This window comes from Coregonus lavaretus (assembly GCF_964263955.1).
Source record: "Coregonus lavaretus genome assembly, chromosome: 16".
Lineage (NCBI taxonomy): Eukaryota > Metazoa > Chordata > Actinopteri > Salmoniformes > Salmonidae > Coregonus > Coregonus lavaretus.
The window spans coordinates 21,601,608-21,673,696 of NC_140003.1; the positions used below are offsets into that span (position 1 = coordinate 21,601,608).

Below are 72,089 nucleotides of genomic sequence, written 5' to 3' on the forward strand. Positions count from 1 at the left end.
TATTAAATGTGTTTAAGATAAGGTATTTTGACGTCTGGAAGGTTCGTATGTGCTTCCTCTTCAGCCACGGACTTATACTGAGTGAAAGAAAAATGCTGCTGCATTTATATAGACATCTAAAAATAGCTCACCTTTCACTGTCATGTATGGCCAGAGTGACAGCTTCACAGAGCCAATAACGGCTCTCCATTCGTTCTAACTCCTCCTTTTTACCTATTTTAGCGCCGCCTTAATTGGACGCCAGTGAGGTCCGTCAACCCTATTTACCTTACATGGTCACGCACGGAATTGACTGACAACAAACCACTCCCCCCTTCGAGTCCCTTGGCTCGCTCCACTCACTAGACAGCTAGCCCGAGCTAGTCGCCTGCTGAAGCCACAGCAGCCAGGGGAAAAAAGCAACCTGGAATTTATAGAGCGAAGATTGCAATCTGGTAATGCGGAAATAGATGGACTTTTCAAGTCACCGAGTTGGCATCCCGCTCCTGGACTGAAGACCTGATAGTTAGCACCAGAGAAAAAGGATTGCAATTCAGTGACACAGTATTCAACTATTATTTTATATTTCTTTATAGTGGTTATTGTGCGTATTATTTGGTTCCAGTGGCATATAGAGCGATACTTTCTGGTGCACGGACAGACGCACGAGGAGTATCTGAATAATATTTTTTTGTTAACCGTTTAGACCTACCATACACAAGTAGGATTGTCTTTTTTTCCCTCCAGTGGATCAAAGTAAATTGTTTTCAAATCGCGCATCAACATGGACGTGTTGGCGAATTACAGTATTTTTCAGGAACTCCAACTCGTGCATGACACTGGCTATTTCTCTGCGATGCCTTCGCTGGAGGAGAACTGGCAGCAGGTGACTTACTGCTTTTCCTTCACTGTATAACTGTCTTTACTTTTACTGTAGCAGCCTAGTATTTGTAAATCATCACTTGTATGCTGTGGTTACGCTCCGGAGCTATAGAGCTGCGGAGTTGCGGCGCTCACATGCCAGCCCAGCGCATGCTGCCTGTCACGAAAACAATCTCAACTTGATCACATCCGCAGGCAGCATGGTGTAGAGAGGACTGCTATGGACGGCTCTGTGTCCATCATTCCACCAAAGTACGCAATTTTCCAAGCCCCTAATATACTATCTAGTTTGTCTAGCTGTGCTCTGTCTTTTTCTGACGGCTCTAGATTGCATCTCGCCTGCCGATTGTGATAGTGTTATTCTGCAATGAATGACAAGCAATGGGCTTGTTGCGGACAAGTCTGCATTCTGCATGTTATTTGCATAGTAATACTGCTATAATTTTTAAGCACAAGACACTATTTGAATAACATTGTGATGATTTCTAATTACCATGGTTTTTAGTGTAGGCTATTGATTAGATAATGCAGAGGGAGGATCTATATGACCATCTGTCAGTTCTATTTGTTTTATTCATAAATAATGGAAACCAACCTGAGCGAGAGAGAGAGAGCTCGTGGCACACACACACTAATTACACGTCTGTCAGATGCGATTTGGGAAGGCACAGGGCAATTTGGGCATCGAAGATTAACACTTGACTAATAACAAGAGACTTGTTCTTAAATAATGCATCCGCATCTGTCAGATTACTTGTTTTTTTCAGTCCGTTGGTACGAGAACCGGCTCCCTATAGTGATACATAATATATTATAACCACCGAGACGCAAGAATGTGCGCGTGAGGGAGATAAGCAACTAGGCTGCATGGGGGGAATTGTGTATGTGTGTGTGTGTGTGTGTGTGCGCGCGCAGGTGCAGCGCGCGCAATGTGTGTGTGTGTGTGTGTGTGTGTGTGTGTGTGTGTGTGTGTAGTAGTAGCCTATACGGAAAGCACGGGGTTTTTAGTTTGGAAAAAAACTGTACATCAAATCTCACCAATGAGCCGAGTGAAGCCTGTAATGTTGCTGGGAAGAAGTAAACGAAGATCCACCTGTATTTGTCTCTATGGCGTTGTGACATGTCTCGCTCCACATAGGCTAACCACTCATTTATTAGAATGAAGTCAACCGAAGGGCTGGCAGTGGCACAGTGAGCACACAGGGCATGCACATGGCCAAGCAGGCACCCGTGCCAACGCTACTACCAGTCACCACTTATATTTGGGTGACTTAGGCTACTGACACGGATTCACGACTTGATACGATATTTCATAGAATGAGCTCAGGTATCTGTCTTTTTTAAAGATGGAAACTGGTGAGCTTTTGAGTGCTCAGCCGGTTTTACTTATGAGTCTGCACTAGAGGTCCATACTGCTGTGTGAAAGGCTGCACTTACCGGCTGACTGGCTGTGTCCACCAATTCATTGCCATTCCATGTGCTCAGCTGCAGGAAATGCATCGGCTGGTTATTTATCAGTGATGTTTGAGCGTGAAAATGATTCAGCATACCCCCTGAGTCTCTCTCTCTCTCTGGCTTTATTGGCATGGGAAACATATGTTTACATTGCCAAAGCAAGTGAAATAGATAATACAAAATGAACAGTAAACATTACACTCACAAAAGTTCCAAAATAATAAAGACATTTCAAATGTCATATTATGTCAATATACAGTGGTATAATGATGTGCAAATAGTTAAAGTACAAAAAGGAAAATACATAAACATAAATATAGGTTCTATTTACAATGGTGTTTGTTCTTCACTGGTTGCCCTTTTCTTGTGGCAACAGGTCACAAATCTTGCTGCTGTGATTGCAGACTGTGATATTTTACCCAATAGATATGGGAGTTTATCAAAATTGGATTTGTTTTCAAATTCTTTGTGGGTCTGTGTAATCTGAGGGAAGTATGTGTCTCTAATATGGTCTTACATTTAGCAGGAAGTTAGGAAGTGCAGCTCAGTCTCCACCTCATTTTGTGTGCAGTGTGCACATAGCCTGTCTTCTCTTTTAGAGCCAGCTCTGCCTACGGCGGCCTTTCTCAATAGCAAGGCTATGCTCACTGAGTCTGTACAAAGATTTCCTTAATTTTTGGTCAGTCACAGTGGTCATGTATTCTGCCACTGTGTACTCTCTGTTTAGGGCCAAATAGCATTCTAGTGTATCGTTTTCTTGTTAATTCTTTCCAATGTGTCAAGTAATTCTCTTTTTGTTTTCTCATGATTTGGTTGGGTCTAATTGTGTTGCTGTCCTGGGGCTCTGTGGGGTCTGTTTGTGTTTGTGAACAGAGCCGCAGGACCAGCTTGCTTAGGGGACTCTTCTCCATGTAATTCTGCTCTGCATGCATTATTTGGTGTTTTACGTTGTACACAGAGGATATTTTTGCAGAATACTACATGCAGAGTCTCAATTTGGTGTTTGTCCCATTTTGTGAATTCTTGGTTGGTGAGCAGACCCCAGACCTCACAACCATAAAGGGCAGTGGGTTCTATAACTGATTCAAGTATTTTTAGCCAGATCCTAATTGGTATGTCGAATTTTATGTTCCTTTTGATGGCATAGAAGGCCCTTCTTGCCTTGTCTCTCAGATATTTCACAGCTTTGTGGAAGTTACCTGTGGCGCTGATGTTTAGGCCGAGGTATGTATCGTTTTTTGTGTGCTCTAGGGCAACGGTGTCTAGATGGAATTTGTATTTGTGGTCCTGGCAACTGGACCTTTTTTGGAACACCATTATTTTTGTCTTACTGAGATTTACTGTCAGGGCCCAGGTCTGACAGAATCTGTGCAGAAGATCTAGGTGCTGCTGTAGGCCCTCCTTGGTTGGTGACAGAAGCACCAGATCATCAGCAAACAGAAGACATTTGACTTCAGATTCTAGTAGGGTGAGGCCGGGTGCTGCAGACTGTTCTAGTGCCCTCGCCAATTCATTGATATACAGTGGGGAGAACAAGTATTTGATACACTGCCGGTATTGCAGGTTTTCCTACTTACAAAGCATGTAGAGGTCTGTAATTTTTATCATAGGTACACTTCAACTGTGAGAGACGGAATCTAAAAAAATCCAGAAAATCACATCGTATGATTTTTAAGTAATTAATTTGCATTTTATTGCATGACATAAGTATTTGATCACCTACCAACCAGTAAGAATTCCGGCTCTCACAGACCTGTTCGTTTTTCTTTAAGAAGCCCTCCTGTTCTCCACTCATTACCTGTATTAACTGCACCTGTTTGAACTCGTTACCTGTATAAAAGACACCTGTCCACACACTCAATCAAACAGACTCCAACTTCTCCACAATGGCCAAGACCAGAGAGCTGTGTAAGGACATCAGGGATAAAATTGTAGACCTGCACAAGGCTGGGATGGGCTACAGGACAATAGGCAAGCAGCTTGGTGAGAAGGCAACAACTGTTGGCGCAATTATTAGAAAATGGAAGAAGTTCAAGATGACGGTCAATCACCCTCGGTCTGGGGCTCCATGCAAGATCTCACCTCGTGGGGCATCAATGATCATGAGGAAGGTGAGGGATCAGCCCAGAACTACACGGCAGGACCTGGTCAATGACCTGAAGAGAGCTGGGACCACAGTCTCAAAGAAAACCATTAGTAACACACTAAGCTGTCATGGATTATAATCCTGCAGCGCACGCAAGGTCCCCCTGCTCAAGCCAGCGCATGTCCAGGCCCGTCTGAAGTTTGCCAATGACCATCTGGATGATCCAGAGGAGGAATGGGAGAAGGTCATGTAGTCTGATGAGACAAAAATATAGCTTTTTGGACTAAACTCCACTCGCCGTGTTTGGAGGAAGAAGAAGGATGAGTACAACCCCAAGAACACCATCCCAACCGTGAAGCATGGAGGTGGAAACATCATTCTTTGGGGATGCTTTTCTGCAAAGGGGACAGGACAACTGCACCGTATTGAGGGGAGGAAGGATGGGGCCATGTATCGCGAGATCTTGGCCAACAACCTCCTTCCCTCAGTAAGAGCATTGAAGATGGGTCGTGGCTGGGTCTTCCAGCATGACAACGACCCGAAACACACAGCCAGGGCAACTAAGGAGTGGCTCCGTAAGAAGCATCTCAAGGTCCTGGAGTGGCCTATCCAGTCTCCAGACGTAAACCCAATAGAAAATCTTTGGAGGGAGCTGAAAGTCCGTATTGCCCAGTGACAGCCCCGAAACCTGAAGGATCTGGAGAAGGTCTGTATGGAGGAGTGGGCCAAAATCCCTGCTGCAGTGTGTGCAAACCTGGTCAAAACCTACAGGAAACGTATGATCTTTGTAATTGCAAACAAAGGTTTCTGTACCAAATATTAAGTTCTGCTTTTCTGATGTATCAAATACGTATGTCATGCAATAAAATGCAAATTAATTACTTAAAAATCATACAATGTGATTTTCTAGATTTTTGTTTTAGATTCCGTCTCTCACAGTTGAAGTGTACCTATGATAAAAATTACAGACCTCAACATGCTTTGTAAGTAGGAAAACCTGCAAAATCGGCAGTGTATCAAATACTTGTTCTCCCCACTGTATATGTTGAAGAGAGTGGGGCTTAAGATGCATCCCTGTCTCACCCCATGGCCCTGTGGAAAGAAAGGTGTGTGTTTTTTGCCAATTTTAACCACACATTTGTTGTTTGTGTGCATGGATTTTATAATGTTGTATGTTTTTCCCCCAACACCACTTTCCATCAATTTGTTTAGCAGACCCTCATGCCTAATTGAGTCAAGCTTTTTTTAAATCAATAGAGCATGAGAAGACTTTGCCTTTGTTTTGGTTTGTTTGTTTGTCAGTTAGGGTGTGCAGGGTGAATATGTGGTCTGTCATGCGGTAATTTGGTAAAAATACAATTTTACATTTGCTCAGTACATTGTTTTCACTGAGGAAATGAACGAGTCTGCTGTTAATGATAATGCAGAGGATTTTCCCAAGGTTACTGTTGACGCATATCCCACGGTAGTTATTTGGGTCAAATATGTCTCCACTTTTGTGGATTGGGGTGATCAGTCCTTGGTTCCAAATATTGGGGAAGATACCAGAGCTAAGGATGATGTTAAAGAGTTTAAGTATAGCCAATTGGAATTTGTGGGCTGTATATTTTATCATTTCATTGAGGATACCATCAACACCACAGGCCTTTTTGGGTTGGAGGGTTTGTATTTTGTCCTGTAGTTCATTCAATGTAATTGGAGAATCCAGTGGGTTCTGGTAGGCTTTAATAGTTGATTCTAATATTTGTATTTGATCATGTATATGTTTTTGCTGTTTGTTCTTTGTTATAGGGCCAAAAAGATTGGAGAAGTGGTTTACCCATACATCTCCGTTTTGGATAGATAACTCTTCGTGTTGTTGTTTGTTTAGTGTTTTCCAATTTTCCAAGAAGTGGTTAGAGTCTATGGATTCTTCAATTACATTGAGCTGATTTCTGACGTGCTGTTCCTTCTTTTTCCGTAGTGTATTTCTGTATTGTTTTAGTGATTCACCATAGTGAAGGCGTAGGCTCAGGTTTTCTGGGTCTCTATGTTTTTGGTTGGATAGGTTTCTCAATTTCTTTCTTAGGTTTTTGCATTGTTCATCAAACCATTTGTTATTGTTGTTAATTTTCTTTGGTTTTCTGTTAAAACATTTGAGATTTGACAGGGAACCTGAGAGGTCAAATATACAGTTTAGGTTTTCTACTGCCAAGTTTACACCTTCACTATTACAGTGAAACGTTTTGTCCAGGAAGTTGTCTAAAAGGGATTTAATTTGTTGTTGCATAATTGTTTTTTGGTAGGTTTCTACACTACTTTCTTTCCATCTATAGCATATCTTAATATAATTCAGTTCCTTTGGCTTTGATGCCTCATGATTGAGTATTGCTCTGTTCAAGTAGAGTGTGATTTTGCTGTGATATGATAGGAGTGTCAGTGGGCTGACTGTGAGAGACTGTGGGTTCAGTTCAGTGATAAAGTAGTCTACAGTACTACTGCCAAGAGATGAGCTATAGGTGTACCTACCATAGGAGTCTCCTCGAATCCTACCATTGACTATGTACATACCCAGCGTGAGACAGAGCTGCAGGAGTTGTGACCCGTTTTTGTTGGTTATGTTGTCATAGTTGTGCCTAGGGGGGCATAAGGGGGAGGGAATGCTGTCACCTCCAGGTGTGTGTTTGTCCCCCTGTGTGCTGAGGGTGTCAGGTTCTTGTCCAGTTCTGGCATTTAGGTCGCCACAGACTAGTACATGTCCCTGGGCCTGGAAGTGATTGATTTCCCCCTCCAGGATGGAGAAGCTGTCTTCATTAAAGTATGGGGATTCTAGTGGCGGGATATAGGTAGCACACAGGAGGACATTTTTCTCTGTTGAGATGATTTCCTTTTGAATTTCTAAGCTGTCTTCATTAAAGTATGGGGATTCTAGTGGCAGGATATAGGTAGCACACAGGAGGACATTTTTCTCTGTTGGGATCATTTCCTTTTGAATTTCTAGCCAAATGTAATATGTTCCTGTTTTGATTAATTTAATAGAGTGAGTTAGGTCTGCTCTATACCAAATTAGCATACCCCCTGAGTCCCTTCCCTGTTTCACACCTGTTAGTTTGGTGGATGTGACTACCAGCTCTCTGTAACCTAGAGGGCAACCAGTGGGTCCATCTCCTCTATACCGTGTTTCTTGTATGATGACAATATTTGTATTTCTGATTTCTTTGGTGAAGTCCAGGTTCCTGCTCTTTAGGCCAAAGGCAGATGACCTCAGGCCTTGGATATTCCAGGATGAGATAGTGAAGGCTTTGTGCTCCATAAAGTGTCCAGTGTTGTTAGTTGTATGGTTTGGCCTCAGACCAGTAAGTGTGAGCAGAGCCTGCTGGTCTGGGAGAGTGTCTCGCTGGTCTGGGCGGGGTGTCTGTTGATCTGTTTCTCCTGTGTGAGGTTTTGGGGCTGCGGTTGAGGGCGATGTCCTTTATGGTCCGGGCGAAGGTGGGCACTGCTGCCTTGTATAGGTGGATCTGGTCGTAAAGGCTGTTCAAGTCCAGGGTGGAGTGGTGGGCCAGGTAGACATTTGGTTTTGAGGCACAGTCACGGGAAATACTTGCGTTTACCCGCTGTATGGTAGCAGGGTGGGTCTTTTCGTGGTAGCTGGGTGGAGATAACCACTTGTGCATTGGGGAAAGTAGAATAAGCTTTTTCAATCACTCCCTTGAGTGCTGTGGCCACCCTTTCCTGCTGTGTTTGTGCCTGTGTGTATTATTATGTGGCTAGGTGATCTTAGTTGGTCCTCAGACAAAAGGTCTAGGGCGCGCTGGGTGTTCGGACACCAGAGTTTAGACACTGTGTGTTTGGGAAAAAGTAATTTTCTTGTATGTATTTCCTGTTTGAGTCCATAAGGAGTACAGTCTGTGGCTTGTGTATGTCCTTAGTGGGTGTGGGGGGGTCATCAGGAGGGCTATCAGGGTGGCAGACAGGGGGGGGGGGGTGCTCAGAGGGGGTGGGATCCCCTGGGCTTGGGGTTCTTCATTTGTTTGTCTGGCTGTGATGTCGAGGCTATGGTCAGGATCTGAGGTGGGCTGTTCTACTGGCTTCTCTGCGGGGGTGGCCAGCTCTCTAATGGATTGTTCTCTGTCACCCATCATTGTTCTCACCTTCTCCTCCAGCACTCTGATCCTCTCCTCTAGTACTCTGTTCTTCTCCTGCTCCTGCTCTTTCTCCTGTTGATGTTGTCTCACCACAGTCCAGAGTGCAGATATGTCTCTCTCCACCACCAACTCTCCAGGTCTGGTTAAGGGGGTGTGTTAAGGGACTGTTGTCTGGGTCTGTGCTGACTGGAGTGTGTTCACCTGCTGTTCCAGCTCCACCTGCCTTACCTCCAGCTGGGTGAATTTATCCTTCATTTCATTTTTCTTTAGTGATCCAATTGACATTTTAGTCATTTAGCAGACGCTCTTATCCAGAGCGACTTACAATTAGTGAGTGCATACATTTTTCATACTGGCCCCCCGTAGGGTTATCTGTGGGGTTATATAATGAAGAGGTCTGGTCTGACCGGCTCGGGGTGGGGTTATCTTTCTCAAGGGAGAGCTTCTCCTGCTGAGCTATTTATTTGATTAGACGAAAGTCCAGCTGAAACTGTTTGGGGTTGCGCTATACCAATACTGTTCCAGACTTGTAGAGATGTATATTGGCTGACTAGAGTCCTCATTGTCTAGTATCCTGAGTTTCCAACCATCGCTAACACCCCCACTCTTAACAGTGGGGTAGTGTGTTAATATAGCACTGTGCCATGCCAGGGGATGGTGTGGAAGATTAAGTTGCTTATGTTCCCATTTTTATAATAGTCAGCAAAAAGTGTTTCTTGATTTTCCATAAGGAGGTTATTTTTGTACTCTTTTCGTGCCTTATCATTTTTTACATCCAGAGGGTACTGTATGCTAATAACCTCTGAGCAGCAGGAAGGGGCTTCAAAGGCCTCTGCATTTGGGTGGGATAGGCTGTGGAACTCTCCTGTCATTGTTGGGCTAAAGGACTTCGACACCTCTCGCTTCACACCTCAGTGCTAATTGAAGTTGCAGTCAGATATACTGTCCTAGCAAGCTTGGTAGCCTTAACCTAGCCTTCAGTCCTTATTGCTTTTTTGTCACAAGGCTGTTGTTGTACATCATATATGTCCATGTGGTAACGTGTGTTTGTCATCTGTGTGTCATGTGTGTTTGCCTTGCTGGCTCTGACAACATGGTGCCATGTTGTTAGGAATGGCTGCCAGGCTGGCCTCCTGATAGGTTTCTGAGGACCAGGGGTCTGTAGGAACAGTACAGGGAGCCCAGACACATACTGTAGCCTTCTCCAAACCTAGCTGTGACCTGCTCCAAGTCTTTCTTCCATTACACTGCAGAACCATGCTCAAAGAGAGAGAGGAATACGCTGTAAAAAATATTGTGCTAGTTCCACTTTTAAAAAATGTAGGTAACTATTTGCATCAACTTTTTGAGTATTTCCAATATGATGTATTTTTTCGTATAATATACTTAACTTTTAGTGTTCCACAAACACTCATATATTAAGTTCAGCATTTAAAAAATGGCTAAGATCCAACTTAATTTTATCAAATCCAGAATGTTATTGTACATTTCTCGTCCTAATATTTATATATTTCTTGTATGGGGTTGATACATATTTCTTTAGGGCAAATCAAGTCTGAAATTACAGACATTAGAAGCCTTGTTAAACCTTTAATACACTACAAGTTTGCATTTCCTGCTGTGCATGAACATTCTCAGCAACATCTGTAGAGGAAGATGACTAGAGAGAGAGGAAAAGTAAATAAAGAGACGGTTGGGGGGAAGGGTGGCTCTGACCCGGTGGACCTCTTTTCTGCTAGATGTGTTTACTCATTGTTGGCTGGAGGAAATGGAGCCACTAGACCACCGCCAGCAGCAAGAGAGAGAGAGGCTGCTCGCAAATGGAACTATATTCCCTATAAAATGTACTACTTTTGACCAGACCCATAAGTAGTGCACTATGTAGGGAATATGGTGCCATTTAAAACTGCCTGATGTTTTTACTGGTGCAGTAGGATGGCTTGATAGGATAGGATAATGTCTACTCTGTCTAGCGTGGCCCTAGATCTGCCAGGCAGGCAGGAGAAGGTTAACGATAGGCACCCTTCCTTCCTTCCCTTGCTTCGACAGTAGACAAGATGGATGGCCGTTGCAGGCCCCCTGGTGAGCAGAGCATGAATCAGGCCTTAATGGACACGATATGGGTGAATTGAGTTTCAGTGCTCTTAGGCTGGGGATGGGGCTCCCGCTCTCCTCTTTCTTTTCTGAGTCCCTGTGGAGACAACACACTGCTACTGCTGGCTGGGCTGGCTGTCTCTCACACCTGGCTTGAACAAAGACAGACAGACAGACAGACAGACAGACAGACAGACAGACAGACAGACAGACAGACAGACAGACAGACAGACAGACAGACAGACAGACAGACAGACAGACAGACAGACAGACAGACAGACAGACAGACAGACAGACAGACAGCATCATCGCTATTCTGTTCGTCCTCTGTAGAAAGGGAGGGATTATTTCGGCAGTGACCATGAGGGGGGTTCATTCAAAGAGCGGCTGTTTGTGCACCAAGAGGGCCCCTGTTGTCTCTGTCTCCCACCACTAACCAACCTCACACAGACAGACACATTTTCGTCTTGACTGCTGAGTAGGTTGTGATGGGTAGGGGAGGTTGGAGAGCAGGTGTGTCTCCCTGGGGATTGAGACAGGAGGAGAAGTAAACAACAGGTGAGACACCTCGTCCAATTAACCAGCCTCACCTGAGACACAGTGTGGAGACAGACAGAGAGAGAGAGGGAGGCATGATGTCTGCCTGTGTGTCTATCTGTCTGGCTCTCAGTCTGTATGAGTGTGTCTGCCTGGCTGGCTGGCTGGCTGGCTGTTTTTCTGCTTCCTGCTCAGGCGGTATGTGTCCTCTCCTTCTCAGACAGTACCCATATATTTGTGGGCTGCAGTGAAAATGGGTCACCCTGTGCCTCTCTCTCTTTCTCTCTCCGCCATGCCTTGCAGTCCCGTCTCTCACATTTTGGGCTGCAGCGTCTTTTATAAATCCTCCTTTTTGTTTTCAGAACGTCTCTTTCAGTACCTTCAGGAATTTGAAGCATGCTCTCTAATTGATTTGTTTTCACTGGGCCGTATTTTTAGATCACAGGCTGTGTGTGTTTGATTAAAATGCACATACAGATATAGGATCTTACTTTGATCACCCTGTTGTTGCAGGAAATGTCCTTCATAGCAGGAAATGCAAAGTTGTAGCTAGTGTATTCTAGGTTTAAAAATGTTAGACTTGATTTGCCCTAACTAAAAATGTATAAAGGCCTACAAAAATGTAGATTAATTATAATACACACAATAATTCAAATGTCCTGTTGCTGCAGGATTATTTTCCTTCTGTGAGAAACTGGTCAAATTAAGATCCTACACATGTAGCTAGTCCTGCACTGTCAGTAAAACCCTTTGAGCAATGGCAGAAATACAGGTTTCGCCTGAGAAATTGCAGGAAAAGATGAGTAAATGTACCTAAAATAATCATAAATGACTCTATAATGATCTGACTGTGTGACAGGCTGGTCTTGGTATTGTAAGCCCCCCATTCCCTAGTACAGGTACTGCTGGTATTGTCCTTGTGAAGATTTGGAGTGACAGTGGAATTTGACCCAGGCTGGTTCCTGTCCTCTGTTAGGTCATCACAGAGTGACGCTGAGACCCCTGTTTTTGAGCCTCACTGTAACCGCATCCATCCCCTCTATCCATCTTTCCCTTCATCCGTCCTCTGCTTCTCTGCATTCTGCCTCCACCCTGCCTCTCCCTGCATCTCTCTCCCTCCTCTCTGCCCTCTCCCTCCATTCCTCTCCCTCCTCTCTGCCCTCTCCATCCCTCCATCTCTCTCCCTCCTCTCTGCCCTCTCCCTCCATTCCTCTCCCTCCTCTCTGCCCTCTCCCTCCATCCCTCTCCCTCCTCTCTGCCCTCTCCATCCCTCCATCTCTCTCCCTCCTCTCTGCCCTCTCCCTCCATCCCTCTCCCTCCTCTCTGCCCTCTCCCTCCATCCATCTCCCTCCTCTCTGCCCTCTCCATCCCTCCATCTCTCTCCCTCCTCTCTGCCATCTCCATCCCTCCATCTCTCTCCCTCCTCTCTGCCCTCTCCCTCCATCCATCTCCCTCCTCTCTGCCCTCTCCATCCCTCCATCCCTCTCCCTCCTCTCTGCCCTCTCCATCCCTCCATCCTTCCCACCCTGCCTCTCCTTCCATCTCTCTCCCTCCTCTCTGCCCCCTCCCTCCACCCCTCTCCCTCCTCTCTGCCCTCTCCATCCCTCCATCCTTCCCACCCTGCCTCTCCTTCCATCTCTCTCCCTCCTCTCTGCCCTCTCCCTCCACCCCTCTCCCTCCTCTCTGCCCTCTCCATCCCTCCATCTCTCTCCCTCCTCTCTGCCCTCTCCCTCCATCCCTCTCCCTCCTCTCTGCCCTCTCCCTCCATCCATCTCCCTCCTCTCTGCCCTCTCCATCCCTCCATCTCTCTCCCTCCTCTCTGCCCTCTCCCTCCATCCCTCTCCCTCCTCTCTGCCCTCTCCATCCCTCCATCTCTCTCCCTCCTCTCTGCCATCTCCATCCCTCCATCTCTCTCCCTCCTCTCTGCCCTCTCCCTCCATCCCTCTCCCTCCTCTCTGCCCTCTCCCTCCATCCATCTCCCTCCTCTCTGCCCTCTCCATCCCTCCATCCCTCCATCCTTCCCACCCTGCCTCTCCTTCCATCTCTCTCCCTCCTCTCTGCCCTCTCTCTCCATCTCTCTCCCTCCTCTTTGCCCTCTCTCTCCATTCCTCTCCCCCCTCTTTGCCCTCTCCCTCCATCCCTATCCCTCCTCTCTGCCCTCTCTCTCCATTCCTCTCCCTCCTCTCTGCCCTCTCTCTCCATTCCTCTCCCTCCTCTCTGCCCTCTCCCTCTATCCCTCTCCCTCCTCTCTGCCCTCTCCATCCCTCCATCTCTTTCCCTCCTCTTTGCCCTCTCTCTCCATTCCTCTCCCTCCTCTTTGCCCTATCCTTCCATTCCTCTCCCTCCTCTTTGCCCTATCCTTCCATTCCTCTCCCTCCTCTTTGCCCTCTCTCTCCCAGGCTCTCTCCCAGGCAGCTGGCTGACCTACAGACTAGATCCCAGCAGCTTTGTGAACTCGGCCGTCTGAGAGAAGACTCTCTCTCCTCCTCCCCCTTATTCTCCCCCAGTCCTGTCCTCCAGAGTAAAGGCTGCAGGCAGCCAGCTAGCCATCCACAGCACAGCCGGTGCAGCATGCTTGACTCTCTCTTCCCTAACACAGGGATTTGAGCCCGGCCCGGCCGCCCGGGGAAGCAAAGTTTGACAAGATAATGAATTGCTATGCATGCATATTCGCCGCTGCAGTTTTTTGCATTTCCCAGCCCAGTAACTCTCAGAACAGTGGCAGTGGTGGAGTGTAGAGAGAGAAAGGGAGGGTTAGGGTAATGGAGTAGAGAAAGCACAATACCATTCAAAATAGATTCAGTTGGATTTGGGCTACGTAAGTGTATCAGAGGCCTATTTGGAAGTGTATCAGAGCCCCCCCCCCCTCTCCCCCAGACTTAGAGAATCCTTCCCCCCACTACTACCTCCCAGTGACCCTGTGAACAGTGAACTATGCAAGCAGCCTGCTTTAAATTTCAGCTTTTATTGCCGGCCCTGCCTGCCTGTCCGGTCCAGTCTGTGGTGTGTTGAGCCCTCCTCCCCTCCCCTCATCTTCCCTCCTCTCCCTTTCTCTCCTCTCCTCTGGGCTTGGTCTGCCAGAACTACAGTTACAGTTATGTAATCCACAGTGGAGTGCAGCTGGTTTCTAACAGCAGAGAGGCCAAGCACTGGGGAGGGAAGGAGCCCTCAGGAGCCCAGGGAGAGGCAGGGGGAGGTGGGGCGGTGGGGTGGGAATCCCCCAGCGTAAGGGACGGAGGCGGGGAGAGAGTGGAAACACCTGGATGGCTTAAGTGCTGGAGCCATATTGTGCTGTGGTTCTGTTTTTATACTGTTTTTATATTTCCACAGCTGTGTGTGAAGGGGCTAGACATGCATGTGTGCTCGGATGCATGCACGCACACACACACGCATACACACTGCTTTTTTACCCTGTTGTAACCACTTAGCGTACTTCCTCTACTACTCTTCTCTTCCCTGTGAAACTGCACTCTTATGGCTCAATCAACACTTCCACACGCAAACTCCACACTCCACTCCAGCTCTCCACTGAGTAGCTCTCTGAGGACCAAAACCAGTCAGACAAGTTCTATCTCTTTCTAAAACATGATAACGCCTCTTTGAAAAAGAGCCCTCTCATTACTGCACTGCTGATAAGTGGTCAGAAAGTGAGGGCCAAGCTCAGCGCTCCTCTGTGGAATGTTACCGCAACAACCCAGCTGTCATTGAGTCATCATCAGTGCCCTGTAATTCACATGTCACAGTGTCTGTGGGAGTGGATTAAGGTCTGCATTACTCAACTTAACCTACACAGTCAGAACTACAGTAATACCACCACCTCTTTTCCCACAGACTGATTCCAGTCAAATTACTGTCTGGTAAGCATCTTTGGGTTTGAATAAATGGCTATAAACATGCTATGCATTATTATTATCTATCACTGATGCACTTTATGGCCCAGCCCCAAACAGACAGGAGTTATATGGGCCACTTCTGATCTGATTAAAGAACCTTACAATTGATTCCTCCTCAGCTAGTTGGTTTTCTTTGGGCTGTCTCATTTATATGGAGTTGTTGAGCAATGCCAGGCTTTACAAGGGACATGGGCCCAGCCAGGCCTGGACAGGGCAGGGTAGGGCAGACAGTATTGAGTCATCCTTCTATCCATCCCACTAGCTTCTTGTTGTTATCAGCTGGGGCTGGGAGGGAGCTGTGTAATGCCATAATAATGCCATAAAGCCAGGCCTATTGTACTGGGTATTTCCTGTGTGAGCAAGCTCCTCTCCCCTGCTGCTTCCCTATAAAAGATCAGCACTATTACAGACACACACACGCCATAGGGGATCTCCTCACTTCCTGTGACTAGGGATGAATCAATGGCAGCGTCCTAAAAGGGTGCCATTTGGGATACATACAATGAACTGGGTACATGTGGGTGTGTGGTACGCTTTCGCACAGTACACTTTGGCCCTGTGTTATCCTTCTGTGGTGTAATGGCTTTTTGTGCTGGCTGGGCGTTTCTGTATTGGGTGTGCATACTAGGTGTGCATCCGTAATGGCACCCTATTCCCTTTATAGTGCACTACATTTGATCAGGGCCCTATGACCAAAGCCCAAAAGCAGTGCACTACTGTATATAGGGAATAGGGTGCCATTTGGGACTCATCCTAAGCCTGGATGTATCCACCCATCATCCACAAACACACACCCGTCTCTCTCAGCAGAACACAGCCAACACACCATCAGCAGCTGACTGCAATTAGGCTCTAGTCTGGGGGAGAGAGGTAGGTTTCCCTTTGAAGTGGGGACCCTTTTTACTGAAGCACCGCTGTGTGTGTGTGTGGTTAAGTTCATGTTGCGCTGGTTAGATTGCATATCTCACCTGACTCCACCACTCCACCGGTGCGATGAAATGTGACACTCACGCCATAACATCTGTTTGAAGATTTTTGAGAGAGCGAGAGAGAGAGAGAGAATTGTAAAACAAACAATACTCTGCATTAAAATGATAATTACTCAGTAAGATCGATTAAAATCAATTCTCATACAGTGGAGATATATCCTCCTCCAATAGCTGATGTTGTAATACTGTTAGTTATTTTAATCAATGTATTCATGTTTTTCTTATTTCCTTTTTCCTTTGAATTCATTCATATTAGCTTCTTAATTAGAAACCATTCAAATCAGACACAAGCTCATGGGAGCACGTAATTCAGCAGGCAGGTTAGCCCAGCCCACAGACAGAGGTTATGTCCCAAATGGCACACTATTCCCTACATAGTGCACTACTTTTGACCAGGGCCTGCCATTTGGGACAGCCATTTGGGACGCACACATACTGAATAAGCCATTTACTGAAATTGAGCATATATTAGATATGAAACAGCACAATAAGTACACTGGCTCTCGGAAAATGAAACAAATGAACTTGATATAAATGGGTAGTCTGACTCTGGTCTCCCAGAGCCACAGCTTAGTGTATAAAGCTATAGGCTTGATCTTCAAGGATGAATGGTGTGCTGTATAGAGGTGAAGGACTGGAGAGCTCGCTGCTCGCTCTGCAGGATTAGATTACACACTTTAGAGGGAATTTTCATTTCATCTTTACGTTTCTTTATATCAAATGGATGTTTGGATGGTTGGTTCACTCTGCTAGCTCTGCATATAGGATTGTCTTTCAAGATATAGTATCTGTCTGAAGAAGCCCTCAAACTGCTGATGTACTGTATATGGATCTGATGACCCCAAACAGTACTTTTGTGTCTGAAATCCATTTTGTTCGCTGACAGACAGGACAGGGAAGGTCATTGAACTTCCCAAACAGTGCAGGGGTGAGAGGGAGGCTAGCCCTGGCCTGGCCTGTATGTGTCAGGCTCAGGGGCTATACAGGGGCCATATTGAATCAGTAGCACATTGGAGAGGGAGAGAGAGCACACAGATCAATTTGCAATCCAAACAAGCCATGTGAGCCTGGCTGGATCCTCTGTAAGGACTGAGAGGACAGCGTCAGCGTCCCAAATGGTCGCTATTCCCTTTTGACCAGGGCCCATGAAGCTCTGGTCAAAGTAGTGCACCATTTAGGGGATAGGGTGCCATTTGGGGACGCAGCCAGCATCACTGCCAGGAAGCTACGGTAATGGCTGGCTGACTGCTGAGGTTTTGTTTTAGGGCAAACAATACAATGTTGTGGTGTTGAAACTACTTCACTCAGTAAGTGCAAAGTCACTTTAAAAAACAGGGTTTAGCCAGGGTTGAGGTCAATTCATTTTTCAATTTAGTCAACGGCAATTCTTGAATTGAAAGTGCCATTTATGTAATGAGTTGGAATCTCAAATCCTGAATGGAAGTGGAATCGACCCTAATCCTGCGATCGACTGAATTGAAATAGAATGGACCCTAGCCCTACTTGGAGCAGCAAGATGGAGCTAAAGGTGTTCAGTGTAACTGTAATAGATGGTCTTATGTAAGTAGTATGTGAAGGGGGAGTGAAGCTACACAGTATCTACCCCTGACATGACAACATCACACATACAGTGCCTTGCAAAAGTATTCATCCCCCTTGGCGTTTTTCCTATTTTGTTGCATTACAACCTGTAATTTAAATGGATTTTTATTTGGATTTCATGTAATGGACATACACAAAATATTCAAAATTGGTGAAGTGAAATGAAATAAATGACTTGTTTCAAAAAATTAAAAGAAAAAAATAACGAAAAGTGGTGCGTGCATATGTATTCACCCCCTTTGCTATGAAGCCCCTAAATAAGATCTGGTGCAACCAATTACCTTCAGAAGTCACATGATCTCAGTATATATACACCTGTTCTGAAAGGCCCCAGAGTCTGCAACACTACTAAGCAAGGGGCACCACCAAGCAAGCGGCACCATGAAGACCAAGGAGCTCTCCAAACAGGTCAGGGACAAAGTTGTGGAGAAGTAGGAGATTAGTCCCGTGTAGCTGTGAAAAAATGTATGCAATTACTAACTGTAAGTCGCTCTGGATAAGAGCGTCTGCTAAATGCTTAAATTCTAAAATGTAAAAGTACAGATCAGGGTTGGGTTAAAAATATCCGGAACTTTGAACATCCCATGGAGCACCATTAAATCCATTATTAAAAATGGAAAGAATATGGCACCACAACAAACCTGCCAAGAGAGGGCCGCCCACCAAAACTCACGGACCAGGCAAGGAGGGCATTAATCAGAGGCAACAAAGAGACCAAAGATAACCCTGAAGGAGCTGCAAAGCTCCACAGCGGAGATTGGAGTATCTGTCCATAGGACCACTTTAAGCCGTATACTCCACAGAGCCGGGCTTTACGGAAGAGTGGCCAGAAAAAAGCCATTGCTTAAAGAAAAAAATAAGCAAACACGTTTGGCGTTCGCCAAAAGACATGTGGGAGACTCCCCAAACATATGGAAGAAGGTACTCTGGTCAGATGAGACTAAAATTGAGCTTTTTGGCCATCAAGGAAAACGCTATGTCTGGAGTAAACCCAACACCTCTCATTACCCCGAGAACACCATCCCCACAGTAAAGCATGGTGGTGGCAGCAACATGCTGTGGGGATGTTTTTCATTGGCAGGGACTGGGAAACTGGTCAGAATTGAAGGAATGATGGATGGCACTAAATACAGGGAAATTCTTGAGGGAAACCTGTTTCAGTCTTCCAGAGATTTGAGACTGGAATGGAGGTTCACCTTCCAGCAGGACAATGACCCTAAGCATACTGCTAAAGCAACGCTCAAGTGGTTTAAGGGGAAACATTTAAATGTCTTGGAATGGCCTAGTCAAAGCCCAGACCTCAATCCAATTGAGAATCTGGGGTATGACTTAAAGATTGCTGTACACCACCGAAACCCATCCAACTTGAAGGAGCTGGAGCAGTTTTGCCTTGGAAGAATGGGCAAAAATCCCAGTGGCTAGATGTGCCAAGCTTATAGAGACATACCCCAAGAGACTTGCAGCTGTAATTGCTGCAAAAGGTGGCTCTACAAAGTATTGACTTTGGGTGTGGTGAATAGTTATGTACGCTCAAGTTTTCAGTTTTTTTGTCTTATTTCTATTTTGTTTCACAATAATAAATATGTTTTATCTTCAAAGTGGTAGGTATGTTGTGTAAATCAAATGATACAAACCCCCAAAAAATCCATTTTAATTCCAGGTTGTAAGGCAACAAAATAGGAAAAATGCCAAGGGGGGTGAATACTTTCGCAAGCCACTGTACAGGACCAAGGACAGTCCAGGGCTACAGCCTGCTGCTCACTGGGAGAGAACTGGTCACAGAGCTAGGAACACAGACTCCCACACACACTACAGACACACAAATTCTCATGCACACTTGACACACACACCTACACTCTAAAAAGTAAAGGTTCCTGGAGGATCCTTTAGGTGTTCTTCAAATTGAAACTGTGGGGGAACCCCTATAAGTTCTTCACATAACTATTTAAAAGGGTTCTTCAACTAACCCCTTTTAATGGATCCTCAAAGAACCTTTTGAATAACCCTTTGGGGTTAATTTTGAACTACTCCCCCCCCCCCCCCCCCTCCCCTATTATTATTAGTAGTAGTAATACGCCTAACAATAACACAATATTTTAGTTGTCAGTGTTTATTATGATTTCAGTGGCAAAGCAGAATTAAAAAATCTAAATATAAGGTAAACTCCCAGCAGAGCCCCAAGTCCAATGGTAATATCCTCTGGCATGTTGATGTTGGCATGTTGATGTTAATGTGCTGATGTTCTTCGTATCCATAGTCATAATGATTTTGCAGTATATGGTGATCGAACAGGTTTCCTGTTATATTCATCAGAGGTGTAGGGAGGGTGAAGTCTGTGAATCCAAAAAATAGTAATTATACAGATGATTAACAAAGCATGCACACGACAGTATTCATACCTTAATTTTTGTGGTAAATGTGAATGAAAATAATTATTTTGATAATGGTTTTCATACACATACCTTGTCCATAATGTGGAGGCCTATGGGATTTTTATTGAAGAGGCAAGGGAGGAGGATAGTACATGTGATCTGCATAACATACCAATACCAATTGACATACCTTTGTATGCCTCCGCGTCTGTAAACCTGCAGACACAGACACAAAAGTGAGCAGTTCAGTCATCTGCACCCAATACAGATAGCCTTCAACATATTCTTATAGCATACATATTCTTACCTCTTTGTTGATTGATATCCATTGACTTGTATCCATTTTCTGTTTTGCGCAAATATGAAAACATAGACGGTATCATCATAAAACAATATGAATTTAGATCAAAGGGACAAACCTTACCTTAAATTGAGGAGATCTTTACATTTTTCAGTTAAGTGCCTGCACCTGCTGTCCTTTCAAATTCAAATCCAAATGTTTCAGTTGGGCAGTTAGGTTCCTGCAAGAACCCCCACCAACTAATGAGGTTCCTCGATGAACCCCACCTCCAATGGGGTTCTTGGAAGAACCTTTTGGGTGCAATTTTCAGTGCCAAGAACCCTACGGTTCTTCAAAGAACTTTGAGGATCTTAGAAGAACCCTTGTTGAACCCCTAATTTTTAGAGTGTACACCCCCACACACATGCACATAACTTGACTCATACACCGGCACACGCACGCACGCACACACACAGACGCACACACTGAGCTGTTATAATTCAGGGAGTAGCAGGTACCCTGTTCCCTCTACGTATGATTGCATATGGACGTCAGCACACTGATGGGAGATCAAGATGTTTTCACAGCCTCAGATGGAGAGAGAGTGGGAGAGCGGGTGAGGAGGAGGAGAGTAGAGAGGAATGAGGGGAGAGGTGATGCTGGAGATGAGGGGGTTTCATTTGTCTGGGAGCTTCTCAAGTGAATGTCAGCCCTCCGGGCGCATTGAGAGGAGGAGTGGAGATGGAGAGGGGGAATGGAGGAGCGTGGGTGTGAGGAGTGGAGAGTGAGAGAGAGACAAGAAGGCAGAGAGAGAGAGAGGAGGTGAAAGACAGAGGGAAAGATGAGCATGGCGGCTGCTACATCTTTATGCATGAGGCTGTGAGGCTGTGCGTCTCTCCTCAGTCGATGGAGAGAGAGGTAGCTCTGCTGCTCCACTCAAGGGTTTGATTAACAACCACAGAGGAGCCAGTCATTTTTCCTTCCTCCACACTGGCAGACAGACACACACACACACACACACATATTTTCTTCGCTCTCTTCCTCCAACACCCAACCCACAAACTCACACACACACATACACCCAACCCACACACACACATACACCCAACCCACAAACTCACACACGCATACACCCAACCCACAAACTCACACACACACACATACACCCAACCCACAAACTCACACACACACCCAACCCACAAACTCACACATACACCCAACCCACAAACTCACACACACACCCAACCCATACACTCAGACACCCAACCCACAAACTCACACACACATACACCCAACCCACAAACTCATAGAAATAAATAGAAAACAATCCACCCCCAGTGAGTGCCATTTGGAGAAACCAAGGAAAGTCACGGCATTACTCTCCCTTTCGTCATTTCCAGAATCACTCTACCTCCCTCTCCTCGGGTATGCTTTATGTAGTGTAACAGAATGCACAACTCTGTATTCCACACCTGAGCACCATGTACATAAAGAGCAGGCGAGCGTTAGCGTTGCAACTCATAAATAATAGATAATGGTGTCCTTGTTGTTTTTAAACAGCTCTAAGCTGAGCTTCAGAGGTGTCTTAGAGAGCTGAGAGAGTGGGAGAGACAAAGAACTGAAGGGCATTTCTGCATAGAGAGAGAGAGAGAAGTCTCATGTTTATTCAACAGCTCATGGGGTTGGGAGGGGTGCTTTGGACTCCCACGCTGCTTTCTGTCTTTCGCCATCTGCATCTCTCTCTTTTTCTCTTTCTTTCTCTCTCTCTCGCTCTTTAACTCACTCTCTCCGTCTCCCTCTATTTTCACACTCTCTCTTGCATGCTCTCTCTTTCTCTCTCCTTTTCTATAATTCTCTCCCTTTCCCTTTCATTCACTCTGAACTTGACTTTCTGGAGTTTCCCTCTCTATAAAGGCCATTCTTGACAACCTCCATATGGAAATATAAACATAGAAATGTCCATGTAGATCTGCCTCCACACACACTAATGCTCTCCTCAGACTATGTTGTGATAGTCAATGTTGACAGCAGACATTTTCACCAAAAGATATTGTCCTTGCTCTGTCCTGAATTACTCTTTAGATTCTATAGAGGTCAGGATGTATTTTTTCTCTCTATTCACTCTGTAGCAACAGTACACAGACAAACACACACACACACACACACACACACACACACACACACACACACACACACACACACACACAGTGTTTCCAGTCAGTGCAGAGTCAGATGGGTTAAAGCTGATTATGCTAATTCACAACAGACTGTTGCTAGGCTGCGGGGCGGGCAGGGCTGAGCTCATTTGTTTGTTTTCATATCAGGTGGATGATGAAAAGGGCCCGCTGGACACACACAAACACATAAGAACACATACACTGGTTGTTTGAGCTGGTTGAAATGGACACATTCTGCGGTAAGGAGGTGTTGATTAGTAACAGTATTTGAAGAGGTTTAAATGGCCTTGAAAATAGGTCACTTTAAAAGCATAATGGGTGTATGTGCAATGATTGCTTGTGCATGTGTTCGAGAGCGAGAGAGCGAGAGAGGGAGAGAGAGAGAGAGAGAGACAGAGAGAGAGACTCTGATGGCCTTGTGACCACCTGGCTGAGCTCCAGACACCCATTGTGTCAGAACCTGCTTTGTTTCTGGCTGCTCGCTTCCTCTCTCTTTTTTCTCTCTCGTCTTCTTTTTCTCTCTCTCCATCTACCCCCCCTCTCTTTCTCCTTCTCCACAAAGGTTGGCACAGTTTGCCCTCACAGCCCTGTGCCCGAGTTTAGCTGCTCTACCCAGCAAATGGATGGCGAGAAAATAAAAAGGGCAGATGCCCCTCTGGCAGGCAGTCAAGGGACTGGTGCTTTTTGTGAAACTCCCGACCCGTGGAGCCTGTCGTTGTTCATTTTGGCACGGCTCACTGTAGTGGGGAGAAACAGAGCTGTTCCACTGCCATTTCCCACTACCGCTAACTCACATTAGAAAGAAGGGTGGGACTAAAAACAACAAGATAACTCATTTAAAATATACTGTCTGTAAAATCTATATAGGTTCAGAACTTTTGGGAAACAGCAGAGTTAAAAATATATGGCAAATAGAACTCAAACTGTATGGTGTTCAGAGATAGATGGGAGGGGTTGAGTGGAGCTGAAGGGTGGAACTAAACACAAACAAAAGATAACTATTGTAAAATACACTGTGTCCATAAAATGTATATAGTATGTATAAGCTGGAAGTAGAAGCCTAAGTGTTGTTGTCCATTAGTTTACTCCAATTAGGGGAGGGGGGGTAGGGTTAGGGGAAAATAATAAAGGAAAATATATGTTTAACAGATATCTATTAAAAGATATACAGTACCAGTCAAAAGTTTGTACACACCTATTCATTAAAGGGTTTTTCTTCTAAAATATATTTTGATTTGTTTAACTATTTTTTTGTTACTACATGATTCCATATGTGTTATTTCATAGTTTTGATGTCTTCACTATTATTCTACAATGTAAAAATATAGAAAAACCATTGAATGAGTAGGTGTGTCCAAACTTTTGACTGGTAGTGTAAATATGGGGGATTGGAAATGATGCAGACAATTACATTGATGGAAGCTACAATCTATCTGCAATATTAAAGCTGATCTACCCCCAAACTTTTTTGGTAAAACTATTTTTTTAATCACATTAGAAAAATTAGTCTCAAGGATGGACTCGAGATTCATATGACATCATCTGCAGAGTGATGTTAGTGTCTACGTGCACAGTCATGCATGAGTTTTAGTGTGTGTGTGTGCATGAGTTTTAGTGTGTGTGTGTGCATGAGTTATGGTGTGTCTGTATGACATCATCTGCAGAGTAGAGGATGTTGACTGAGCTACAGGAAGTATGTGTGCTGTGCGGGCTCACAAGGTTATGAGCGTGACATTGAGGGTATCCACATTGTTTCCTGTGATACCTACTGACCCCCCTTCACCCTCCTCCCAACCCCCTCCCTCCTCTCTCACCATCTGGCATTGCGCCAACTTCCCCTCTCATTCATCAACCCCCTGGACGCTGCTGCTTTTACAGTTGCTGTGGTTACGGCGCCATGGCGACGGTTGCCGAGTCGTCAGGGAGCGCCATATTGTTTTTGGGGCACTATTTTAAGCCCTTCGTCCTGGCATTGTGTGTTTGCTGTTGTGGCAGACTGTACTGTACTCCATATATACAGTGAGGGAAAAAGTATTTGATCCCCTGCTGATTTTGTACGTTTGCCCACTGACAAAGACGTGATCAGTCTATATAGTTTATTTGAACAGTGAGAGACAGAATAAATCCAATTTAAAAAAAAGCATGTCAAATCCAATTTTTAAAAAAAGCATGTCAAAAATGTTATAAATTGATTTGCATTTTAATTAGGGAAAAAAGTATTTGACCCCTCTGCAAAACATGACTTAGTACTTGGTGGCAAAACCCTTGTTGGCAATCACAGAGGTCAGACGTTTCTTGTAGTTGGCCACGAGGTTTGCACACATCTCAGGAGGGATTTTGTCCCACTCCTCTTTGCAGATCTTCTCCAAGTCATTAAGGTTTCGAGGCTGACGTTTGGCAACTCGAACCTTCAGCTCCCTCCACAGATTTTCTATGGGATTAAGGTCTGGAGACTGGCTAGGCCACTCCAGGACCTTAATGTGCTTCTTCTTGAGCCACTCCTTTGTTGCCTTGGCTGTGTGTTTTGGGTCATTGTCATGCTGGAATACCCATCCACAACCCATTTTCAATGCCTTGGCTGAGGGAAGGAGGTTCTCACCCAAGATTTGACGGTACATGGCCCCGTCCATCGTCCCTTTGATGCGGTGAAGTTGTCCTGTCCCCTTAGCAGAAAAACACCCCCAAAGCATAATGTTTCCACCTCCATGTTTGACGGTGGGGATGGTGTTCTTGGGGTCATAGGCAGCATTCCTCCTCCTCCAAACACGGCGAGTTGAGCTGATGCCAAAGAGCTCGATTTTGGTCTAGTCTGACCACAACACTTTCGCCCAGTTCTCCTCTGAATCATTCAGATGTTCATTGGCAAACTTCAGACGGCCCTGTATATGTGCTTTCTTGAGCAGGGGGACCTTGCGGGCACTGCAGGATTTCAGTCCTTCACGGCGTAGTGTGTTACCAATTGTTTTCTTGGTGACTATGGTCCCAGCTGCCTTGGGATCATTGACAAGATCCTCGCGTGTAGCTCTGGGCTGATTCCTCACCGTTCTCATGATCATTGCAACTCCACGAGGTGAGATCTTGCATGGAGCCCCAGGCCGAGGGAGATTGACAGTTATTTTGTGTTTCTTCCATTTGTGAATAATCGCACCAACTGTTGTCACCTTCTCACCAAGCTGCTTGGCGATGGTCTTGTAGCCCATTCCAGCCTTGTGTAGGTCTACAATCTTGTCCCTGACATCCTTGGAGAGCTATTTGGTCTTGGCCATGGTGGAGAGTTTGGAATCTGATTGATTGATTGCTTCTGTGGACAGGTGTCTTTTATACAGGTAACAAGCTGAGATTAGGAGCACTCCCTTTAAGAGTTTGCTCCTAATCTCAGTTCGTTACCTGTATAAAAGACACCTGGGAGCAAGAAATCTTTCTGATTGAGAGGGGGTCAAATACTTATTTCCCTCATTAAAATGCAAATCAATTTATAACATTTTTGACATGCGTTATTCTGGATTTTTTTGTTGTTATTCTGTCTCTCACTGTTCAAATAAACCTACCATTAAAATCATAGACTGATCATTTCTTTGTCAGTGGGCAAACGTACAAAATCAGCAGGGGATCAAATACTTTTTCCTCACTGTAGATCTCTCTCTCTCTCTCTCTCTCTCTCTCTCTCTCTCTCTCTCTCGTCTCTCTCTCTCTCTCTCTCTCTCTCTCTCTCTCTCTCTCTCTCTCTCTCTCTCTCTCTCTCTCTCTCTCTCTCTCTCTCTCTCTGTTCATGATCTCTCTCTCTCTCTCTCTCTCTCTCTCTCTCTCTCTCTCTCTCTTCTCTCTCTCTCTCTCTCTGTCTCTCTCTGTCTGTCTGTCTGTCTCCCTCTCTCTTGTTCATGATCTCTCTCTCTCTCTCTCTCTCATCTCTCTCTCTCTCTCTCTCTCTCATCTCTCTCTCTCTCTCTCTCTCTTTCTCTCTCTCTCTCCTGTTCTAATGAGATGTAAGCATGATCCACCTTTACCTGAGACTAATGACAAATAGTGTGTGTTTATGTGTGCGTGCCGTGCACGCTTCAGAGACTTCCTGACCACGGTGAGTGGATCCCATGCGGTCTGTGAGGAGGAGCAGCCAGCCCAGTAAATGGGTCACATGCAGAGCAGGACGACCTTGGAAATGTGTCCTGTACTCATTGAGACGCAGATAGAGAATGTTCCTTTGTCAGAGACTAGATTGTAGGGAGACAGCTAGTGGGAGAGAGAAAAGAGAGAGTTGTTTTCAATCTTGGTGCTCTTTTTCCTATCATGTCACCTCTTGAGAAGTGATGAGGAATCATGGGAAGCTGCTAATGCTGTGAGAAGTGTGATGTTTCTCTTGATGTTCCTGGTTTTGTACTTGTGAATTCAACACCTGCACCATTTCAGTAGAAAATCAGGGCTTGTTGGAATATTTCATATAGGAATACTGTTTGACTAGTCATCCTTCCTTCTCTCTCCCTTGAAGTAATCACTGATCTAACATGGTTATTTAGGTGAACCCAAGGATTCCACTACAATGCTTAGCCTGCACCAACCCATTTCTGTCAAGTCAAATCAGTGGTAACGCTGAAGGAAGGATTGAAGGATGAAGGGGAATTTTTTATACTATTAGAATAGCGCCAAAGTGACCAGAGGTGTGTAGTTTTGGCAAGCGTGGCATCAGCGTCATGACGTGAATGGAGGGGGTAGTTGGAGTTGTCAGACAGGAGAGCTTGAGCCATTGTCGAGCTATGTGGGTCGGAAGCTATTTTAATCTTTGATGTTGCCGGGAATACCTGGGGGAATAGCCAAGTGCTGCAGGAATGGGGGGTCGTCGGTGTGTGTCGTGTGCCATAGCTATATAAAGTATTGTTCTAAAGAATGTGTCAGCTGTGTTTTGTGTTTGTGTGTGTGTGTGTGTGTGTGTGTTGGTTTAGTACAGCACTCCGTGTGCACTCACTCACTGACTCTCCACCCATCTGAATTATTTAAGTGTGAGCTGCAGCACACAGATTTAACAGAATGGGTGGATGGAGGGAGGGAGAGTGTTCTCTTCTCTCTTCCTGAGGACTTCCCCGGCACAGAGCAGTCTTGCCACTTGCCTGACTGTCCATCCCACACACACACACACACACACAAGGCAGGGTGTATCAGTGTATCTCCCGTAGAGGTGACTTGACTGCTCTGCTCACCCAGAGCACTTTACATTTTCAAGAAGCTGTCAGTGATCTCACTGGTCTGGTGATGCTGCTGGAAAGTAGAGGGGAATGGACTGATGAGTCACAGGTGCTGAGCACAGAGTGTGAAGAGAGCACTGTGTGTGTGTGTGTGTGTGCTAACCCACAGATGAGGTCAGGTAGAATATTTCCCTACCAGGCAGAGTTCCTGGCAACGAGGCCAGAGCCACGTTCTGTGACCTTGTCAGATGACAGGAGTCTGGAGGTAGAGGGTAGGAGAAGGAGGAGCGAGAGAAGAGGGGCAGGATGGGTAGAGGAGAGAGGGAATGGGGTTTGAGGTGGAAGGTATGACCGTCTGGGCCACCCGTGATGCAGACAGGTGTGGTGCCAGCAGGGGTTCCTGTCGTCTCATTGCCAACAGACGGTGGGGAAGTTGAGATGGATTCAGAAAACTCCCTATTTGAGAGCTACTGTACTGTAGCTGGTACTTTGTACTAACAGGCTGGTCTAACTCGGGTGACCAGCTCCACACACCAGCCCACAGAAGAGGTGATATTAACACCTGCGTCACCTGGTGCGCACAAAACTATCAGGAACTATCACAACTTGCCGGGCTGGCTCTCCACAGAGGCAGGGAGAAGTACTGTCTGTCCTTTCATCTCATGCTGGTACCTGTCTAAAAGGTTGGGCCGCCTTGGGTGAACACACAGCCATTTTAACACCTGTGTCACATGGTGCACTACAGAACCATCACGCCACCGGCAGAGGTACAGTATTACCCCCTCGGCCCGTCGGCAACCTCCACTGTAGTCAGGAAGTAATGGAGTGCAGCGGCATTCATCAGATCCCTGTTAGGCTGTTAGGGCTTGGCGAGTGTGCCGTTGTCTGTTTAAGGCCTGCCTGGCTGGAGATGGTAATTGGGTTCAAAGTGCCTTCACTGGAAGAGCTGGAAAAGCCTTTGTGTGGGAGGGAGGTAGGAGGGCGGAGGGAAAGGGTGTGTGGGGTAGGAAGGGGTATTCGAGGGAGTTAGGGGGAGGGGGTTGTAAGGGGGACCCCCCGCCCCGCTCCACTTCTTTCTCAGGTGGCCTCACTCTCTCTGGGCAAGGCTGTTGAGGGGAAGGACAGGGAGGAGAGGGGTAGAGGAGGGGGAAGATGGGGGAGGAGGGGGAGAGAGCGGGATGGATGAGATCATTGTTATGATGTGAGGTGGAGCACATGGATGTGTCTTTGTGTGGGTGTGTGGTGTGGGGTGGAAATGACAGCCAGAGCTCACAAATAAGTATACGTAGATCATTATACAGTAGAAGTCACAATGGTGCGTTTGGGCCAATAAGCCTTCGTTATAGTGGAGTCTGTTTTCTGTCCAATGTCCCTAACTTCACTACTATGTGATCTATTTTTCCCCTGTGTATGTTCGGCTGCTTTGATTACTGTAGCAACCCTGTTATTTAGAAAGTAGAGGCCAGTGAACTGACTGTCTTATAGCTGAGAATGAACCAAGCTCTTCGCACATGAGCACTCTCTGTCTTGAAAACATCTGCATGTTTCTCTTTGGTTGAATCAGACCTACGCTTCATACCCTAGTAGTGCAACACTAGGAGACTAGATCACTGTCAGAGGTAGAAGAAATGTACGGTTAAGTGATTCCCTATCAGAGCAGAACATTTACAACACATACCAGGGTAGAGAAATATGTGGGAAAATACTGAGATATTTCTTTAGTGAATGCCAGTAGAAATTGCCTCAGGTGGCGGATTGTGAATGCCTCTCTCTCTCTCTCTCTCTCTCTCTCTCTCTCTCTCTCTCTCTCTCTCTCTCTCTCTCTCTCTCTCTCTCTCTCTCTCTCTCTCTCTCTCTCTCTCTCTCTCTCTCTCTCTCTCTCTCTCTCTCTCTCTCTCTCTCTCTCTCTCTCTCTCTCATCTCTCTCTCTCTCTCTCTCTCTCATCTCTCTCTCTCTCTCTCTCTCTCTCTCTCTCTCTCCAACAGTGTGAGAAAAAGGAGTGTTCTGTTGTCATCAGCCTGTTAAAGTGCAGCTGTGCTCTGCATGTGTAATCACACCTGCACCTCGCTGGAAGACAATTATAACAGTCAGCCGGCCCCCAAAAACAATTCACTTAAGTTAGCCGCCGCAATTAACTGGGACAGCTAACCTGGTGCTGTGAAATTGGGTCGGATCAGCCTCGGTGTGCGTGCCGTGCAGTTATCACACCCAAACAGAGATGGCAGGGGCCCTCGTTATCTTTCTCCTTTGGCGGTGAGCCCTCGGAACGCCAAACACAAGTTGTTCAATATTTTAAGCTGCTTTGCTAATCTGCGTTCTTCATTTTGTTTTGGAGGGCTTTCGGCATTAAAAATCCCTGCTGCACAAATACTTTTGATAGTGAGGGTCTGGAGAAAATAGGATAGGGGTATGGAGGGATTGAGGGGGGAGCATTGAAGGGTTGAGATGGGAGGAATTTTTGTTATCCCTGGTACCTTTTGTTCGTCAGAATAGCCGTATCTGGACATGCAAGATGGAGATTGTATAGAGTCAGGTTGATCCAACCTCCCCCGCCTTCTCACTCCTCCTGACTCCCCCCTCAGGCTGGCTGGCATGCCCACACTCGCCCATGGTGACCCCAGTCTGGAATCTACAGAGGCAGGTCTACGTGAATGTTTGTGTGTGTGTGTGTGTGTGTGTGTGTGTGTGTGTGTGTGTGTGTGTGTGTGTGTGCACCTGTATGTGTGTGTGTTTTCCCTTTTCTGCAGGCTGCTAGCCAGAGCGTGGAGGCCAGGACAGACCAGGGGGTGGTGTATGTTGGTCTGAATCAGGGCCCAGGCATGGCATCCACCACCTACACACACACACACACACACACACACACACACACACACACACACACACACATACACACACACACACACAGACACCCACACACAGGGGCCTACGCATCCTGTCCTGTCCCGTCCAAGCTTGACCATCATACCTGGATAATTTCCTGTCCCATTTCCTGTCAGTCCGCCTAGCGAATAGCTACGTCCGCCACAACACGCATGCATCCCAGAGACAGGAAAACAACTCAGAGGAGAGCAATGCATTTCCCATTTCTACTCCTTGGCCTGGTCGTTGTCGCGCCTGTCACACTCTCCCAGCCTGGTGCATCCTGCGTCAGGGGGACAAAGGAACGCCAGATTGTATTTATAGATGAGCTAAGCAGCACTGAGTGAGTGGGCCTCACGATGGACCTGTGTCACTGAGCTGGGCCCCACGATGGACCTGTGTCACTGAGCTGGGCCCCACGAAATAAGGAGCTGCGTCATTGCATCACGTCAGGGCCCCAGTACTTTTGTATTCTATGTCATCGCTGAGGTTATTACAACTGAATCCATTTTAGTACTCCATTTACAGGAAAATGTGTTTTGTTCTAAAACGATCTCCAAACAAATCACTCAACATCCATGCTTTGCTGTGAACAAATAGGATCTGGCCTGATACAGATCAGCAATATTCAGTGGAAAATGACTTTGTTCCTCTCACTGTCACTGACTGCTGAGCTTTTTGGCAGGCCCACATGGATGTGTTCAGAAATGTGTAATCTAAACCTCTCCGAACACACACACACACACACACATAGTACTGCGACATAACAGACAGAGCACAGGGAAAGCTGACTCCCTCGTCAACCTCTGGCTATCCAGTACTGCAGTCAGGCAGTCAGTGACACAGTAAAGAAAGAGAGCGGTGTAATGATAGTAGCTAGCTCTCATGTAACTTCCTGCTCACAGCCTCACAGCATTACTCAGAGACACACTGTAACAGGCTGGACTCTCATTCATTGGTCCTGGGCCCTGAACCTAAAGAAAGGACACTCATGGTTCCTGGACCTGGTCCTCCAATGAACTCAGTGAGTCAGTGATATTTTAGAACTGACAGGGGCTGTACTGCAGTAATGCTGTGAATCATGTTTTACCGCCATCATTATTACTCAGCATTTAGATCTAAATAAAGACCATTGAATTTAGATGTGTTCTTATTACGGTTACTCAGGTTACTGGGACTACAGTATGTTAAGCTGTCAACTCCTATAGAGGTAATGGGAGGTAACTAACCATGCTGTCTGTCCTGTATGTATAGCTTAGGTTTTACCCAGAGTAATTCATCCAAGGCCCGGGCTGTGGCCCAGTGCCAGCAGGCTGATAATACTGCTGTCAGGGAAATGGACTCGGTGATTGGTTGAACAAGGCTGAACAGGGCCTATCAGTCACACGCCCACTGACTGGAACAGAACAGTGTTGTAACCTGAGATCTCAATAAAACCAGAGCCCAGAGGACAAAACGACACCGACCGACCCACCTCTTGTCCCGTGAAACAAAACGCTTCCCTCTCTTCACTTCTCTCCTCTCCCTATCTATCTTCCTCCCCTCTCCTCTCCCTCTCTCCCCCTCCTATCCTCTCCCCTGCTCTCCCTTTCCTCCTCTCCCTCTCTCACCCTTTGTCTCTACCTCAGTCCTCCCTGCTCTTTGTTTGTTTAAGCCACTCCCCCCTCTTGTTTGTCTTTGTCGGAGTGTTGTATCCCCTGCCTGGCCCCTTTCTCTGCTCCTCTCATAGCAGTGACTAATGAAGATTAGCCTGGCACGTGGCACAATAGGAATTGTGGACCCCCCACACCACACCACTACCACACACACACACACACCAACACCACCACACACTCACACACACCATCACAACAGCCACACTATTAGCTAACTTAGCATCCCTCACTCAGCTCAGTGTCCCCCCCACACCCCAATCTTATAACAAGCTGTTAACCCTGGGTCCCCTTTCAATCGGCTTGTGAGGGGGAGTAATCCCGGCTGGGCGGTTTAATGAAAATGGCTGTATCCTGATTAGATTACCCCAGAGCTGCCAGGCTGGCCCACATTAGAACATTAGCTGCTACCATAAAAAGATAAACAGAGGCTGAAGCTCCCCGCACCCCCACTAAATCCCTTTAAAGGAAGACAGGGATCTGACTCTCAGGGATCCGACTTTCACTCTCTCTCTCGTTCTTGGTCTTTCTCTCTCTTTCTCTCAATCGCTCAATCTCTCTCTCTCCTTCTCTCTCTCCCCCTCTCAGAGTCCCAGCTGACTGACTGGGCTCAGATCACTACCAGCGTGGATTACCCTATGTTTGAGGTGCTCTCCAGTAATGCTTCCCCCCCACCCCATACAATCCCCTGTCTTTAGTTCCACTACAACACCACCACCCTGACTCTTCAGTCCTGTGGATGGATCAGTCAGCTCAGTGAGTCAGTGGAGTTCTATGTGGACGCACAGCGAGAGTAGTTATCACAAAGCCATTAATTCAGCCTGTGTAAGGAGAACCTTACAAGATGTCCCAACACAATACAGTAATACTGGGTTGTTGTGAGTGTGCTTGCTTACTGTTCCGTCAATGAAAGGTTGCTTACTTTTTTATCCACTACTCCCATTATGTCGAGGGACCTCTGTTGTGCCCTTACCTGCCAGCAGAACGAAAGCATTTACCCAAACATTACGACAAAGAAAAGAGGATATACTGTGGAGGCGGCTGTAAACAGTCTCAGAGAAAAGAGTGATTCAAATTCTCGTTTATGTTGAGCAGTGAATGCTGTTTTGACAGGCTCAATCCATCGCTTGTTTGGTGCAAAATATGACATGGCACAAAGGCTTTGCCGCTGTCAATGGGCCATTTACTACTCTCTGTCTCTTTCTCTCTGTCTCTTTCTCTCTGTCTCTTTCTCTCTCTATATAGTGAGGTCGTCTGTAGTCTCAGCCCCCTGTCAAGTGTGTGTGTGCGTGCCTGCGTTTGTGTGTGTGTATAGTTTTATGAGTGTGTTTGTGAGTGACTGCTGTATTGACGGGGGGAGGAGGGGGGATGATGGCTGTGATGGCTGGCTGTGTGGGTGGGGGGCAGCCAGGATCAAGAGGTCATTGTTGGATTGACACGTGTTTGCTGATAAAGCGTCTGAGGGGGCTTAACTCTCCCCTGCTTTGTCCCTGCTCTGACCGCCAACCATGGATCTGGTGACCCCAGCACAACTGAGTGGGTGTTTGTGTGTTTTGTGTGTACACACACAGAAATAGCTCTCTGTCGGCTAGCCCACACAAACATAGGCAAAGGTTGATTGAAACACACAGTCACAGCCCCCCTTCCATTAACTGAATGTATTCATTAGTTGCAGCTGCACGCTGTCAGGGCTTAGAAGTCACTCACTGTGTGTGTGTCTTAGGGCCGCAGATGGAAGGGTCACACACACTGTCCTTCAGTGTTACCATTCAAACACCCACACATCTCACACACACACACACCCCCCCTCCCCTCATACACACATACTCATTTAAAAACCCACCCTCCATGACCCACTAATCTACTTTCCTTTACTCAGTCGAGTCAACTTGGAAAGGAAAGCTAATCCTGTCTGGACTCAGACATTGTCGTCCAGCACAATACTCAGACTCACAGTTCAGTTCTTTGAAGTGTTCCGCTGTGCTGTGCTGGCCCACCTTCCGATGACACAGTGTCACACACACCTCCGGGCAGTTCATTAAAGATGCGTCAGGCAGCGAGCGTTGAGCGAGGAGCTCCCCCACCGGTTGGTGGACTCTGGGTGACCCTGTGGTCACTTGGGCCCTGGAGGCGAGGGGCGAGGAGGGCACACCCCACTTCATGGTCCAGAGCGGCTCTTCCCTGTCCTGCTGGGCTTAATTGGGTGGTAGCAGGCTGACCCCTGACCCTTGGCTGGACAGACCGGCTGAGACCGGTAGAAGAGAAGAGGCTATGGATCAGGATCAGAGAACAGTGTGGCTGGCAGGCTGTCGCCTCTGGCCTGTTTTACCTCAGCATTGGAAACCCTCTCTCTCTCTCAGACACACTCTATTATCGCCAATAAATATGTGTGTGTGGGGAAGGGGGGGTGTATGTTGTGTAGTGACTGAGGTACATTATTAAAATTATGCTTCCTCTGTCTAAAATCAGGAAGCTCAACAAGGCTGTTGATAACAATGTCTTAGATATACAGTTAAAGTTGTTTTATAATAGAATCCCTTTGTATGACAACACAAGTTGTTGTCCCACTGATCAAAGAGCCTTCAGTCCAGTCACATTACAGACTGCAGAGCAGGCTGTTGTGTCCCCAGCACCACCTCCATTCTGATGGAGCTGTAGCCCTGGCCTGGCCTCTCTTGGCTGGATCTGCCTCAGAGATCTGAGAGACTAGCTGGCCCCTAGCAGCAATGCTGCCTCATATCTCACTATTAACTACATAATGCACTGCTTCACACACACACACACACACACACACACACACCTCATTATTGACTGTACATAAATGTTCTCCTTCAGCTCCCCATCAGAGGCCAGAGCAGAGGGTTATCATTAGGCCTCATTCAGGAGTGGAACAGGGATACATGAGGCTTTTTATTGAGTTTGGCGTGTTCCTGTGGGAAGTTAGAAAATACGATTTTCACGGCTGGGGTTATGGTTATGTCAGACAGAATAGAATCAGCCTGGTTCTGTTCCTCTGCCCTGGGAGGGAAGGACGTTTATAGAAGCACAATATTGAAAATAATAATCCTTATTATCCTTTTCCTCCATGGGGTAGAATTATTATAGACTACAGATGGTGTCTTGTAATAATTAATATGGAAATAGAATAGGTTTGACTGTGGGGTTATAAAGGAGGATTTAATATCTAGGAATTACTTTTATGGCAGCGCTATCTCTATTAATGTTTGTCTGTGTGTGTGCATGCGTGTGTGCGTGCGTGCGTGTGTGTGTGTGTCCTGTGCTGTGTCATTAACATTTAGGTTGAGGTGTGTGTTTCAGTCCTGCTCTCCCCCTTGGCTTCGTAAGTGCTGATGTCATAATAAACCTGTCTGGTTTAGTTCATGAACCTGAACGCTGCAACCCTTATGTCCTGCCAAGAGGTGTCACAAGACATCAGCTCAGCCACAACTAACTTCACCACCACCCTCACTAACACTGGATCCCACCACCACTTCTAACAACTCAGTGTGATAAAAGAATGAAAAAAGTAGCCTTTTACACCTGGTTATTCCAATATTTGAAGTATTGTACAACAAGGATAATGTACCATTTTCTCATTCACCCCTATGTCAACCCTTTCCACACCCACAACTGTTTCACTTTACCCTGCAGCCATTTTGGATATCAACGCATCCCCTCAGTTTCCTCTAAAACAAAGGCTGATAGAACACCCACATTCACACCGACACAAAGACAAGACGTTGTCTCTTGTTTCTCTTAAAAATGTGAATGGCTTTAACCAACATGCTGCCATGGTGACACTGTTTTCCTCGTCGCTGTGTGAGCTGTTGTCCGTCTGTTTCCTCCCCGCTCCCAGAGGAGCTAGCCTGGTGGTGTGTGCGCGGGTGCGCGTGTGCACATGGTCTGGTCTGGTGTGCAGCAGCCAGGGGACAAAGACAAGAGAGGAGAGGAAGAGGAGGAGGAGGAGGAGGGGAGAGCAGACAGAAGCCTGGTGGCAATGTGCAGGAAGGAGACAAGGAAAGACATATGACGGGAGAGGATAGGAGGAGAAGAGAGGAGGAAAGGAGGAATGGAGGAGGGCCCATGAGGGACTAAAATAGTATCTCCCTCTTGGTGTTGATAGGCAGCAAGAAAGAAAAAGTAAATATTGAAGCACAGTAATGAATGAGTTGCTGTCCTCCCTAATCTTCAACCCCAGAGCTGAGCTTAACTCTCTGCCTACGAGTAAAGTATTGAGCCAGATTACATTAACACCAACTGTGTATTTATTGGGTACTTTCATGGTCAATTAATGCAGATAGTGAGTTACTAAATAAGGGCCTAGTGCGTAGTGCATAGTCTTCAGCCTGTCACTCAGATAAAGGATGGAATACGGGGATTCCCATTCAGACCTACAGCTGTCTCATCCGGCCAGCCATCCTCCTACTGAGACAGGATACAGATGTAGAGCAGACCTGACCCTTAGCCACCCCTCACCACATCCACATCCAGGCTGAGGAGGGATCAGCACCCTGTGTGTAGACTGAACTCTGGTCCACTGACTGTACAGAGAAACTCAATCTCATACACACACACCTCACATCTAAGGAGGGATGAAGCCCTGTTTGTAGACTGAACTCTGGTCCACTGACTGTACTGGCCATCCACACACAACATCACTGATGTGGGAAACAGACATTTGGCTTGCAGAGCTGATCTGGATGGCAGATATTAGACCATAGACAATATATCTATGTATCAGACAGTTTTTCTGAATATGTATGTACTATGGGTGGACAGCAATGAATGGAGAATGATCTGAAGTTGATCATTTTAATGATAGAATAATAATTAATCTGCTTGATCATGTTTTGCATGTTTGCCAGACAGAAGAGAAATCTGGAGAGATGAAACAGATCAGACATAATTGATGTCTCAGCAGATGAGACCAGTTCCTACTCTGTGGTAGTGATGGGGGAAAAATCGATTCAGTTACATTTTTGGATAATATTCTATTGATATTTGAATCCGCAAGTATCGATTTGTAAAATAAATAAATAATCCTAGCCCTACTCTGTGGCGTCTCAAATTACAACCGTTGTCCTCATACATACCTACAACACTTGTATCACATCACTCACACACACACACTACACCAGATACTCCTTACTCGGAATCACAACCCAAGCATGGCTGCCACTGCCAGACAATGCACAATAAACTACAACCACTCTCACCACCATTTAGATAACTAGCAAATCCAAGAAAAATTAACCCCATCCGTAGTGAATTGGGGGGATAATAGTGATGTATTGATTCCTGATTCCCCCTCTAAGCATGGTCACACTGAGCCCACTAGCTAAGCCAATATGGCTGAAGCACACCCACACACACACACACACACACACACTGGACTGACCTGGGGGTTATTTGCTGCTCGGCCATAATTCACCCAGAGCTCAAGCTAGCCCGCTAATAGGGCCAAGTCCTCTGAGTGCAATCGCTCTTCCTTATTTCTCCTGTGTCCCCCACAACCATCTACTCTCTCAGTGGCTGGGCCATTTGACTTCCCTTCTTCTGCACTGGCTGCAGGGCAGGCAATAGGTAATAACACACACATGCAATAACACACACAATTACACACATGCACACACACACAGAAAACGCATGCATGCACACACACACGCAAAAACAAACATTTTCACACGTAATCATGCACACGCACGCACACACGCACGCACAGAGTTGAAGTCGGAAGTTTACATACACCTTAGCCAAATACATTTAAACTCAGTTTTTCACTATTCCTGACATTTAATCCTACTAAAAATTCCCTGTCTTAAGTCAATTAGGATCACCACTTTATTTTAAGAATGTGAAATGTCAGAATAAACGTTTCGGGTAGCCTTCCACAAGCTTCCCACAATAAGTTGGGTGAATTTTGGCCCATTCCTCCTGACAGAGCTGGTGTAACTGAGTCAGGTTTGTAGGCCTCCTTGCTCGCACACTCTTTTTAAGTTCGGACCACACATTTTCTATAGGATTGAGGTCAGGGCTTTGTGATGGCCACTCCAATACCTTGACTTTGTTGTCCTTAAGCCATTTTGCCACAACTTTGGAAGTATGCTTGGGGTCATTGTCCATTTGGAAGACCCATTTGCGACCAAGCTTTAACTTCCTGATTGATGTCTTGAGATGTTGCTTCAATATATCCACATCATTTTCCTTCCTCATGATGCCATCTATTTTGTGAAGTGCACCAGTCCCTCCTGCAGCAAAGCACCCCCACAGCATGATGCTGCCACCCACGTGCTTCACGGTTGGGATGGTGTTCTTCGGCTTGCAAGCGTCACCCTTTTTCCTCCAAACATAACGATGGTCATTATGGCCAAACAGTTCTATTTTTGTTTCATCAGACCAGAGGACATTTCTCCAAAAAGTACGATCTTTGTCCCCATGTGCAGTTGCAAACTGTAGTCTGGCTTTTTTATGGCGGTTTTGGAGCAGTGGCTTCTTCCTTGCTGAACAGCCTTTCAGGTTATGTCGATATAGGACTCGTTTTACTGTGGATATAGATACTTTTGTACCTGTTTCCTCCAGCATCTTCACAAGGTCCTTTGCTGTTGTTCTGGGATTGATTTGCACTTTTCGCACCAAAGTATGTTCATCTCTAGGAGACACAATGCTTCTCCTTCCTGAGCGGTATGACAGCTGCATGGTCCCATGGTGTTTATACTTGCGTACTATTTTTTGTACAGATGAACGTGGTACCTTCAGGCGTTTGGAAATTGCTCCCAAGGATGAACCAGACTTGTGGAGGTCTACAATATTTTTTATGAGTTCTTGGCTGATTTCTTTTGATTTTCCCATGATGTCAAGCAAAGAGGCACTGAGTTTGAAGGTAGGCCTTGAAATGCATCCACAGGTACACCTCCAATTGACTCAAATGATGTCAATTAGCCTATCAGAAGCTTCTAAAGCAATGACATCATTTTCTGGAATTTTCCAAGCTGTTTAAAGGCACAGTCAACTTAGTGTATGTAAACTTCTGACCCACTGGAATTGTGATACAGTGAATTATAAGTGAAATAATCTGTCTGTAAACAATTGTTGGAAAAATTACTTGTGTCATGCACAAAGTAGATGTCCTAACCGACTTGCCAAAACTATAGTTTGTTAACAAGAAATTTGTGGAGTGGTTGAAAAACAAGTTTTAACTTCCGACTTCAACTGTACACACACACCTCTGTGTACAGTGAGGGAAAAAAGTATTTGATCCCCTACTGATTTTGTACGTTTGCCCACTGACAAAGACATGATCAGTCTATAATTTTAATGGTAGGTTTATTTGAACTCTGAGAGACAGAATAACAACAAAGAAATCCAGAAAAACACATGTCAAAAATGTTATAATTGATTTGCATTTTAATGAGGGAAATAAGTATTTGACCCCTCTGCAAAACATGACTTAGTACCTCTTTGCAGATCTTCTCCAAGTCATTAAGGTTTCGAGGCTGACGTTTGTTAACTTGGACCTTCAGCTCCCTCCACAGATTTTCTATGGGATTAAGGTTTGGAGACGGGCTAGGCCACTCCAGGACCTTAATATGCTTCTTCTTGAGCCACTCCTTAGTTGCCTTGGCCGTGTGTTTTTGGTCATTGTCATGCTGGAATTCCCATCCACGAGCCATTTTCAATGCCCTGGCTGAGGGAAGGAGGTTCTCACCCAAGATTTGACGGTACATGGCCCTGTCCATCGTCCCTTTGATGTGGTGAAGTTGTCCTGTCCCCTTAGCAGAAAAACACCCCAAAAGCATAATGTTTCCACCTCCATGTTTGACGGTGGGGGTGGTGTTCTTGGGGTCATAGGCAGCATTCCTCCTCCTCCAAACACGGCGAGTTGAGTTGATGCCAAAGAGCTCGATTTTGGTCTCATCTGACCACAACACTTTCACCCAGTTCTCCTCTGAATCATTCAGATGTTCATTGGCAAACTTCAGACGGCCCTGTATATGTGCTTCAGTCCTTCACAGCGTAGTGTGTTACCAATTGTTTTCTTGGTGACTATGGTCCCAGCTGCCTTGAGATCATTGACAAGATCCTCCCGTGTAGTTCTGGGCTGATTCCTCACCGTTCTCATGATCATTGCAACTCCACGAGGTGAGATCTTGCATGGAGCCCCAGGCCGAGGGAGATTGACAGTTATTTTGTGTTTCTTCCATTTGCGAATAATTGCACCAACTGTTGTCACCTTCTCACCAAGCTGCTTGGCGATGGTCTTGTAGACCATTCCAGCCTTGTGTAGGTCTACAATATTGTCCCTAACATCCTTGGAGAGCTCTTTGGTCTTGGCCATGGTGGAGAGTTTGGAATCTGATTGATTGCTTCTGTGGACAGGTGTCTTTTATACAGGTAACAAGCTGAGATGAGGAGCACTCCCTTTAAGAGTGTGCTCCTAATCTCAGCTTGTTGCTTGTATAAAAGACACCTGAGAGCCAGAAATCTTTCTGATTGAGAGGGGGTCAAATACAAATTTCCCTCATTAAAATGCAAATCAATTTATAACATTTTTTACATGCGTTTTTCCGGATTTTTTTGTTGTTATTCTGTCTCTCACTGTTCAAATAAACCTACCATTAAAATTATAGACTGATCATTTCTTTGTCAGTGGGCAAACGTACAAAATCAGCAGGGGATCAAATACTTTTTTTCCTCACTGTATTTCCCTGAGAGAGGCCTTGCTTGCAGCAGGTGGTGTCAGCAGTGGGATATTTTTAGGTGTTGCCAAATGTAGCTGTGAATTCCTGATTTTCACTCACAGCCAGATGCTTTCCTCCTCTCTCCCCAACCTCATCTCAGAGCATTTCATATTATTCTGTAGGTAAATCTGAGACACTCCATTTAGTATGATGTGTTGCGTTTCGTATGGTACTGTATGTATTAATTTGTGGATTCTATCACCAATTTCGTATTATATGTTATGAATTCTAGCTAGGTGGCTAACGTTAGCTAGGCTAGGAGTTAGGGTAAAGGTTAGGGTTAAGTTTAGGAGTTAGGTTAAAGGGTTAAGGTTAGGGTTAGGGGAAGGGTTAGCTTAAAGTGTTAAGGTTAGGGGAAGGGTTCGTTAAAAGGGTTACATTTAGGGTTAGGGGAAGGTTTAGCTAACAAGCTAAGTAGATGCAAAGTAGCTAAAGAGTAGTAAGTAGTTGAAATGTTGCTAATTAGCTAAAGTTGTCCGTGATGAGATTCGAGCTCGCAACCTTTGGGTTGCTAAATGTTCACGTTATACGCCCACCCATCAACCCCGACCAATCACCCTACTTTTGTTTTTTGCCTTAAGTAACCAGCTGTTTTATGTAACCATACCAAACATAACATATCATACTAATTTGAGTGTCCCGGATTTACATTTACTATGTTACCTCTAGTCTATGAGACCAGGCTGCTCTCCCTCCCCTCTTCCTCTCTCCTCCTGGTAACTGGGACCACACCTCTTTTTTCTCCCTCTCTTTCTTCCTCCCTCCTTCTTTCTCTCTTCCTCCTATTGATTTGGCTGGGGCCATGCATGATGGTGTGATTGTCTTACAGGACACTGTGCAGGCCAGGCAGTATGGTATAATATATCAGGAGGCAAGACCTTGACAGGTGGTTGTTTGTTTGTCACTTGATCAAGATGTTGATCTTTTCAAAATATTGCTGTGTGTAAATTATATATAATTTAGGGTTAGGATTAGAAATGATATCTGCTGCCTGTGCATTGATGTAATGCTGATATGCCATGCAATCCTACATCTGAGTGTTCTCTGTGTATATTAGAGTAATGCTAAATAGCTTTTATTAAACCTCTGCCATAAGTGCTGTAGCCACTTATGGCAGAGATGTCATATTAAAATCTGAAATATGTATTGTAAAAGTCAACAACATTCAAAAAGTCAAGTGTTCATCATTTTTTCTGTTAGGGCACTCAGAACTCTCCAATGCGGAGGTAGTGAATGTGTGGTTGGTTGGTTGAATGAGGCCTTGCTCTCTGGTCTTAACCCAGAAACACACTCACACAGGAGTTGGACCCCTCATCTGCACCCCAAATGATGCACTACTTTTGACCTATGGCACTATTGTGAATGGGGGTCCATTTGGGAGTGGTAGTAGTGAGTGCTCTGCTCTGGCTCTGCAGCCAATTCTGCTGTCAGTGGGAATTGCAGCAATGGATTGTGGAGAGTAAGCACATAATTTTTACACCCTCGACAAATGCCGCATGTTGGAGGACAAGCTCATGACTTGACAAATGACCCGGGCGAAGGGCCGTCTGGCGCGTGACGGCAGAGGAGACGTTCATTTCCAACCAGCCATCGTATCACCCCGTATCCCACCCCATCCCCGCTCCCCGCGCACCCACCAACCACGCGCCAGTGGCCAGGGGCCAAGAGAAACGGGATTAAATTATCCCCCAAATTAAAAGGGCATATCTGCCTTGTCTCCGCTAACAGCTGTTTGCATTTTTCTTCTTCTGCACTATGCTGTTTCTATCTGCTGCTGCCTGCGCTATTCATTAATTTTATAACCTATGTTTATTAGTCTGCCCAGGTGGCAGTGGATCAGGGCGGGGGTAGAGGTGGGGGGTGAGGGCAGAGTAAGGGGGGCGGTGGCGTTCGCGTGCTAATTGCTTTGCTGTGAGAGAATGTGTCGGAGACATGTGCTTTCTGGGGTGCGAAAGGGGAGGCAGGGTGGGCCAGGGTGTGCTTTTTTTTTTGGAGGGGGGGGGGGGAATGAGGGGCTACTGTAAGTATTGTAAGGAGGGAGGGAGAGAAGGAGAAGGAGTCGGGGAGGGGGTTGACACAGGTGCAGAGATGATGGAGGGGTGGGGGGTGGGGGAGCAGAGCAATCACACAGCGGGAGTGTCTGAGTGGCCCCACTCCATCATAGACTGTTGATTAAAATTTCATTGGAGGAGGCCAGTGGGGTAGGGGGATTGGGGATAGTGGAGGGTTGTGGACTGGGCAGACAGGGGGGCCGTTTCAGGGACATATCCCAGGCAATAAAATCTAGCTGTGCCTCAGGACATTCCGAAGGCTTGGGTTTTGTCTTCTAAATGTAATATTTTCTGTATTAACCGCTTTATATGAAGAATGTTCCTCAACCATCCGAGGGCTGTTTCAGTTGAACAGTAGCTGCGTAGAGAAAGGGCTCTAAAACCTCTGTGTATAAAATGAGAAAGGTAACAGACATTGACAAGGTCTGGGGAGTAGTGTACGTCCTGTTCAGATGCTTATCTCTTGTTTTGTCTACTCTCTCGACCCTCCTGAACACAGAACCAAATCTTTGTTGAAATTGATGTTCTGACAGAACAAGCTGTTCCATTGCCAGGCCTTGAACTCCTCTGAAATAAGTTTGTCATCCCAAATAGCACCCTATTCCCTTCATAGTGCACTACTTTTGACCCTATGGGCTGTGGAAAAAGTAGTGTACTATAGGGAATAGGGTGCCATTCGGGACGCAGTCAGGGAGTCTTGTTTCAGATCAAAGGGAATCTATTTTGCCACTCAGCATTGTACAGAGCTGATGTGTGTTGACTTTTCACACACATATCTTTCCATTTGCCATTCACCTCTTTATTGAGCTCCTTCTTCTCTTTTGTTGTCTTGTGTAAGAAATCAGCCTCCAAGAGCCTCCAGTTCACTGGTTTTACGACCAGCTTTTCAATTAAAGCAGCAAAAGTACACACACTCAAACACACACACACACACACAACACACACTAAAGCACTGTATCTACTGCCTCGCTCTGTAACTGTATCTTCTAAATGTCAGGAACCCTGGGGCTTTGATAAGGGGGATGGGGAGACCGTGTGTGTGTATGTGTGTTTCAGCTGTCGTCTCCCCTTTGGTCTCCTTGACTGACATAGCATCCCAGCTTCACCACAACCTCGATGGCCCCTCCACTGTCACTCTCTCCATCATCACAGACACGCACACATCACATCTCACACACACACACACACACTCACACACACACACACAGCTACATCACAGCCCTCTGTTGGCCCCTGCCCTGTCACTCTTCCCACCATCAAACAGCAGGCAAGAGCCACACCGCTGGTCGGCAGCCAGGGCCATGACAAGCTACTCACACACACAGGTGCTCCATAGTAAACCGATCCCCTGTTAGAGAAGGAGAGGGGAGGGAGGGTAACAAATCCGTGAAATCCTTTCAGAGACAGTGTGGGCTCCAGACCAGATGACTGTGATGTTAGTCTGCTGCGATGATGCTCTAAATGTCATTGGGACAGATAGCATCTACCTCTTACTGGGAGAGTGAAGCGCTTTCCCTCCCTCTACCCTTACTCTGTATCTCTCTCTATCCTTCCACCCTCTATTCTCACTCTCTTCATCTCTCTCTATCCACCCTTTCTCTGTCCCATTTCTCTCCCTCCCTCTTTCTATATCTCCCTCTCTCTCAATAAAGATGGACAGAAGTCTGTGATGAGGTTAGGTTATGTGGGGAATAGAGGATGGGAGAAGGTGAAGTGATAGAGATTTGAAACGTCTCCCATTGTTGATGGCAAGCGTCTCTCACTCCTCCCATCCTCCCGTCCTGATAGCGCTCCTCTCCTCTGACAGGCAGGGCTGCCTCAGCCTCAGTAATTGTGGTGTCGTTACAGAGCTAATGGTGCAGCAGGTACCGCAGGCTCCTCAGCGCTTCCACAGAAACACTCAAACCTCTCCTAACGCTTTTCCTAACGCTCCCGACAAAATAAACAGCAATGAATCAAGGGTGCAGTCCCAATTTTACAGAGGAATGGTTATGATGTTCAGAGTGTGTGTGTGTGGGGGGGGGGGGGGGGTAATAGCCAAGGCGGAGTTACAGCACCCTGGGTTATTGTTATGAACACCAGAGGGGAGGGGAGGGGAGATGGCCCGTTACGGACAGACTCCATTCCGGCTCATTGAGAACGGCCAGTTGCACTGAAGGCTGTATGATACAGTACAGGCTAAATAGAAGAAGGGGGTTGAGGGGGGAAACTGTATTCTCTGAAATGGCACCTCTCTAAGATATACAACAGAGCCCCTCAAGGCACAATGAGGAGGTTTTCTGCAGTGAAATCAAAATTCTTGGCACGTAGGCGACCAGTCTCTGCACACACTCTCTCGCTTATACATACACAGATGAAAATACACACACAGGCTTCCCATCAGCAAATTAGCTGAATAAAGAGTATCTCTTCGCTGGGTCGTTTGAGTGGCTAATTACGAGAGAGAGAGAGAGAGAGAGAGAGAGAGAGAGAGAGAGAGAGAGAGAGAGAGAGAGAGAGAGAGAGAGAGAGAGAGAGAGAGAGAGAGAGAGAGAGAGAGAGAGAGAGAGAGAGAGAGAGAGAGAGAGAGAGAGAGAGAGAGAGAGAGAGAGAGAGAGAGAGAGAGAGAGAGAGAGAGAGAGAGAGAGAGCTTCAAACAGCATCTGATGAAAGCAAAAGAGCTTTAATTAAAACCTATTTGTATGAGATTGATTTGAACCCCAAAATGGAGGGGAGAGAGAACATAAATACACACTTTCCTAGATGCAGGAATGAGATCATATGAAGCCATTAGTTTAGATAATGTGCTGACTTTATAATGCCAGAGCAGGGTGCCAAGCACTGGCATAGCGCACCCGCAAGGCAGGGGGGCCCACAAGCTACGCCACTGGTGCCAAGACATTGAGAGTAACCAAGTCAGATATTGCTGGGATGTGTCCCAAATGGCACCCTATTCCCTACATACTGCACTACTTTTGACCAGAGCCCTATGGATAGCCTTCAGAGTAATGCACTATAAAGGGAATAGGGTGCCATTTGGAACAGACTGGTGATAATTTCCCCTTTGTGTCTAGTTGGAGTCCAGCTGGATGGTGTAATAACAGTTAGCTGTAGATGTAGCGATGGCTGTGGTCCTCTCTGGTCTCTTTGTCTGACAGACAGAGGCTGTTAGCTGGGTATGAACCCCTTCGGCTCAACATCTATTATTGATAGACACACTCACTCACACACACACAGTGACACACATACATTGTGGCACACACACACACACAATAATATATGCCATTTAGCAGACGCTTTTATCCAAAGCGGCTTACAAATCTAAGCCTAGCATCAAGGCTCTCTCTCTGGTGGAGTCCAGGCCAGAGAGGCTCACATAGGGAGAATGGAGAATATGGAGCAGTTTGTTTTCTTCTTTATTGTAGCTGTGGGAGCTATGGCCCAGTCACAGTGTGAGAGGGGAGAAAACATAGACCTACTTACACATTCAATAGACTTTTAACAGGTGCTTGATATCAAAGTAATGTTTATCAGTAGAATTGTAGTCCCCGCACTGCTATGCTCCTGTAGTGTATTTAACTGTTAACATTTCAACCCCCATATCAGTGAAACCAGATAAAACCTCCAACTATATTGTTGGGTCAATGTGTATTGTATTGTAGTGTATTGTATGTGCTTAAGGTGGTAGCTTCATCTTTTATGGGGTGGTTACTCACACACACAACCTCTGGTCATTGTATTTCCTCTGACTGGTGTTTTATGTTAATACTGTATGTGACTAATGGAGCCTTGTAAAACATGGCACACCTATTTAACATGACCTTGTTCACTGTTAAAGGGAGAGTGTGACATTTTGGCAATTAAGCCTCTGCGTGCAGGTTGTCTGAAGTTGAAGGTAGTTTCTGGAGCCATTGCTAACTAGCATTAGAGCAATGACTGGAAGTCTATAGGAACAGTTAGCGTACTTCTCAGCAATTTCTATAACAATGTAGCCTATACCTAACCACCCATGTTTGTGGCTTTATTCTCCCAATAAATAGTCTTATAATGATTGATCCAGTTCCATATAGATCCTATAATATTACATCCATACATTGTAACACTCTGTGAAAAAAAAGGTGCTATCTAGAACCTAAAAGGGTTCTTCAACTGTTCCCATAGGAGAACCCTTTGAAGAACCCTTTTTGGTTCCAGGTAGAACCCTTTTGGTTCCAAGTAGAACCATTTTGGTTCCAAGTAGAACCATTTTGGGTTCCATGTAGAAGCCTTTCCACTTAGGGTTCTACATGGAACCCAAAATGGTTCTACCTGGAACCAAAAAAGGTTACACCAGGGACAGCTGAAGAACCTTTTTGGTACCCTATTTTTTAAGAGTGTGTAGTCCTATGAATGCTCAGCCTGGTTTAATGCATGGCCATGCAGGCTTTAATGTCCGTTGAGCAGCAGCACAGTGAGAGCAGTACAGTATGATATGACCTTTATCCGTATGTTGTGGGACGGAGCGGGGGAATGGAGGTGACTGAGCCCCCTCTACTCACACTAGCTGCCAAAGCCATGAGCCAGCAGGCTCCCACACTGCTCTGATCTATCCCCCTGCAGAGGGGGGGGGGGGGGGGGGGGGGGTGTATTCTCCTACTGGACATGCGTGTGATATCTCCAGCCCCTGAGGTGTGTGTCGCTGACCATACTGTGGGCCTAGTCACAGTTGAGTATAATATGTACTCAGAAGGTAGCACAATGTTTAAAGAGCTATTCCAACTAGCTCAATGGTCATTTGGCAAGCAGGGACATGGCTAGGCCTACCCCCAGTGTTGCTTTTACCATGCATTAGTGGTGATTGATCCAATTTAAAGGGGAATAAATACAATGTCCCTCCTTGGCCATGCTTGACTGCAGATTGTATTACACTAGAATTACTAAGAAAGGATAGAAGTGTTCACAAATCATAGCAAGGAGCTGGACAAAGGAATCACCCAAAGCCTTGTCAGGCAGCGTTTACAAAGGACTTTTTTTGTACGTCGTCGCACTATATCTACACAATGCTTATCAGCCAAAATTAGTTTGAAACACTCACACCCCCAAAGAAATCTCTTTGATATATGCTCATATGCAAATGTAGCTCCGTAGGAAAAAAGAAGACCTTTTAAAACAGAAGTAAAACTAGCATAGCAAAGCTTATCAGCCTGCAACAGACGCCCAACAAAAATGTGTGGTGCTGGTTTTGTCACAGGGGGGGCAGCCTGACTATAAGCACATGGGAACAGGGCAGCCTACAAGTGCTGCATGCCTTTAGATACATTGTGTCACAGTGTTTCTGAAGTTAAGATAATAGAGGTAAGGCAGCTATAATTTGCACTGATAACATAGATTAAAGTGCTGGAATGTTTGACTCCATTCCGCTGCTCCCCCCTCCCTCTGCCAAAGTGTTTTAGCTGTGACATGCCAAACAGAACATGCTAATATCTAAACTGGTCACTGTGATTGCACAACAATATTGTAGAACCATTATGAAGAATGTGCTGAGTGGACAGTTAGTGAGCCGTGCTCTACTCTACTCTCTCTCTCTCTCTTCCCCTCATGGCAAGGCATTGCTCATTCTAATGAAGCCCTAGCAGAAAATAAACACGAGAGAGAGTGTGTGTGTGTGTGTTTATTTGTATGTGTGTGAATTTTAAAGATTAGATTTTCTGGGTTTCTTTTCTGGTAGGGTATGGTTTAAGCGAGAGGTGAGGGAACAGCCTAAATATAATAACCTTTCTGCTGATTGTTTGGTAAACACTGTGCCCTCTCTGCACGTATCCCTCTCTCTCTCTCTCTCTCTCTCTCTACCCCTCTCTCTGCATGTATCCCCCTCCCTCCTTTCCCTCACTCCCTTCCCTCCCTCTCTCTTTCACATAATAAAAAGTCCATGGCTGGTTTATTTCTCTCCCCTGTAAAGCGGAGCGGAGGGAAACAGTGAGGCCAGCACAGTTCACAGCTCAATCACAGAATATCCCCCCTTCTCTGGGCCCAGCTAGGGGCAGGTGACGTGGTCAACATGGCCTCTCTCTGGAGAGGCTGGACCACTGGACCATACTGGGTGGAGGGGATGATAGGATGCTCAGATTATGATGATGTGTGATGGTGGTTAGATTAGCAGAGCTGGATGTGTATCTAGTCAGTAGTCATATGATATAGAGTGTGGCTGTGTCAGATTGTTTGAGTTCTGCTGAATCACTGACAGGTTATCATACACTCTTAGAAAAAGTGGTGCTATCTAGAACCAAAAAGGGTGTTCGGCTGTTCCCATAGGAGAACCCTTTGAAGAACCCCTTTTGGTTCCAGGTACAACCCTTTTTGGTTCCATGTAGAACCCTTTCCACAGAGGGTTCTACATGGAACCTAAAATAGTTCTACCTGGAACCAAAAAGGGTTTCTCCTATGGGGACAGCCACAGAACCCTTTTGGAACCCTTTTTTCTAAGAGTGTATATGGTTGATATGATCAGTTGTTTCATACGAGGCTAATCTAATTGGTAGTTTGGTATGGGGTCTGATACAGTATGTGTTGATTAGGGATGAGTGTGGTGGGGCTGGTGTGCCCGTGCTGACCGTGTGTCCCTGTCTCTGACCGAGTGTCTGGAGTTGGAGCGGTACCAGCAGAAAGAGCCCAAGCGTCTCTGAATAATATGTGTAGATTAGGGATGAGTGTTTTCTCCTGTACTGTTCCTGTTTCTGACCGTGTCTCTCTCACCCTTACAGACTTGTCTGGAGTTGGAGCGGTACCTGCAGACAGAGCCCAAGCGTCTATCAGAGCTGTTTGACGAGGAGCTTGACTGTCTCCTGACGCCCACCTTCATGCAGGGTACTGACAGTGACGAGGACCTGATGGACCCACTGGACCCCCTCCTCCCCAACCTCCCCGACCAGCCCAGCCCCCCTCCCCTCCTTGTCTCCCTCCCCAAGGTCCTACAGGCCCCACAGCCCCACAACACCAAGGCCTCCGGAAAAGAGTCTGGAGCAAAGACCACCAAGGAGGGGGTCAACGCTGCCCAGCTGAGTGCCGTCACCTCTCTCACACCGCCCTCCTCGCCGGAGCTGGGCCGCCACCTGGTCAAGCCCATGCAGACGCTCACTGCCACGGCCGACGGCACGCTCACGCTCAAATTGGTGGCCAAGAAGGTTGGTCTGAACGCAGCCAAGCTGGTGGCCACACATGCCACTCTACCCTCGCCGCCCAGCAGGGGGGGGCACAGCGACAGCGAGCAGGGGGCTGGGTCGCTGGGGGGAGATATCCCAGAGAACAAGAAGAGGGTCCATCGCTGTCAGTTCAACGGCTGCAGGAAGGTTTACACCAAGAGTTCCCATCTGAAGGCACACCAGAGGACACACACAGGTGAGACAGAACCTAGGCCTGACCCATGGGAATGGGCCTAAAAAGGCAGGAACCTAGGAAGAAACCTAGAGAGGAACCAGGCTCTGAGAGGTGGCCAGTCCTCTTCTGGCTGAGATTATAAGGGTACATAGCCATTAAGGCCAGGCCATGCACCAAACACACTGCCTGAAAACACACTGTCTAGCCTGACCAAGGACCATGCACCTAACACAAGACCCTGGGAGAATATAGGTTTAGGTTTCAACTCTCTGCCTGAAAACATATTCTGTTTCAGTATCAGTGCTCAGCTTGATATGTGTAAGTGCAAGGATTGCAATCCAATGTTATGAAGTAGAAACACAGAGGCAGTCTTGATATATCCCTCTATCTCCCAGTTTGAGGTCCTTCATATGGGCTAAAAATACATTGGTCTTAGCTCTGCAGTGCAGCCTCTCTCTCTTTCTCTCATTCACCTCAGTGACTCTGAGTCTCTTACTGAAACCATTCCAATCTCTCCATTCACAAGCTGCTAGCGGAGGGAGTGGTACGGTAATTGCCAGTGGATTGATAGACTGACAGGTCTAAATGGCTAATTCAGCCATGTCTACTGCAGCCTGGAGTATCTAACCACCGCTGCCCTCCCAGTGAACCTCAGAGAGAGAGAGAGAGAGAGAGAGAGAGGGAGAGAAGTCTTGGCATCAGGTTAGCGTTAGCGCTAGCCGTAGCGTTAGCATCAGTGTTAGCGACGCTAATCCTTTCCTGAGGCCTGCTGTTGACTCGGCAGGTTTCACCGCTGCCACTTGAGCGCTAGCGATGCTAATCACCAGCGAGCTGATGCAAGCCATTCGTTCGCCCCCTCCTCTTCCATCACCCAAAAAATAAGAGGAGGGAAAGGGGAAAAAAAGAGAAGGATCGAAGAGAAAACAACACCCTTAAGACATGCTGCAGCATGCTGCTCTGTAGCTGTGCAGCCCCAGCCCCGATATGTTCATTACAAGACAAGAGCAGCACAGTACAGTAATTAGCCTAATCCTCCTTTTTGGTTATTATGTCCATACATCAGTGACACACAGGGAGGGAGATTAAGATTAGTGCAGGATTTAAGGGGGGCTTTTCTTCATGAGGATGACATGCTCCTGGAGGGCCCCATCAATAACAGTCGGTAAGGAAACACACAGCCTTTCACTGAGGTTTAATAACCATAGAATTAGAATGACTAGAATAACTATAGAATTAGAATGACTAAAACGAATGTCCATTCTAGTGATTCTAATTCTATAGGTTGAACATTGTTCTAGAATGTGGGCAGTCAGAACAGAAACCCACCCACCATTTTCCTATCTTCACTCCTCTGGTGTTGGGATGGGATTCTTGGTTTTAGTTAGACGGGAGCTGCTGCATGGATGAAACTCTAGCAAATGTGAAATGGGCCATAATTGTCTCAGTCAGTTTGTGTGTCTGTCTGCTGTAACTTAATCTGAGAGCTGAGAGATCATAATAGGCTCTACGCTCTATCTCCAGTTGACTAAGGAAATGTAATTAACTGGAGCACACAGGCACCTGTGATGCTGGTGGGAGGGAGAGGGGGGTGATGAGGCGGGGGGTGCGTTGCTAGGAGACCATATCAGAACTGGCGAGAGGAGAGTTCGTAAATGGCTGATTATTTGTGGCTCCTGGTATCAGTCTCAGCCTGTTTTAACACAGTGCTGCCCATTCCAACTACCCAAGCCCCTAACACCACCCAACCCCCAAATCCACTCTCCCTCCACCCCCAAAAAAAGCACCCACCCACCCCAAACTGCTCCCTTTTTTGGGGTTTTGGTTGCCAGGCAACTGTATTACACTGATCCAGAGCAGAGCCATAATTGGCTGGTGGCGCTGAGTGTCCATGACTGGCGGATTCAGGCGGCTGCACGCCTCTCTCTCTCGCTCTCTGTCTTTCTCTCTCTCTTTCTGTCTCTCTCTCACACAAACTCTCTCGCTCTCGGCCGGTTGCTAGGCGACTCCATCATGCATCCTCGCCTCGGCGAGTTATAATTGGCTGGCGTAGCGGTTGCCGTGGTGGTGGGTCCAAGCCGGCCCTGCTTCATTCTGTCAAGTCTGGAGAGGTGGAGGGAGGTATAGTGAGGAGGGGGGTTAATGCAAAGAGGAGGAGCTGATGGTAGTGGAGAGGAGGAGAGGAGGGGGACCTTTAGCCAATTACTGGGGAAGGGGTGTGAAATGTTTGCTGTCTTGCACCTGTGGCCCCAAGACTCCAAAATGACAGAGAGTGGTCCTTGAAGCCAGCCTGCCTGCCTCCATCCCTGCCAGCCTGCCTGTCTTCCTGCCTGTCTGCCTCCCTGTCTTCCTGCCTTCATCCCTGCCTGCCTGCCTAACAGGCTCTTATGACAAGGCAACACTGTCTGGGGATATCATCTGCTACAGGTTTTACACAGTGGGGGAGAATGAGCAGATAAAAAAGCCTCAGGTCTTTTGGCAAAATGTTTATGAGTGTATCAAGGGGCAGAGGCAGGCAGATGTTCAGAATGTGTTGCATTCATGTGTTCACCCCAGAGGTAGAGGAGTGTTATATGGAGTGTGTGGAATGGAATCTGTCTGTAAAGTGGTGTGTTGCCGATACATTGCTGAGGTGTTGCCGTCTCCCTGGCTATGTCCGAAATGGCACCCTTTCCCCTATATAGTGCACTATGCATAGGGCTCTGATCAAAAGTAATGCACTATATAGGGAATAGGGTGCCATTCCGGATGCACCCTCTCTCTCTAACAGCAGCCATTACCGGGTCATTGCCCAGTACCCAGAATGCCCTCTGCTGATTTGAATCATATTCAAAACACGGAAAGAAATGCACAGCAAGTGATCCTGAGGTGTTTCTGCCCTGCAATCTGTCACATTACCACAATCTCACCACAGACAATGGATCAAACAATGGAGAAAAGAATAAAAAGGAAACGTAATAAGAAAAGGCAATGTGAAATAAAACGGGATTGGAGGTATCATTTACAGACCACTTGCCTTTTCTCTTCCCTCTCATCTTACGACATGGCGGATGGGGGGAGTGGGGAGTGGGGGGTGAAGGGGAAATGAGGGGAGATGAGGGAGGTGCGTTGCATCATCTCACATCACTCAGTCCTCTCCTCTCGTCCTCCGCCACGTCATCCTTTACTTTCTGTTGCATCATCGTGCTCTCAGCAGATTCCACAGCGCTCTTAGATTATGTAAAACAAAACCGCATCATCCTTTACCGTCTACTGCTGGGGTTGCCTCCAATTTACTTTCGGCAATGAAATCACTGACATTCTTCTGCTAATCAACACTTTTTGTAGCAGGTGTTTTGTAGCAGAATGAATTACTTTAATCAACATATGCAGTACTCTACACAGTACATTGCTGCAAAACAGCATAATGTGTTTTACCATGCACATTTTCAAGCATAAGGACATGTTCCCTAAGTTTATTATTTATAGTAGAGGATATAAGAAAACATGCTTCTCCATTCACATTCGGGATTAAAAAGAAAAGCTTGTCAGTGTGATTCTGAGCATCACCAGAGCTGTGTCCTGTATAGTACCATCCCCACCTCCATTCACCCCTCCACACACAGCCTCCCTGACACTATGGGTACCCTCCGCTATCCTCACCCTCTGTCTCCCACTGTCTGTGATTTGGACGTACCGCTGCTCTCCCGTTTGAGCCGCTTAGATTTCACTCTAATGGCACTTTAGTCTAGTTAGGAAGATTGGTGGACACGGTGATCTGGGAAGACGGTCGCAGCTGGCTGACTGGAAGTACGGTATTACTTCCCATTAAGCGTCATTAAGACTCCAATTATCATTACCACTCCCAGATCTGAATCAACCACGGCAGCAGCGCTCAGCAGCACCGGGGCGGGTGGCACCCCCTCTACCCACCCCAAAACCCTTCCCGGATTCAGCCCCCTCTACCCCCCACCAGCCAGGTCCAGGCCCATCCGAACACAGCCTGGTCCTCAGGGTCCGGACACCCCCTCCGCAACCCGCTACACCCCCCTTTCCCATCCCAAAAAGTAAAAGAACCTCCTGCCGGAGGGCCTTTCTATCAGGGAGATAAAACTACAGCTTGTGAACAATAGATATCTCCCTCTCCCATCTGTTCAACTGGAGAGAAACTTCATTTGAATTTCAGATCTCTCCGCAGGGGGTCCAAGGGGGAAGAGGAGAGGCGAGGGCGGGGGGGTGGGGGGGGGGGGGGGGGGGGTGTAAAAGGAAAAAACAGTTTCATTTTTCAGGGTGATTTTAGTTTTAGGATTATGAATTAACACGGCTTCGCTGAAAGACTTCGTTTAGCGATCTCTGGGAGTCCTATGATTGGTTGATATAAAACCCTTTGTGTGTAATCCTGGGTTGGGTTACATAGGTACATTAACTAGTTAGTTGGATCTCACACTGGGTAACACCAGCAAATGAAATGGGAGGATCTCATCTCACACTGGTGATGATGTAATACACTCAGGTGTGTCAATCATACACCGCTTTACTTATCAGTAGCCTACATGTAATTGAGAAAACTACAAAATTATGTTCCATTATAGTGTAACTACACAGGTATTGTATAAGACCAACTTAATGGTATCCACTATTGCTACCACAAAAACAGGGTCAATAATATTTTCTTTCCTCTCTGTCTGTCTGTCTTGTCAGGTGAGAAACCGTACAAGTGCTCCTGGGAGGGCTGTGAGTGGCGTTTTGCCCGGAGCGATGAGCTGACGAGGCACTACCGCAAACACACCGGGGCCAAGCCTTTCAAGTGTAACCACTGCGACAGGTAAATACCACATCCATTACATACACACACAAGCACACACATGTCACTGACCCAGTAGAGAAGATATGACAGCGTGGCTCTCACATGATCCATCACATGCACACGTGTATGTTCAAACAAATTATCTCTCAAGTTGTGAGTTGTGCACATTGAACAGTATTGATGGTGGAAGGAAAGACGAGGTGAATTACTCCCATAGAATGTAAAGTACTTTGAGTTGAAGAAAAATAACTAGCTACATAAATGAAAGTCATTACTGTAATGTCGCCTTGGACAGCCCCAGTCCCAGTAGCAGCGCTCCCTCTCTCTCTGTCTTCATCATGTGTATAGCAGCACTCTAGTCTACAGACTGGCTCTCCTTTCCTCCCTGGCAGCTAGCAATTAGCACAGGCTCTACTCCAGTCTCTGCTGAATAACTCAGTCACAGGCCAGTCCTGTGATGCCCATTACCAAATGACTACTGTGAATAGGCCATTCTCACACGCTGCTCTCTCCTGCTCCCCCCAGCCAGGCTACTGATGGCACTCACATTCAAATCATAAATAAAACATAGTGGGTGTCTGAAAGTGAGATGGTTATGTAATAGAAGAAAAAAGTAACTTAGGAGAGAGCGAGAAAGAGAGAGAGAGAGCAACAGCGACCAAACATGAACCAGCTTGGGCATACAGAGGCAGTCTTTCATTTTCAAACAGCAGCCACAGTGTGACACTCATCAGACCTCTCTGTCCTGCTGGAGACACAAAGGCAGCCCTTTGTCTGAAGACAGCAGTCTGTGTGTGTGTGTGTGTGTGTGTGTGTGTGTGTGTGTGTGTGTGTGTGTGTGTGTGTGTGTGTGTGTGTGTGTGTGTGTGAGACAGAGAGGACACATTTACATTAGCTTGGAGCTCTGAGTGATAAGCTGTCAGGTGACAATAGCAGGAAGCCGTCACCCTGGTTGAATCCCAAATGGCACCCTATTCCTTTATAGTGCACTACTTTTGAACAGAGTCCTAGTCAAAAGTAGTGCACTATATAGGGAACAGGGTGCTATTTGGGACGTGTCCCCTGTTTTTCACACACAGGCTGCAATTACACACTGGGACCAAAGCACCCACAATTACCCAGCTCCCCCTCCATCCCCCTACAGAAGGGGACTGCTTTACAAAACCCACCACCTCCATCCCTCCTCCACACAAACACATACACACACACACACACTCCACACATCCACACCACTATGAGCCTAAACACTGATCCCAGACCAGCCATAGCCACTGTGCATAATGCACCATAGCCCCAATCAAGCTCACAACACTGACTAACCAGGGGGAGTGCATCATCAAATCTGTGTTCCAACACTCATTACCAGAATGTATCCTGGCTATTGGCTAACAATGGGGCTATTTGGAGCAGGCCTGCTATTGTTACGATAATAGACAAGTCCAGATGCCAGGCCTACTTTAGACACACACAGCCTCCAGGACTTGGATGTGAGCTAAGCCAGCCATTCAGGCAGGCAACCAGTTCACACACACACACTGCAAACACACACACACACTCAATCGTGCCTCCTCAGGTCCTAGGGGACTCTAATTGGACCCTCCTGGTTCCTCTAGTTTGGGTTTTAAACCTAAGTCTACTAATCCTACTGGAGTGTATTATGCATGTTCTGCTGGCACACACACATACTGTATACACACACACACTCACAAATACTCCCATACACACGGCTCTGCCACAGAGATGAAAATACATAAATTAAAGCAGGGAAGGAAAGAAATGCAAGGAGCAGCACTGCAGTGTGTATGTGTGTGTGTGTGTGTGTGTGTGTGTGTGTGTGTGTGTGTGTGTGTGTGTGTGTGTGTGTGTGTGTGTGTGTGTGTGTGTGTGTGTGTGTGTGTGTGTGTGTGTGTGTGTGTGTGTGTGTGTGTGTGTGTGTGTGTGTGAGTGAGTGATCAATACCTATAACTCATCTGCTGATTATGTCTTAGTAGTATTTCACACACTGGGACACTCCTGTAAAATGGCTGCCAAAACATTGAGAGTGAATGAGATGACAGTGGCTGCATCCCAAATGGCACCCTATTCCCAATATAGTGCATTACTTTTGATCAGGGCCTATAACGATATAGGAAATATGGTGTCATTTTGGACACATCCAGTGTTTGAGACTGACCCATCAAGGGAAACATTCATTGGATTTGGAACACTAACTGTGAAGTCTTTATGATTGATAAAGCCCTGATCTTAAAAGCCCATCCAAAGGATTTCCTTGTTTACATTGTACTCTGAAACAGAATAGATAAATATGGATGATAATGCATTAAGCATCTCTCCCTCTCTTCTGTCTGTCAACAGTCAAATTCAAACTGTAGACTGGGGCTACATCGCAAATGGCACCCTATCCCCTACATAGTGCACTATAAAGGCAATAGGGTGCCATTTGGGATGCAGCCTGGCACAGAGGTTAACTCAACCCAGTCTTCTGCTAGGCCTTTGAAGCGTTTTGTGAGTGACGCGACCATCAAACAGGCGTGCTGATCTCCCCTCTGTGAGGCAGCCTGTTCAGGCACCTTAGGGAACGCCTGGCTAGATGGGCCAGGAGGAACTCACTGCTGTGTTACCACATTACCATCAGAATGGGAGGAAGTTTAACAGTAAATACAGTCAGTGTGTTGAGCTCTCAGCCTCTCAGCCTTTCTGATACACACACACGCGCATACACACACATGATCGTGTGCGCACACATACACGCACACACACTCAGACAGGCACGTCATTAATCCTGCCTAATCAAGCTGGGACTCCCTGCAGGGCGAGGCAGAGGGGTAGAGGGGCGGAGGGGTACGGCAGGGGGGGGGACAGGGGCGTACCAGCTGGTGTGGCGGCCTCTGACAGTGACTCGGAGGGCCATCTGTCCTGCGGACCCTACTCAGCCCCCACTGGCCCTCTCTAGCAGACACACACCAGACAGGTACAACATGGACGGTTCAAAGGGAAGAGGGGAGCGCTAATACAGGGAGGTGTGAGGGAAGGAGAGAGAGAGGGAGAGTAAGAAAAGACAGTAAATGAAAGAGATTTTGTCAAAAGTCTTGAAAATGAAACCTGCATCTGGTCTGCCCTATGATTCAAAAGTGTCAGTTATAATGGTTGATGGAAAGGTATAGACGAGGTGGACAGATAAGAGAGAGAGAGCGAGGAGGACTAAAGTGCAGCTTTCTCTTTCATAACTGAGTCCTGTTTTGTGTTCTCCCACCACCTGTATACACCATGTCTAGCTGGAGAAATAGCCTGTCTTAGTTATGGCGGTCTGGAGAGAGAGAAACCTCCTCTGGATTTACATTGTAGAGCTGTCTGTGGACAAATTAATAATGGATACAGCCCTCGGCAAATTGAATTTTTCATTCCTCATTTCACTCTCCCACATTTTGTTTTCCAGCTTGCTTTATTCACATCTGATGTGATTCATTTTATTGCTTTGCATGAGTGTAATAGGATAATCCACCCTTACAGCCCCGTAAAAGTCAAGTACATGTGGCATATATTCTCCCTGTCTGCTGTTATGTATTACCCTCAACAGTATCAGTAACAAGTGAGCTTAATCGATTAGTAGCGAAACAGGCCTACGGGACGTTGCTCCCCTCCGCCCTACCCTGACTCAAACGCTGAATAACTAAGAAGGGCTTGGGTTTCTGCGATAGTATTTCACCTCTAGCTGTGGTACAAGTCGCAGAACCGCAGAAGTCAGGGATCTTGATTTGTGGCTGCGTTTCTGAGAATTATCGCTCGTGCTCTTTAATAAACGAAAGAGAAGGAACAATCCTGTTGCTGAATTGGCATGTCCTCATTTTTATAGAGTTCAGTCGCTAATGTGAGAAAAATGAAGCGAGATGTCATGTATTATTTGTTTTTTTTAAGGGACGAATGTAGTTTTTTGTCCTTGTGTGTCTGGTCTTCACTCCGTCTGTGTTCCACAGCGCCTTGTTTTCTCACACATACACTAGCTGCTGATCTAGACTCACTTAACACTGATTATTAAACACATTTATTTCGGTTTCATATACATCTCTGCCAGTGTTTGTCATTTTGGATCAGTAGCAGGAGAGCACAGTCTGTTCTAGCATGTAATTTATCACTGATTTCTACCAAGATTATCTGAATGTCCATTCAAACCTCAACAGTTATCCAGCTTACATCTGGATGTCCTGTACTGTTTAGAATATGGGCAGCCATCTTGCTAAAGGCACAGATCAGTCATGCAGAAATGTAACTTTCAGCCTTGCGATTACCTTTCTGAATGCGTAACCATTTGTACCTACGGTCTATTGATACCTACTGTTATTGACTAGAGTATTTTTTTCCTCTCCAGGTGTTTCTCCAGGTCAGACCACTTGGCCCTGCACATGAAGAGGCACATCTAAGGGAGGAGGAGAGCGAGGAAGAAGAGAGGGAGAAGGAGAGATAGGAGAGAATAAGTAGGCAGGATGGAAGACGAACCACACAGCAGCTTCGGCTCTCACCATCCAGAGGCTGCCCCTGCCCGCAGAGACCCACCTGAGACCTGACACCAGGAGCAAAGCACTATGGGAGATGACACGCTGGATGGACGGACGCCACGACTCCAGACGGACGGATGGTCGGCGAGTACGGATGGAGTGATGGAGTGAAAGAGTCGAGGAGGAGCTTGTTTTTAATTCACACTTCCATGATTCACACTTCTACTCAACAGTCTACAACAAACTCTCTTTTATTGCATCATCCGATTAGCCATGCCTTGGGAACTCACACACTGCCAAACCAATACGCTGATCGAGTTACGACCCATTTACACTCCACTGTTTCTTTTCTGTACATTTAAACTACGGAGCGACTTGGGAAAGGAGAATTATTAACTGCTATACTTTGACACGCCAAACGTCAGTGACTTGCAGAAGTAACAATTGGCATTCCAAACCAACAACAACTATTGGCCATTTTATTCAGGTGTGCTGTTTCCCAATCCCATCCCAATTTGTGTCTCTTGTATAAGAACCCACAAACTGCAGCTATATGTCAAGCCTCAGCAAGCTATACCGTGTGAAATAACAACAATGCCAAAATAGCGAGACGAGGGAGACCAATGGAACTAATGGCCAATCCGCCAGTGGCTCCCGCTGTCTGTGGGAGTAGGGTCTGACACTTCCAGAGCGTGAGCTCTGTGCTGTGGACCTCTCAGGCTCTCCTGTAGGAGGCGCTCTGCTCTTCTCTCTCAGCTTCACGCCTGCCACCTCAGAGGCAACAACTAACAAATGCGCAGCGACACTTTCTTGCCTTTGTTTTTTAAAGACAATTAATTATTATTATTATTATTATTATTAAGAATGATGGTCTGTTTTCTTTCAGCTGAAATTTCTTAAAAATTCACTGAATGAAAAAAACTACAACATTTTAGTACAAACGAGAAAGAATGTGCACATATGGCAGGAAGGGAGGAACATCGAACGAACCCACCCTGGCCCGTATACACAGGCTAAACTCAGTACCTGCTATTTAGCACTGACAGCTAAGGAGATAAAAATAAAATTAAAATAAATCACAAGAAACTCTGAAAGAAAAATGATTTGTTGGCCTGAAATGAATGAGAAGGACCTCTGTTTTCCACTCTGTTTTCCAATCTGTGTTTTTCTCCTGTGCGATCCTAAAAACAAACCTTGACGTGACCTTTGAGGCATCAGCACCAAGCCATGGCCAAAACAGAACAGAACAGAAAACTGGAAATGGTATTTTTGCTTTGTTTGTGTGGATTCTGGAACTACACCATTGAACCGTAGAACCCCCTATCTCCTCCAGTATGGTGGGGGAGGGGCCTGGGAGGCTGGTCTACTGTGACCACACCCCCTATTTGGGAGACTAGGAACCTGATAGGCTACTGGACATGAACCTGGGACTAAAGACACCCAACTCTCTGGGTAGTAGAAAGGACAACATGGCCTCATCAGCCCAGAGAGACTTGCCTGTTTCGTATCCACTGACTTTTTCAATGTTATCTGTGATTTTTTTTCATACAGTACACAAAAAAACGTTAAAAAAAAGAATATAAAAGGGAAAAAAACGGATAAAAAAAACGGAATAAAAAAATACAAATAATCTGTCTCTCACACACATACACCGTACAGACACACACTAACACCGTACAGACACACACATACACCGTACAGACACACACTAACACCGTACAGACACACACATACACCGTACAGACACACACATACACCGTACAGACACACACTAACACCGTACAGACACACACATACACCGACACGCAGAACAGTTTCTTTGCTCATGGCTCCTCTTTGAGATAAGACTCAAATAATTATTTAGTTCATGAAGAGAGTTGGAAAACAAAACACTGCATGGCAGCCTCTCACACACACACTCAGATCGCTTCCCGGCATTATTTGTTCTGCTCCAATTTTTTTTGTTGCAATTGTTGTTTTGTAGAAGAAGATCTTATTCCGCTGGAGGTAATGGCTTTGAAGTGAGAAAATGAGCTTGTTCTCATGTTCAATCAATCACCACAAATTAGGCCTAGGTCTCAGTCTCTGTATGTTAACAATCAGCTTCTACACCATGGGACCAGATTCCTCACCTGTATGCCCCAGATCGATGAAGTCCTACATAGCCTTGCAATCAGGGCATTAATACCAACACCACTATCACTAATACTGTCACTATTACTATACCACTTTCTTCCCCTCTCGCATACACACCCACCCTGGCCTCCTCACATCAGTTGTAATGGCTGCTTTATCAGAGTAGATGCCATTACTGTCTCTATAGTAACGTTTATGTATCAGCCATGCCAGACTCTCATAGACGATCCCAGAGCTGCCCTCAGGGGGGCCGGTGGAGCTCCGAACAATCGATACCAAAAACTTCCAGCATGGAACTACCCTCGAGCCAGGGGCAGGGTCTGGAACAGAACACACCGGTATCTGGGAAGCTGACCGCCTCCATACCAGGCCTATTGCCACCACTGGCGCCGCAGCAGCTTTTTCTCTTCAAAAACAGTCTGTCGACAACAAAAAGATGAAGTGAAACAAGAGATTAAGATGATCTTTGTGTTTTGCTTCCACTTTTTAGTTGGAACTTTTCTTCTTGTTTTGTTTTGTTTTAACGCTACAATGATTATTTTTTTATTGCTATGGTGGATGATGCAAGGTAATGCCAAAATTTGAGAAATGCAGGGGGATTTTATTAATTTTTTATGCCCCCCCCCCCCTTCAACGTACAATCATATGGGGTTTGTTTGTGGCACTTTTTGCAATGGTATGTCTGTGTGTGTCCCAATGCGAGCTATAGCACGGCACATCCTTAGGGGACATTGTGAATCTAATCTGCATTGTGAGAAAGAATACTACTACCAGTAGACTGGTGGCCAAGTGTGAAACTAACAGTGTGGGAGACTGGGATTGTACTGTATGTTGGTTGATTCATTCACTTTAGGGGAGCTTACAATTTATCTAGCAATAGCTGACAATAATGCTTTTGTTTTTGTTTGTTTCTGACATTTCATTTTCTCTACAACCCACTCAAATCACATTCATTTGGGATCATAGAGCTGAATGATGTAAAAACAAACATTCAAACTCAAACCATACGCCATGCACTTCACTGGCACTACAAATAGGTACAAAAAAAAAGAAAACTCTTCAAGCGCTCTTATGTTCTAGTAGACGTTCGCTTCTGGTTGTAGCCGTTTCTACGGCTTCCACTGCAGCAAAGCCTGCTGGGTAACAGGAAATGGATACAATTGTCATGGTAATTTAGCCCGTAACAGGCCTGCATGCTAAAAAGATAGCAGCACACAGTTTAAATCCAAATTAGCCTAACGTTAGTCCTCTTGCGTACACACTGACAGATCTAAAACCATACATCAAATGAAAAGTCCTATTCTATTTCAATCCTGTGGCATTCTCATCAGAATAAGCTAGCTAGGCCCCTTTCCCTTTCCCTCGCCTGTTAAAACACTGCTTGCTGTCATGGAGATGCTCCTCTGTATAGTTTCCTGGGCACTAGTATCCCACAGCTCTGATTAGCGCTAGCACTGCAGGCTGCTCTGTGGAGGCTCCTTTAGTCTCTCCAGTTGCACTCCACTAATGAGAAAGGCTTTTGGTCACAGGGAAACAGAGATCTGGGGGGAAAAAACATCAGGGACCGCGAGCCAAAATGGTTTCATATCAACGGTCCACAGTACTGTTACGAACCCAGTGTGGAATCTGCCACAGAACAAACAAAAGTACATTAGCAGCAGCTTATCGTAAAGCCAGAGAGATATATATTTATTTGAGAAAGTGATTGAAATTGAAGAGATATTTTTTGACAAAGAGAAAAAAAAATGTTTACCCCAGGGACTAACCAAATGATGATGAAATTAGCCCTGCTTTTTATCTCATGGATTAGCGATTAAAATGAGATTATGATGAATCCTACAGGCCCTTATAGCTATTAACAACACAGATCCCCCTGAACAACCCACGCCCCCTCCTTCTGCACTCTACAAGTGCCATTCTAATAGCCCTATATCCCTCTTTCCATCTCTCCATCTCTCGCTCTCTCTACAACCCCACAGAAGTGATCCATGCACAATCAACTGCAGGAACTCTGAATGCACACGTATACACTTTCGCCCAAAGATTTGCAGATTCACAAGTAAACTGCTGTAAATGAAAATAGAGAGAGCGTAAGAGAGAGCGAGAGAAAGAATGAACTCGTTTTACTGTCCACTACTATTCCACCATTATTCTCAACCTTCCCCAACCCTGACCCAACTTCTTCCTGCATTACAATCTCTTGTCTGATGTTCAGTGTGGCCAAACTCATGGTCCGTTCATGGTTGTAAAATATGGTTGTGTAGTCTCTTTAGGGTGCCCAATTCAAGGGCGACTAAACTAGCAGCCTACCAATTCTAATGTAGACTTAGTTCAATTAGCTTCTTAGTACAGTGCAAAATAGTACAGTGGAGTGTAATATTTCAAACTGTCATGTCTGAGGTGGACCGTCGAGTCTATGTTAGGTTAACTGTTGCCTGCGAGAACCATCCCAAGAACGATTGCATCATACACCTACCTTAAGCATTCCCAAAACTTGAAGCCTCACATTCGGTCCCCATGAGGTAGGGTTGTCACTTTGGTGAGGCTTCTGGCAGCTTTGTAGATAGATACAGTAGTAGCTCTCCAACTCGATGAGCTCGTATGGGTAATGACAGGTTTACAGTAGATCTGACTCTTCTGTTGACCACTAGAATGTCCATAGACATTAGACATTAGTCGTTAGACCTACTGTAAACCCATTTTAACAACAACACTTTAGGTGGAACTTAAGGGGGGTATTGTGCACTATTAGGCAACAGTGCTTCAGCATTTCGACTTATACATACATCTCACACACTCTTTTAATGTTCCTGTTGTTCTAACTTCTCAAGCATACCATTTCACTACATGAACTTACTGTGCACACTCCATAGTGTACCTACTTACTTACTGCTAGCATAGTCTGTTGGAGCACTCAAATGTCAAATATCCACATAACATGTTGTAACACTTCCTGATGCATTTAACCACAAAAACCAATAAGGGAGCTCCTTTTTCGTTTTTTGCCAATCAAACTGTTATTAGCATGTTATAGGCCCTCTACTGTCATCAAACAGCCAATAGCAACTGGGCACGGTAAGATAATGTTGGACTGTTGTTTTGATGGTCCAGGTGGTTCTGTTCTTCTTGTGGTACATTTGCATCAGGGAGTGAGTCTGTATCTGCTGTGTTTAACCATATTTGATGTGTCAGTATATAAGGGATTGACAAATCTCTTCCCCCGTCTCTGTATCCCCCAACTCACCCATTCTTTCCCTTCGTTCCCCTATCCTTATCCATCCAACTCTGGGGCCCAGGCATCACACTGAGATGTGCTATTTGTGGGAGATACAGCTTGATAAATGTTGATTTATCTCTATGGCTTTGTCTTCCTGAGGTGTTGGACATGTGTCTAGTTCAGGAGGTGAGTAAGAGTACTTTACTTTATATTCTATTCACCCTCTGCTAAGTGGAGAGTCTCATGGCCAGAAAGACAGAACCAAGATGTGCAACTGTAATAACTATCCTCAGTCAAAGGGCCACCCATAGAAATAGAATTACTCAAATTCAAATCAAATAGGGGCCACCCACCCAGCCAACAACACACCTCGGCCTGTAGAGCAGAGCTAAACCCACCAGTGCTTTTCTCAGACTGTCTACAGTACGGCTGAGCCTCCACAAGGTAGTCTAGTCCCAGTCCCAGTCCAGCCTCTACACCTGGTCAGTCTCTGGCAGCCCAGTGACACAGTGGGAACACCTTTTCCATCGTCACCTCTCTGTCATTCAGTCCTTCTGCAGGGGCCCTATAATACCAACAACACCATCACCTCCTACCAGACCCCTCACCCTCTGCTCCTCCACTTCTCCCTCCCTCCCTACCCCCTCCTCACCCCTCCACCTTCCTTCCTTCCCTCCCTCCCTCCCTCCTCAACCCCCCACCGTCCTCCCTCCCTCCCTCCTCACCCCTCATCCCTCATTCCTCACCCCTCCACCTTCCTTCCCTCCCTCCCTCCTCACCCCTCCACCTTCCTTCCTTCCTTCCCTCCCTCCCTCCTCACCCCTCTCTCACTCATCACCCCTCCACCTTCCCTCCCTCCTCACCCCTCCACCTTCCCTCCCTCCTCACCCCTCCCTCTCTCCCTCCTCACCCCTCCACTTTCCCTCCCTCCTCACCCCTCCTCCCTCCCTCCTCCCTCCTCAACCCTCCACCTTCCCGCCCTCCCTCCTCACCCCTCCTCCCTCCTCACCCCTCCCTCCCTTCACCCTCCTCACCCTCCCTCCCTCCTCACCCCTCCTTCCCTCCCTCCCGTCATTGTCATTTCCTTATCAGTTTTCTCTTGGGTTCTTTTTCTCCTTGTTTTTATTTTTGCTGTACAAAATGTTAAAAAATATTATTATTTGTATTATATGATGTTAGTATGGTAATGTTCTTTATTAAGGAAGAAGAAAACTTTATTTTTGTTACTGGTCTGTTTCATAATTCTTTTTTAACTTGGTATTGTAAGATATCTATGCAAGAACTGTTCAGTGGAGCATTTTTATTTAAGAATGTAATACAGTATGTGTAATAAATGGTAGAATCTGGCTCTGGCTGGCATTTTGTGTTTCTGCTGAATGCTTTTACGACCGACAACAAATAACCATTGACAAGACACATACTTTAGTGTAGAAACACCTCACTGCTCCCATACAGTAGAACTTCTAACCTTTGTCCAATATCTTCTCTGAGAGCGGAGTCTCATTATAAAGCCCTCTGACTCCATCTAAGAATGAGTAATACAACCTAACAATGGCTCCTTGCACCGGCGCTCAAACCACTTCCATTGTGCAGAGCAGCACATTATTCTGACTAGATAATGGCTGACTGAAAAATAAGGTTTAGTCGTTAGAGAGAGAGCGTGCAGGCACAATGAGACGACCGCCATAACCATAGAACCATTTCCCCCACTTTGGTGGCAATTCCGAGATTTATTATTACGAATCAGGGAATCTCATGAATATCTATGGCCCACCAACATGTAAAGTGTCTCTCAGGGGTTCAGTGTGTGAGTAGCATATTCCTTAATTAGGGCAGTTACTAACTCGTCAATGACTGAGCCTGAGCCGCCATTTACAGAGCAAGCCCATCCCGCGCCCATGACTTACAGATTAAAAGGGGTAATCGAATAACTAATGGCTAATTAGGGAGCAATTATGTAGAAGAAAAGGGGCCTTATACAGCATATCAATTCAGTAAATGTCCCTTGGTGAGAGAGGAGATTTTGCTGTCAGATTTCTCAGTCATTGCTAATGTCCCTAATTGAAATGGACACCGTCATCAAGCCGGCGGCTTCAACAGTAGGTCTGCATCCCAAATAGGCCTATGGGCCCTGGTCAAAATAAGTGCACTATATAGGGAATAGGGTGCCATTTGGGAGGCATCCTAGGTGAGGTATTCACGTCTCTGACATTCTAGCTACGTCGTTGTCTTCCTGTTAAGTGCCATGACCACATGGTGTGTCGGATGTTGCTTACGCATCAACCGCCTACTTGACATTCTTTTACAGCCAGCCATTAAAAAAACATCTTCCAATGCCACTTTCCTTCACCTATGGAGGGGAAATATGTGCATATGAAGACATCCTGCAAGCATTTAACTCTGATCCAAAACAAGTAATTGTTATCACTGATCTGGTGTGACATTTCCGAGAATACTAATCCAAACTTGTCCAGCTCCAGTGAGCGATAAAATAAGTGTTCTAATCTTATTTAGCACTGCTCAACACAGCTGCTGTGTTGTGTCAGTGACTGTGTAATACAGAAACCTATAGCTACTGACTCATCATCTCTCCCACCAGGAATAAACAGAAATGTGATGAATTGGCTGGCTGCATATTCCCAGATATCTCTCTGGAGGTCCATGTCAGCTACTTCCTGTGACCCCTGACCCACAAAACCTAATTGTCCAGGAACAAGCCTGTAGTGTCCACTATACAGGCATAATAAACTGTAATGTCTGGCAATATTATACACCAATGGCGTGTCCAGGGGGTTGCTCCCACAGTTGATTTCTTCAAACCAAGCTGCTTACCTATTGCAGATTCAGTCTTCCCAGCCTGGTGCAGGTCTACAATTTTGTTTCTGGTGTCCTTTGACAGCTCTTTGGTCTTGGCCATAGTGGAGTTTGGAGTGTGACTGTTTGAGGTTGTGGACAGGTGTCTTTTATACTGATAACAAGTTCAAACAGGTGCCATTAATACAGGTAACGAGTGGAGGACAGAGGAGCCTCTTAAAGAAGAAGTTACAGGTCTGTGAGAGCCAGAAATCTTGCTTGTTTGTAGGTGACCAAATACTTATTTCCCACCATAATTTGCAAATAAATTCATAAAAAATCCTACAATGTGATTTTTTGGATTTTTTTTTCTCAATTTGTCTGTCATAGTTGACGTGTACCTATGATGAAATTTACAGGCCTCTCTCATCTTTTTAAGTGGGAGAACTTGCACAATTGGTGGCTGACTAAATACTTTTTCCCCCACTGTATCTGATGCTGTCTGGATATGTCAGATACTTTGCCTCGTTCGGATGCTTTCTCTAGTGAAATAGATTCAGCCTCTTGCGAATTGAAGGAAACACAGATAGACCTGAATAAGTTTGTTTATTTTTTTATTGTAAAGAAATTTGAGGAAGCCTGGCTGTCTTCCCTTGGTATCCATGAATACACGTCACTTTGTAGGTTGAACGCCATTACACTTATGGTGTTTGTAATAGAGTGTGTGCACACATAGGAGGTCCCATAAAAAAACATTTGAGCCCCCAGAATGTTACGATATAATTCACACTCTGGATGACACTTTCCTTATATCAAATCCTGACCTTGAATGCAAACACTGTAACAAGACTTTTTGAATTGATTAATTATTTATTTGAACTGGGAAATGTACCAAACCACTTCATTCGTTGAATCATCATCATTTTATTTTAAAAATACACCTTGCAACCGATTAAGGTTCAACATGTTATGACCCCCCTAACACAACAATGGAAATGGATGGCAGTATGATGATGACCACAGCTAAATATGTTACCCACATATGTTCCCAATGCCTTTTTACAGCATAATAATAGTACTAAAACTAGTGTGTTGATTCAAGCGAAATTACGACACAGCGGTTAGTGTTTTAATATGCCTAAGCCCTGCAGCGGATGGCTGATTAAAAAACAGGTAATTTAATTAAGCAAGATGATAGAAGGAGATCATCCATAATTCGCAGTAAAGAGACCTCCTAGGCCTTTATGTGTTAGACTGATGTGTGTGTGTGTGTGTGTGTGTGTGTGTACAACTCCCAGAGCTATCTGCGTCTGCTGCTGGAGGTTGTAAACATTTCCAGGCCCTCCTCCCACAGGACTTCATCCAGAGAATGGAGGAAATAAAACACAAAACAGTGAAGATGGGAGTCAGAAAATTCCCCATGAGAAACCGTAGAATATATGAGGTCTGCAAACATTTCTGCGAAAGGGGGAATAGAGCTAGGAAAGAGAGAATAGAGCTAGGAAAGGGGGAATAGAGCTAGGAAAGAGAGAATAGAGCTAGGAAAGAGAGAATAGAGCTAGGAAAGGGGGAATAGAGCTAGGAAAGGGGGAATAGAGCTAGGAAAGGGGGAATAGAGATAGGAAAGAGAGAACAGAGCTAGGAAAGAGAGAATAGATTTAGGAAGGGGGGAATAGAGCTAGGAAGGGGGGAATAGAGCTAGGAAGGGGGGAATAGAGCTAGAAAAGGGGGAATAGAGCTAGGAAAGGGGGAATAGAGCTAGGAAAGGAGAAATAGAGCTAGGAAATGGCAGGGATTGAAAACTATTACAGACTACAAAGGGAAGCACAGCAGCGAGCTGCCCAGTGACACAAGACTTCCAGACGAGCTAAACCACTTCTATGCTCGCTTCGAGGCAAGCAACACTGAAGCATGCATGAGAGCACCAGCTGTTCCGGATGACTATGTGATCACGCTCTCCGTAGCCAATGTGAGTAAGACTTTTAAGCAGGTCAACATTCACAAGGCCGCATGGCCAGACGGATTACCAGGACGTGTACTCCGAGCATGTGCTGACCAACTGGCAAGTGTCTTCACTGAGCACGCCCCCATTCTCATCGACGGGGCTGTAGTGGAACAGGTTGAGAGCTTCAAGTTCCTTGGTGTCCACATCACCAACAAACTATCATGGTCCAAACACACCAAGACAGTCGTGAAGAGGGCACGACAAAGCCTATTCAAGCATCACCGCCTGGTATGGCAACTGCTCGGTCTCCGACCGCAAGGCACTACAGAGGGTAGTGCGTACGGCCCAGTACATCACTGGGGCCAAGCTTCCTGCCATCCAGGACCTCTATACCAGGCGGTGTCAGAGGAAGGCCCTCAAAATTGTCAAAGACTCCAGCCACCCTAGTCATAGACTGTTCTCTCTGCTACCGCACGGCAAGCGGTACCGGAGTGCCAAGTCTAGGTCCAAAAGACTTCTCAACAGCTTCTACCCCCAAGCTATAAGACTCCTGAACAGCTTATCATGGCTACCCAGACTATTTGCACTGCCCCCCCCCCACCCCATATTTTTACGCTGCTGCTACTCTGTTAATTATTTATGCATAGTCACTTTAACTCTACCCACATGTACATATTACCTCAACTACCTCAACTAGCCGGTGCCCCCGCACATTGACTCTGCACCGGTACCCTCTGTATATATAGCCTCCCTACTGTTATTTTATTTTACTTCTGCTCTTTTTTTCTCAACACTTTTTTGCTGTTTTATTTTACTTTTTATTTAAAAAATAAATGCATTGTTGGTTAAGGGCTGTAAGTAAGCATTTCACTGTAATGTCTACACCTGTTGTATTCGGCGCATGTGGCCAATAACATTTTATTTTATTTTAATTGAAAGGGGGAATAGAAGGAAAAAGGAATCATAGTAGGTGGAGAGGCATTCATATAGGTCTATTTACAGAGACTACTTAACATGTAGTTATGGGAGGTTGTTTTTGATACAGACACAGCTATATTATCTTTTTGGTTCTAATATAAAATATGAAATTCCCTACTGATATCTTCCTGGCATTTTGATTCCATAGTAGAACTTCCATGTGCTCTATATTATACTCCACTGTACTGTAAAATTCCAATTCCATTTGAGAAAAATGAACACTACCACAATCCATACAGTAGTCTTCCTGCTGCTACGTGCAGTCCCACTCCCAGTCCCAGTCCCAGCAAGATAGATCGTTGTATTTTGCTGACCTTCCCCCTTCTGCTTTCTCTAAATATTACAGCAAGCTGGGTAAAAACAGCGACACAATAAGGAGGAGGCAGATGTATTAAACACAGGAAGAGAATATTTACTACACAGGGAGCAAGCTGGAGGGGGGAACGGGACGCGAGGAGGGGTATGGGGGGTGAGAGGGCCATGTGTCATATGTGGCTTGACACAGGAAGTGGCCCCTCTGGCAACAGGAAATGAGTGTAAATGTGTTATTTTAATTACTGTTTGCTCTAACAACACTCCACATCCCACTGCCTTCCATTGAGGAGGATGCCTGGTGTGCTCATCCACCATTCCCATTGCCATTCACTAGTGAATGAGAGGGAAACTAAATACATCCTGAACTTTACTTCCCCTGTAGTGCTGTGGGATGTGCTCCTGCACCAGTCTCTTTGATTCTGGAGATGAGGACAGCAAATCAACCAACACAACAAAAAAAACGAACATTTCGGTAGATGCAGACGCACATTTCTCACTCAAAATATTGATGTTTCAGAATGACAATGTACTATCTCTGATTCAAGCCAACAGGCATGGATGGCACCAGGTGTGGATTACTCATAGTTAGTCGCTCACACACACACACACACACACACACACACACACACACACACACACACACAGGCCCCCTGTCCCTTCCACTGTGACTTCCCCTGACCCTCCTAAGAATGGCAGGATGTAATGTCCTGATACCACTACAGCCAGGAGCATACTGCCTCGTAAACATTTAAACATCTGGTCATCCCACACGCATAGAACAGCTCACACAAACCTATAAACACATACCGTATGCACTCTCGTCCTGCATACACACAAAATGTTGAACACACACACACACACACAGCTCTTTACAAAGGGATGGTTACAATCCACTGTGGCTATATGGTTATGTTTTCATACCCCAGAGTAGTGGTAAACTGGATAAGACTGTGTCTCCTTTAATCTGAGTCCCTCTGTACAAACCCTTGGCTGCGGAGTCCATGTTGAGTTTGGCAGCAGCCTGTAACAAGCCAACGTAAAGCTGAAGCCCACAGGCAGGGAGACAAAGGGAGAGACTGTGCTGAACACATTCAAATGGCTGTTTAGCTGCTGAGCTATTCAACAAATGCATGTTCTGTCTGAGAGGGACTC

At 46.0% G+C, this 72,089-nt stretch overlaps 1 protein-coding gene across 1 annotated transcript; it reads left to right on the forward strand.

The window, feature by feature from the left end:
• The first annotated feature begins 351 nt into the window (after positions 1-351).
• On the forward strand, positions 352-60,343 carry klf7b (Kruppel like factor 7b). Its single transcript, XM_084179516.1, has 4 exons — positions 352-865; positions 49,665-50,298; positions 54,955-55,078; positions 59,427-60,343. Exons 1-4 carry the CDS (start codon positions 764-766, stop codon positions 59,476-59,478), a joined length of 912 nt encoding a protein of 303 aa, XP_084035642.1. The 5' UTR covers positions 352-763; the 3' UTR covers positions 59,479-60,343.
• The last annotated feature ends 11,746 nt before the right edge of the window (positions 60,344-72,089 follow it).

Bases quoted from the DNA above. Each gene is read 5' to 3' on its own strand.
- klf7b (XM_084179516.1), top strand. From the start codon at position 764: ATGGACGTGTTGGCGAATTACAGTATTTTTCAGGAACTCCAACTCGTG. The intron at 866-49,664 runs GTGACTTACTGC...TCACCCTTACAG, and splicing joins TGGAGGAGAACTGGCAGCAG to ACTTGTCTGGAGTTGGAGCG. The intron at 55,079-59,426 runs GTAAATACCACA...TTTCCTCTCCAG, and splicing joins AAGTGTAACCACTGCGACAG to GTGTTTCTCCAGGTCAGACC.